Source organism: Olea europaea, chromosome 18, assembly GCF_002742605.1.
Source record: "Olea europaea var. sylvestris chromosome 18, O_europaea_v1, whole genome shotgun sequence".
Lineage (NCBI taxonomy): Eukaryota > Viridiplantae > Streptophyta > Magnoliopsida > Lamiales > Oleaceae > Olea > Olea europaea.
Genome location: NC_036254.1, coordinates 12738413 through 12797125, shown reverse-complemented (window position 1 = coordinate 12797125; position 58713 = coordinate 12738413). Strand labels below are relative to the sequence as shown.

The 58713-nt window shown below is 32.9% G+C and overlaps 5 protein-coding genes across 6 annotated transcripts; 3 read left to right on the top strand and 2 right to left on the bottom strand.

Annotated features, from left to right (window-relative positions):
- The first annotated feature begins 11268 nt into the window (after window positions 1–11268).
- Window positions 11269–13059, top strand: LOC111367501 (UDP-glycosyltransferase 91A1-like). The gene has a single exon (XM_022988411.1). The coding sequence runs from the start codon at window positions 11409–11411 to the stop codon at window positions 12810–12812; it is 1404 nt and encodes a 467-aa protein (XP_022844179.1). The 5' UTR covers window positions 11269–11408; the 3' UTR covers window positions 12813–13059.
- Window positions 13060–13150: 91 nt separating this feature from the next.
- On the bottom strand, window positions 13151–20891 carry LOC111367500. Its single transcript, XM_022988410.1, has 6 exons — window positions 20552–20891; window positions 20043–20146; window positions 16154–16983; window positions 15466–15598; window positions 13642–13988; window positions 13151–13494 (listed from the first exon to the last, which is right to left on the bottom strand). The coding sequence occupies exons 1-6, from the start codon at window positions 20844–20846 to the stop codon at window positions 13374–13376; spliced, it is 1830 nt and encodes a 609-aa protein (XP_022844178.1). The 5' UTR covers window positions 20847–20891; the 3' UTR covers window positions 13151–13373.
- A 3255-nt stretch (window positions 20892–24146) lies between these two features.
- Window positions 24147–25201, top strand: LOC111367499 (RNA-binding protein pno1). The gene has a single exon (XM_022988409.1). It carries the CDS (start codon window positions 24327–24329, stop codon window positions 24984–24986), a length of 660 nt encoding a protein of 219 aa, XP_022844177.1. The 5' UTR covers window positions 24147–24326; the 3' UTR covers window positions 24987–25201.
- Window positions 25202–33436: 8235 nt separating this feature from the next.
- LOC111367498 (receptor-like cytosolic serine/threonine-protein kinase RBK1) lies at window positions 33437–38437 on the top strand. 2 transcript variants are annotated; one of them, XM_022988408.1, is made up of 8 exons: window positions 33437–33685; window positions 33776–34324; window positions 36409–36666; window positions 36975–37129; window positions 37242–37321; window positions 37465–37600; window positions 37694–37843; window positions 37932–38437. In XM_022988408.1, exons 1-8 carry the CDS (start codon window positions 33679–33681, stop codon window positions 38088–38090), a joined length of 1494 nt encoding a protein of 497 aa, XP_022844176.1. In that variant the 5' UTR covers window positions 33437–33678; the 3' UTR covers window positions 38091–38437. The 2 variants fall into 2 exon arrangements, with proteins under 2 accessions (XP_022844176.1, XP_022844175.1); XM_022988407.1 differs by having other exon boundaries at window positions 36409–36669.
- A 5510-nt stretch (window positions 38438–43947) lies between these two features.
- On the bottom strand, window positions 43948–49281 carry LOC111367497 (AP2-like ethylene-responsive transcription factor AIL6). Its single transcript, XM_022988404.1, has 10 exons — window positions 49145–49281; window positions 48824–49054; window positions 47902–48454; window positions 47743–47825; window positions 45555–45563; window positions 45376–45464; window positions 45072–45145; window positions 44889–44939; window positions 44682–44758; window positions 43948–44577 (listed from the first exon to the last, which is right to left on the bottom strand). Exons 2-10 carry the CDS (start codon window positions 48978–48980, stop codon window positions 44219–44221), a joined length of 1452 nt encoding a protein of 483 aa, XP_022844172.1. The 5' UTR covers window positions 48981–49054; window positions 49145–49281; the 3' UTR covers window positions 43948–44218.
- Between the last annotated feature and the right edge of the window lie 9432 nt (window positions 49282–58713).

The following is a 58713-nucleotide window of genomic DNA, read 5'->3' as shown; positions in this document are numbered from 1 at the left end:
CTTAGCGTGTTACACAAGTGTTTTTCCTTTTTGTCCCCTCATAATTATGTACCACGTCCCTTCAAACCAAATTGTATCTTTCTTCTTCAAATCTATCGCTATCATACTCCATCCCTTATTGAATGTTGTGAATTATCAAAACACTGCCCATGGATAATCAAGACTATATTCTTTGCTTAATCCCAGTCAATGTCTGAAAATCCCCAAACATGTACAAAGGGTGCACATTGAACGAGGAAAAGAAGGGAGAAAACTGTAGCCAATCCCTCTAGTTTAACTTCTATCGTTTTTTAAAATACGAAATGCTCTCCAATTTAAAATCAATGCTTAAAAATAAGTTTCAGGAAACTTTATATTTTAACCTTTTTTTTTTTTTTGAATTTTTACAAAGAACCAAACTGATGCTCCATTCTTATTTTATAATAAATTTATTTAATAAGCTACATACTTGATATTTCACTTCATAAATTATTTTTATCATTGTTAAAAATTAATTGACCATTAACATATAAAGAAATAAGATGAGAAATCAATAAACGTTTCCTTAAAAAATTAAAATGAGTTGTCAATTTAAAGAGCAATGTCGGAGCGTATAAATATATTTAAAGATGTTCCATATAAATAGCAAGTCTCTTGAAAATGCTCTTATAAAAGAATGAATAATGCTATTGAGAAGTCAATATAAAGAGTAATGATGAAATTTATAAATTCTATTTAAAGATATTCTATATAAAGAGAGAATTTCTTGAAAGCGCTCTTATAAAAGAATAAGAAGTGATATTTTTAAAGTAAAATGAGGAGTCGATATAGTTTCACAGAAATTGATGATCTTCTCAACTCAATGAATAACATTACTTCAAAGAATACACAGACGTGACTGGATTTCATCTTCAAATTTCTTCTTTCATATAATTTATCACACTTATTTTATGTAAAATGTAGAAGGTTAGAAACACAATTTTATTCATAGGTTCTTTGTAAATATTAAGATATTCAAGGTGAATGAGTCTATAGATAATCTCTTCACCATAAAATCAAGGAGATGAAAGTATAATACGGGTCCAATAGGGCTTCATTTTGTAACCAAAAATCCTATTATCATTCTGTTTTGTATTTCATCTATCTGATAAAAGGACATACTTAAGCATGATATTTCTCTTCTTCCATATCAGTAATAACACTTCGGATCATGATTCTGCCTTGTATTTAATTTATTACTCATACGTGCCACCTTGTGTACACTGAGGAGGCCAACCATATCCTGATATCCAGTAAGAAGCTTTGCCAGTTCCTTGTCCTCGTCTATTTCAAGCATAGGTTGTAAATAATTAGCCCACAAAAAGGTGTGATATTTAATAACAAGCTTATAAAACACATATACAAACACACCCCTGGAATTGCTTTGACAGAAACCAAGGTGTCAGCCAAGGATGGTGAAACAAGGGAAGGCGGAAAAGTGATAACGGCTACTGCATTTGATGACCGTTTACAGGGAAAGTACACCCTGTAAATCCGGTGTGGGGTGTGGAAGGTTTTGATCCTTGGTGTTTGTTAGAGATCTGACAAAAGAAAGTATATCACATTCCAACCAAAATAATACACAGGTCATTTGTGAAAGAATTTAACAGCCAAACTTAAAACATGTAGTCGTCCATCCAGTACCCTCCTAACAGTCTAGGAATATTTAATAAAAACTTAAATCTTTCGATAAAAAAAAGATCACATTACTCCATGAAAATGAGTCCTAACCTTGTCAGAAAAGTCGCATTGTGGCGCACCTAGTGACTGAATGGCAATACGACCAGGACATGCAATGTTCCTATCATTTTTGACAACATATAAAAACCAAAATTCCAATTTGAAAATCAACCAATCAGAATAGCAGAATCATCCAAGAAAAAGTTGACAAAAAATTTAAATTTATCTCTGTTCCAGTCATCTTTTTACTTTTCTCAAGGATTCATTATTCCAATAAAATTATAAAATATCAATACTGAATAGTTAGCATAACCATATCAAATACACAGAATTAATTACAATTGCAGGAACCATTAACATCAAAAATAGCACATCAAAGAGATAGCAATATGGAATAATAATTCTAAGTTTTGTTTCATGCATTTTGTGAAGCAAACCCACCTATAAATCAACCAAAAGATCCAATTAATGAAGGATTTGGAAAGATTAACTTCAAGAAACTTAAAACCAAAAAAACTAAAAATTGAAGAACCCTTTTTGATTTGGCTCAGAAACTTGATTCACACCATAAAAGTATCTCCAATTTGAAGGCCATTATCAATCACAAAGACAATTTCACAAAGAAGGCAAAGGAAGATTTGTTTTACACTAAGCAGGAGGAGAGTTTCTCTTGTTTTGAGGGTGAGAAAAATGAAGGGTGAAAGCTCCAATTTATAGGCTCATATAGAGAACGGATTTCCCGAAAATCTTGCTAGTTTAGGATGAATAGAAATCTACAAGATTATGTTAACTAAAAGATAGAGCACAAGACAAGATAAATTGGTTAAAGAAAGATAAAGATTATAAATTATCTATCTTTCTTGTGATTTTCAAATTACCTCCAAATTGGGTATTGAGCACCTAGCCCAATGGATTGATTACCTCTAAATACCCGACATAATTGGGCTACTTCAATTGTGGTGTGGATTCAATTCTTCAATCCTAGGCTTATAGCCTATGAGGTTGAAACGAGCCTCAATTTTTCATCATCGCCTTGGAGATTTGGGCATCACTTACCAAACATTCCCAACACATTTCTTTTTCCTTTAATGTAACACTATGACATAATATTAAGCCCCAATTTGGTGCCCATTGTTTTAAATATCTTTTCCCTATAAGATCATTTTTAGCGACACATTCACAAAATTAAATAGTTTGCACGTAACCTCCAAACTTTTCTCTACTTTTTAATCAAACATTCTCCTAAAAATACAATTCAATTTTTCTTCTTCTTGTTATTATTTTTTAAATAATGGGCACCAAACATATGCTAGCTTTCATTATATTGTGCTACTCTTGTTAATTGCTGCAACTAGAACCAAGAAAATAATGTGTCCAACAAGTTTCCACACTCCACCGAGCTTTACATTAACAGTTCAAAAGCTCTATTACCATTATAATTGTACCATATATAGATATGGTAGAATTATAATGGTAATATAGTCGTAATCTTCGACGATCTCCGTAATCTTATTCAATCTCATTGACAGCAAAAACCTTAGTCCCCCATAAATGTTTCTATAGAAAGCACCAATTGTACAAAGAGCGTTGTTCATATCGGCTACAATGTTTAAACAACTACCTAGGAGTTTGAGATAAGAAGCTCGAACAACGGTCATGGAATGTAGTGAGATCAGCGGAATCTTCAAGTCTAATGCAATCAATCTGTTGTCCATTATGGAAGTGCCTCTCTAGGGGCTTCCGCAAGTCAAAATCATTGCAGTACTTAGATCTTTCATCTGCAATACATTAAAAATTGTTTATTTACAAGTGCAATCTTTTCTTGTGCAACTTCTTAGTTCTTACCAATAGGAGAACCAATAAAAGAATAAGTGTGTTGTATAAAGAGACAAGGTTTCTTGTGCAACTTCTTAGTTCTTACCAGTAGGAGAACCAATAAAAGAATAAGTGTGTTGTATATAGAGACAAGGTTGTGACACAAATAGCTACTCTAAAGAAATTAGTGAAAAATTTCTTGCATGCTAATAAATTTTTCATTAATTTTCAAGAAACAGATTCCTAAATTTAGCTATAAGTTTCAGTTACGTAATTTCTTGAATATGTAGATCATTGTATCATATATAGCTACCTCCATTGTTGCTAAAAATTAACTATGATATGTACACAAAAAGGTAAGAATTTAAAAATAAGATCCATTTTCTGCTAAGCACGGACACTTTACTAGCGTGGCATGTCCCATTTTTCAGATGCTTTTTAAAGTTTAGGACGTGTGACGAAAACCTCCAAAACAAACCTCAAAAACACAAGGCTAACATATTTTCATATTCTTTATAGCCTAATACAAGACGTATATGTCTTCAACACATCAAGGCATGGAAAGCTCCATTTTATATATTTTGAACCTTAAAATTAGGGAAACTTTTATTTATTATGCAATTATCTTTCTTCAGTAGTAGTAAAATATAGTTTAACCCAAAGTTATACCGGTATAAAAAATATCCACTTCTTTAATTCAAAAAAACTTGATTTGCTAAGATCAAAGATAAAAAAGTTGTGACTTTTCTGAAATATAAATGAAGTAAAAAAATGAAGATATAATATAGAAACCCATGTTTGGCCCACATTTTTTTAGAACTCATTTTCAACTACACATTTTCTTATAAAATAATTTTACACACAAACATAAAACTTTTCCTTATTTTTTAACAACACATTTTGCAACAAAATACTATTCCAAAAAGCATTGTTGCCAAAATTGGGGCTCAAAGAGGGGCGAAATAAATTAAAGAATATAATTCAACAAGTCCTGACAAGTCTGTGTCCTACCATTTTGAAAAATTACGCGTCAACTGTGTTGCATGTCCATGTCTGTGCTAGTCCCTTTAACGTCCAGTTAAAGGTCAAGTACTTCTAATATGATTAGAATTTTTTACAATTCCATCTCTCTCCGTAATTGTCACTGTCGATTTTTATAATATAAAGTGACAAGAAAAATTAATTAAACTAAAATCCACTTCTTCGACTCCTGCAGTATATACTTTCAGATAAGATCATTCAAATAGCCAAACAATTGTCTTCAAGTATCATTGTTGACAAGAATTCCAATATCAGACTCACGTTAGGTTTCCAAGCAAAACAAACAACGGTACAAGTGTTGGATATGGCTCTGGATGCAGGGATTTAGGTGAGATATGAAAGTTGTCAAATTTTAGCACCTTTGGATTCTTCAAAAGAGAGTTTTCAGAAGTGATGAACAGTTCATATATCGTGTTTTTCCAAGTGCTTGCAAGACAACTATTGTTGTTTCATTAATGGCCCAACATTTAACACCATAAGTTTAGTTGGTCGAAAATCCCATTCTCTAGAACTTATCATTTAACTGTTACACTGCATAAAATTCCTAAAGCACTTGACAGTCTGGTTCAAACCTACTTTAATCTGGATTATTACATTCTCGTCAGTTCCTTCTTACCAATAATCCAACTTGAATTCCTAAAGGAATAGCTCTTTGGACAATATGATCACTTTATTTTTCCTTCATCATCATTTGTGATCCCACTAATGATTAAAAAAGCCTCATTATATTTTGTCTCAAGTCTAAAGTGCTGTTTTATTTTTTTCGTCTTCACACACTCCTTCACTTTTGAGAACATTATCCTTCTAATTTATTTTAAAAACGAAGTTTGGAAGATCCCTAATATCATGCTTTCTTCAATTAATCAATCCCTATCAGATTGACAACCTTCTAGTTTCTTTTTTACGATGTGAAATTTACGTCTAACAATTTTCAAGTGTTTCTGATGTTACGATATTCAGCAGTCTGTTCTTAAGTTGCAGCTTATCTGTTGAGGATTGTCCTTTGCCTTCAGAGGTTGTTATAAATTAAAGCTCCTTCAAACTGCAAAGTTGAATTGAATTAAAGAATATTAGGGTCTGTTTAATTGCGAAAATAGAATTTGGGTGGAAAGAAAATGAATTTAAGGGAATTGAATTGTCTATAAATTATTTTCCTGGGAATTGTAAATTATTGTGTTTGATTGGTATAATTTTACACGTGGAATTCGTTGAAATAAATGTATTTTTTGGTGTTCGTTTGGCTTTGTTTTATATGAAAATTGTCAATTAAAGTGATAGATTTTACTGATATTGCGGATAAAATTTGTTTCTATTGCCAAAACAAATTTTTCAATATTACGATATTTGAAACAATAGATTTTACTGATATTTAGGATGAACAACCCTAAATGTTACGATATTAAACAGTCTTTAATTTTTCTTGTCTTTCAAAAGTTCTTATAAGCTGGAGTCCTCAACTAAATGTTGCACTTAAGTTTCCCTGCCTGGCGGATATTATCCATTTGACTGTTAAAAATTTATTTTTCATGCTAAAATGACAGTTATATTCTATTTAAATTAAAACAAAAGAGTAGAAATAAAGAAAACAATAAAGAAAAAGAGAAAAACTCTGTCATCTCTTTCTCCGTCCTAACCATGCCAAATCTCCCTCCAAACCATCGCCTCCATCCTCTTCCGAACCTTCATCTTCAACATAGGTCATGGCATAAATTTGTTTATTTTCTGTATCACTATATTTAATGAAGGCAATCAAATGGTAAGTGTAACATAGGTGATTTTTTTTAATAATTGCACAACCCTTTTCTACTTGTCTTGTTACCTACATAGTTACCGACCTGTCAAATTCTTTCTTGATTGACCAATGGTGACGAAGTGAGACAAAATATCTTGTATTCCAATAAAATAAAATAAAGAGGAAAAGAAACAATCGGAGATGGTCATAGAATTTCTCTGATTGGGGTTATGAACTCAAAACACATAATATAATCAGAAGCATGGTGATTAGAAGGAAGTGCAACTGGTATGCCGTGCTCCTATTACTAGCTGGTTAAAAACACGGGAATGTTATATCACATCATTTGAATCTAGTCTCAGGGGCTCTACTCTGCAGATTAGTGAGATTAATTACGACCATACCTAGATAAGGTTTTTAAGAATAGTCAATTACAAGAAGACAGCTGTCTTGCTTTACAAAATCTATAGAAAAAATTTATATTTATAGCATTGTTCATAACTTTTACCTTACTGTCAATTGTCATGAATGTTATTTGTGAATTAGGGTTGGACAAAACTCTCGACCCGAACCGAACAGTTCTTCTTAAGGTAAATACCAAAACGTGTATTTAAATTGAGAATATATGGATTTGGATCGGTTCTTGGTTCTAGATCAAGAACCGAAAAATCAAATAAGAACCGAATCTTCCTAATTTTTTGAATTTATTTGTTTTAAATATATCAATTTATTTTTTTTTTTCTAAATAAATTTACTAACTAATTAATTTAGCTCAAAACCAAAAATATAATTTTTACTATTTTTAATTTTCAGTTTAAGTTCAACTTAATCAAATTGATTTAAGTTTTACCCAAATCTGTTATTTTACTATAGTGTTGTATCTATCGTTTTGAAAAAATCAAATTGAAGCTTGATTGTGCCTCTTATATTTATTGTAAGTTCGCTATCTTTCTCTTCCTGTGATTTTAACAATCAAACATAAAGAGAGACGTAAAAAAATACATAAGATTGGAAAGATTAAACATTATTATTTGAATTAATATAGCTTTAAAACATTAAAAAATAACGTATTAAAATCAGATTTTTAGTAAATTTTGATTGATAAAAATTAATAAAATATGTTATTGAAATGTCGTGAATTTCATAAAGCGTGTGATTAAAATAAATTGTTGATTTTGATTTAGGATAAAATTCAGACTTTAATCCTTCAAACAGGGGCTTAATATAGATGTTGGATATGTTTGGCGTGTGGGTGACTCATTTACCAGAAGGGTTCGAGGAGAGAACTAAAGGACGTGGGGTGGTTTTTACAAGTTGGGTTCCTCAACTCAAGGTACTGAGCCACGAGTCGGTGGGTGGAATCTTGTGTCACTCCGGGCTGAGCTCAGTCGTGGAGGCTTTGCAATTCGGGAAATGGATAATCTTGTTGCCTTTCTTGGCGGACCAAGGAATGATTTCCAGCCTATTGGAGGAAAAGAAGTTGGGACATGAGATAGCGAGAAATGAGTTGGACGGATCATTTACTAAAGACGCAGTTGCTTACTCTCTGAGATTGGTGATGGTGGAAGAAGGAGGTAAAGTTTACAGGGAAAAGGTTAAAGAGATGAGAGAATTGTTGTCGAATAAAGATATACAAGATGGTTATATGGAGCGATTCTTAGATCATCTACAAAATCACAAGAAGGCTTAAAGTATTCTAATAGAAATAAATACACTTTCCAAGTGAATTATGAGTGTATCGTTTATGCATTGCTTGGCTTGTATGTAACTGTTGAGAGAGAAATGATAGACAAGTACAGAGATAAGAGATGAACAGAAGAAGATCTACTTGTATATGATGTAACTCTCTAGCTTTTCAAGTGACTCCAATACGGGGATTGTTGTTTTAGCCTGGGAGAATTTAGATTTGGGTAATAGCATGCATCTTTTTATAATATCCAAGTGTTAAAACGCTTGGATTGGATAAGATTTTTATACTAAAGTAAACAAAAGCTAAAGGTTTCTTTCAAAATCAAGAGAACAATAGAGTAGAAAGAATAGATTTCATTCAAAAGCTTTAATCCACTTGTCTATCTTGACTTTCAAAAGTATGCTTGTTTGCTATGTGCATTTTCATCCCTACCAGAATAGATTATTTACAAGAAGGGACGAATTCATGACAGAACTGTGAATATATGAACTAGGGTACCTATTGAATCCAATCCGGAAGATTCCATAGAGATCAACTGATAGACCTCTACTGCATATTATTTTGGAGGAGAAATTAACTTATTTTTTTCCGAATCGTGCTTCATGGAAGCATCTCCACCCATCAATTCCTTTTCTACTTGTCTTGTTACCTACGTACCTACCGACCTATCAAATTGTTTCTTGATTGACCAATGGCGACGAAGTGAGACAAAATATCTTGCATTCCAAAAAAATTTAAAATAAAGAGGAAAAGGAACAATCGGAGATGGTCATAGAATTTGTTTGATTGGGGGTTACATTTTGAATTCAAAACACATAATATAATCGGAAGCGTGGTGATTAGAAGGAAGTGTAACTGGTATGCCATGCTCCTATTACTAGCTGGTTAAAAACACTGGAATGTTTTATCACATCATTTGAATCTAGTTTTAGGGGCTCTGCTCTGCAGATTAGTGAGATTAATCACGACCATACCTAGATAACACCTGCGTAGACATGTTTTGGGTGGCATTGGATTCAGGTTTGAAGATAACTTTTGCATTAATCTACGAGTATAAATTTTTTTAACAGAATTGGTACATGACATAGTTGTCTTCTTGTGATTTACTGTTGCAAAAAATTGTTTTTAACAATAATCAATTACGGGAAGACAGCTATCTTTCTGTACAAAATCTGCAGAAAAAATCTATACTTATAGCACTGTTCATAATTTTTACTTTACTGTCAGTTGTCATGAATGTTATTTGTGAATTAGGATTGGACAAAACTCTCGACTACGAACTGAGCGGTTCTTCTTAAGGTAAATACTCAAACGGGTATTTAAATTGAGAATCTACAGATTTGGATCGGTTCTTGGTTCTAGATCAAGAACCGAAAAATCCAATAAGAACTGATTCTTTCTAATTTTTTTAAATGGGTAATTGGCACAAAATGTCCCTACCTTTCAATTGTATTGTGGAAAACATCCTTACCTTTCATTTTTTGGCACAAAACGTCCCTACCTTCCACTTTTTTGGCGCTGAACGTTCTTTTCATCAATTTTTGACGATTTTACCCTTCATTCAAATAAATAAAAAAAAAGAAAGAAAAAAACAAAAATCTAATTGCAACCACATTCCCAAAATTTCTAAAAATTGCAAATGGTAACTTAATAAGTACCATATTAAATAAATTGAAAAAAAATCAAAAAATTAAGAAAAAAATTAAAAAAATGGGTTGTCTTCTTCACCACACCACACCACACCCTATTATTCATCTTCTTCTTCTCTCACCCCACCCCACCCCACCATACAAAATCTCTCTACACAGCAAATCCTCCAAATTCGAAGCCCTATTACATCTCTCTGCACAACTGAACAGGATATAATTTATAAATCAAACTACATGCAGCTTTAGAAAACTGAAAAACTGAATTACAAAGAAAGATTAAAAAATAAAATGAACTTACAATGTAAGAGAGTGCAATATCAGGGTCAATGGTGGAATCGTCACCATCATTCTGAAAACAGTCAGCCTCTCCTTCTTCAAGTTCATTTTCTTCCATTTCTAACCCTAAACCTGACAAATTTCCCCCATCTATACTACCCACAGAAATCATCAAAACTGAAAAATAACAATAATAGAAGATAAATAGCAAAAAGTAAGCTATTAACAACCCCCGCGTCACCGTTTACTTTACTCTAAAAACCGCTTCTAAAACCAAAAATCTCAAAGATCCATTTGACAAAATCTCAAAGTAAGCTATCAGTTACGATCTACCTCTTTGTACAAGCTCCTTCATTTTCATATACAGTATCAAACCCCATTGTACAGAGAGATGTAATGGGGCTTCGGATTTGGAGGATTTGCTGTGCAAAGAGATTTTGTATGGTGGGGTGGGTTGTCGTGAAGAAAACAACCCATTTTTTAATTTTTTTTCTTAATTTTTTGATTTTTTTTTTTCAATTTATTTAATATGGTAATTATCAAGTTACCATTTGCAATTTTTAAAAATTTTGGGAATGTGGTTGCAATTAGTTTTTTTGTTTTTTTTCCTTTCTTTTCTTTTTGTTGTATTTGACTGAAGGATAAAATCGTCAAAAATTGATGAAAATGACGTTCAGCGCCAAGAAAGTGGAAGGTAGGGACGTTTTGTACCAAAAAATGAAATGTATGGATGTTTTTCACAATACACTTGAAAGGTAGGGACGTTTTTTGCCAATTACTTGTTTTTTAAATTTATTTGTTTTAAATAAATTAAATTATTTTATTTTTTCTAAATAAATTTACTAACTAATTAATTTAGCTTAAAGCCAAAAAGTATGATTTTTCCTATTTTTATTTTTCATTTCAAGTTCAACTTAATCAAATTGATAAGTTTTACCCGAATCTGTTATTTTACTGCAGTGTTGTATCTATCGTTCTCGAAAAATCGAATTGAAGCTCGATTATACCTCTCATAATTATTGTGAACTCGCTATCTTTCTCTTTCCGTGATTTTAACAATCAAACATAAAGAAAGACGTAAAAAATACATAAGATTGTGTTACGTTATTTATAAGAGTTGATTATTTTGAATTAATATAGCTTTAAAACATTAAAAAATAACGTATTAAAATCAGATTTTTAGTAAATTTTGATTGATAAAAATTAATAAAATATGTTATTGAAATGTTGTGAATTCCATAAAGTACGGGATTAAAATAACTTGTTGATTTTGATTTAGGATAAAATTTAGACTTTAATCCTTCAAACAGGGTCTTAATATAGATGTGGATATGTTTGGTGTGTACCAGTGGAAAATATCACTCATTTGCTGGCGTTCCTGTGGGGATAGTTGCGGTATGAAAAGCATGTTGAAATTGTACTGATCTAATCAACATAAATATCTCAATCACAAACCTTCATAGTATAATCAAGAATCTTGTGCACTGCACCTCTAAATCTGTAGTCCATGGCTGAGCAGGGTAAATTGCATATTCTCATGTTCCCATGGCTGGCCTTCGGTCACTTGATTCCATACCTAGAGCTCGCCAAGCTCATAGCCCAGAAAGGCCACAGTGTCTCCTTTGTTTCGACCCCCAGAAACATTGATCGCCTTCCCAAACTGCCTTCGAATTTAACCCATCTAATAGAATTTGTCAAGATTCAATTGCCAAAAGTTGATAGTCTACCTGAAGATGCAGAAGCCACCATTGATGTACCATTCGATATGGTCCGCTACCTTAAAATTGCCTTCGACAAGCTTCAGCCAAGAATCACTTGTTTGTTGGAAGACTCCGCAGCTGACTGGATTATTGCCGATTTTGCTCAATACTGGTTATACCCAGAAGCTGCTAAACTCAACATTCCATGTGCTTTTTTCAGCATATTTACTGCAACTCTTTTGAGCGTTACTGGTCCAACATCACTTACATTACAAAATCAAGATGAAAGGGTGAAGCCCGAAGATTTCACTGTGAAACCCAAGTGGGTACCCTTTGAAACATCTGTTTCTATGCGCTTTTTTCAAATTAATCGCCAGTTTAAGGAGGCAATTATAGACGGAGGTAATGTTTCGGACATTTACCGATTGGTAGCCACGATTGACGGCTGTGATGTGGTGGTGATGAGAAGTTGTTATGAGTTTGAGCCTGAGTGGCTACAACTTCTAGAGAATATTTACGAAAAACCAATTATTCCAGTCGGCCATTTGCCCCCAAAAACTACTGATAGTGGTTCTGATGAGCAAAATGAAAACTGGATTGAAATTAAGGAATGGCTTGACGCGAAAGAAAAAGGATCGGTTGTTTATGTAGCTTTTGGAAGTGAAACGAAACCAAATCAAGATGAACTTATTGAAATTGCATTAGGCTTGGAGAAGTCGGAATTGCCATTTTTCTGGGTTCTGAGGAAGCAACGAGGGGCAGCAGATAATGAGGTGACTCATTTACCAGAAGGGTTCGAGGAGAGAACTAAAGGACGTGGGGTGGTTTTTACAAGTTGGGTTCCTCAACTCAAGGTACTGAGCCACGAGTCGGTGGGTGGAATCTTGTGTCACTCCGGGCTGAGCTCAGTCGTGGAGGCTTTGCAATTCGGGAAATGGATAATCTTGTTGCCTTTCTTGCTGGACCAAGGATTGATTTCCAGCCTATTGGAGGAAAAGAAGTTGGGACATGAGATAGCGAGAAATGAGTTGGACGGATCATTTACTAAAGACGCAGTTGCTAACTCTCTGAGATTGGTGATGGTGGAAGAAGGAGGTAAAGTTTACAGGGAAAAGGTTAAAGAGATGAGAGAAATGTTGTCGAATAAGGATATACAAGATGGTTATATGGAGCGATTCTTAGATCATCTACAAAATCACAAGAAGGCTTAAAGTATTCTAATAGAAATAAATAGACTTTCCAAATGAATAATGGATTGTGTATCGTTTGTGCATTCCTTGGCTTATATGTATCTGTTGATAGAGAAATGATAGACAAGTAGACAGATAAGAGATGAACAGAAGAAGATCTACTTGTATAAGATGTACCTCTCTAGCTTTTCAAGTGATTCCAATATGGGGATTGTTGTTTTAGCCTGGGAGAATTTAGATTTGGGTAATTGCATGCATCTTTTTATAATATCAAAGTGTTAAAACACTTGGATTGGATAAGGTTTTTATACTTACAAGTGAACAAAAGCTAAAGATTTCTTTCAAAATCAAGAGAACAATAGATTAGAAAGAATAGATTTCATTCAAAAGCTTTAATCCACTTAGCTATCTCGACTTTCAAAAGTATGCTTGTTTGCTATGTGCATTTTCATCCATACCAGAATAGATTATTTACAAGAAGGGACGAATTCATAACAGAACTGTGAATATATGAACTAGGGTACCTATTGAATCCAATCCGGAAGATTCTATAGAGATCAACTGATAGACCTCTACTGCATATTACTTTGGAGGAGAAATTAACTTATTTTCTTCCGAATCGTTCTTCATGGAAGCATCTCCACCCATCAATTCCTGAAAGCCTTCAACCTTCAAGGGTTGAGCCCTAACCATTCCCGTGTTCCTGCATAAAGCAATAAATATTAGATACATCTTCCGGCAGCTATAAAAATGCATATTCTTCAATCAAATTCACTTCATATGGGACCCCAAAAGTTGTAATAGTAAGAGAAAAAAGTAAGAATCAAATCTAATTAATAGAGTTCCTTACGGGGACTGGATTTGTGGAACTTGAAGAGAATTCATTGGCCTAAACGCATTGTTGGCTTGAGCACGGAAAGTAGATATTGCAGCAAGTTGTTGCTGCCTCAACTGATGCACCTGGGGGTTTCTGGCATTCATTGCTGTGAAGGCATTATTATCCAATGGAGAATCAGAAGGATTCTCCATCTTCACTTGGACCATAGGTCTGTCCTTTTCCATATTCATATTCGAATTCATGGAAGGACGAGTTGTCAACTGTTGTTGTCTTCTCAACCTCTCCCGCTGCTGTAGTTGAAAAGCTAGATGCTTGGCATTATTCATTTGCTGCAAAATTGGATTCATTTGTCTTGGAATCTGAATTATAACAAAAGCAAATTGACATAAATATCATATTCAACAAAAATACTCCAAAGCTGAAACAGAAACTTGGTTAAAAGTAAAATACAATGCATCTTAAAAATCCTAAGTTTTGACTAGTTTCTTAACTTCAGCCTGAATATTCTATAAACCTTTATGGCAATTCTGTTTTACATGTGACCAAAGTTTTCTCCCACATATAATTGTGCACAATTCACTATTCATGTGGGGGATGGACACCCCAGCATGACTCTCATCTCATGTCCCATGGAATGAACAGGTGGCCTAGAATCTGATCCTACGTTGAATCAAGGTCTAAGGTCCATTTCCCTTCAAATATTAGTTAATGCATAAAAAGATGCATCAATAATATTCTTCTTCAACATAAACAAAATCTGACGCAACTGCACCACCTTACCCTTGCACAACCACCATCCAGAACTCATTAATTGTTAGAAACCAAAAATAAAGATTAGTTAAGCAAAACTAATCCAAGAGTACCACAAAAACTACTAATTCATAATCAGATAAAACATGCTAAAATTTCTTTAGGATGGAATCACCCAAACATCAAATCTCAAATCTTTCAAATAATGAGAGAACAATTTAAAACTCAGCTTACTGTAGGACAAGGCAGAGGCGAAGAAGAGAGGATGGGAATGATGGTGGCCTATGAACAGTGGAGGTAGATGAACTGGGAAAAGGAGGATAGGGTGTAAATTTGAACGATTAGGGGGGTGGAACCAATATGAAAGGTGGTGATAGCCAGACACTGTAATGGGAAGAAATGGGAATGGTAAATACTTATTATGGGTTGAAGGGGTTAGAGGTAGCTGTGGGTAGGAAGGGCAGGAAGATATGAGAAGGCGAAGATCGATTCCTTGTTTAAGCCCCATTTTTCCCAAAACTTATTTTTCTAAAACTCATTTTTAACTACACATTCTCCCACAAATTAATTTTACACGTAAATCCAAAACTTTTCCGTATTTTTTAACCCCACATTCTCGAAAAAATCACTATTCCGAAACAAATTTCTCCCGAAAAATGGGGCTCAAATAGGGGCCTAGTTTGGAAGCGCAGAGCAACAGTAGTGGGGGGATAATGCAGTAGCGGCAGTGACTTGCCTAGAAGAGAGGGATAGGAAGATGAGCCTTCTTTTATTTCCATTTCCTACAAGAATAGACTTTCCTTTGTTGAGAGAGGGGAAAGAGGATTCAAGGAATTAGTTGAAAAAGAATTTCCTGGTAAAAAGAATTCACATTCTCTTCTATTGCTACTAAACAAAATAAAGGACAAGATCTTCTTGAAAATCCATTTTATCCAGGCAATTCTGAGTGAAACTGGGCTTCACTTATTGAACAGATAATTTGGTCTGTAAAATGCTGAACTGAGTACAATAGAGCACGAAAACTTGAACTAGAACTACAGAAATATACATTAAAAATAGAAAGTAAAGAGAGACAATATTATATACCTGTTGAGACTGCTTAATGGGAGCTTGATGCTGTGTTTGCAACTGTAACTGCATTCCTGGTATTTGGACATGACTTTGTTGAATAATATTCCTCTTAGTATCCTTTACAAGCTCAGATAAAGTCCCAAGGTTACTGGTGATTAATGGGGAAGGATGTAAGATAGTCAAAGATAATACAATCTGATACAGAAAATAGGTATAAGAAAATAATTCTAAGAAAGCTAGAACAGATGGATATAAACAGTGATCATTATCCTGAAACAATCATCATCCATTGAGAAGACCGGAAAACAAATTAAAACAGCTCAGGGCAAAATAATAATAATAATAATAATAATAATAATAATAATAATAATAAAATAAATTTATTGTCCGCAACAAATTTACAAAGTGAACATGCAGAACTTCATGAAACCAAAGTAGGAATAATATATACATATAGATAGATAGATAGATAAATAGATAGAAAGATACAGATCAGTTATCCTCAGTAACATTCAGATTCAACCCTGTTACCAATGGTAAAGTCCCATCTGTGAACCTTAGAATTTTGTCCTATATCCAGCTATCATCCTTAACACCCCCACACAGTAGGTTTCATCAGAAAATGATCCTATAGGAATATGAACAGCCACAGAAAGAAAATCAGAACGCTACAAGAATACAACATAAACGGTCCATCACTGACCTATATCCAGCTTTTTTAAGGAACATCTTCAGTAACTCCATGGCTGAACACTGTTTGCTGTAACTGTCAGCAAGGACTTTTAGAGTACGACCTAATTTACCAATGTGACAACTCAAAAATTGAGCTAACACTTCCAAAGGAACTTCTGAAGAAGCTTCAAATCCCGCACTTGTTAGTAATCCTGCTGCCACCTTTTGCGACATCTGGGATGCTTGTTCTTGACCAAGAAGCTTTCTGCTCCCTTGATATCCATGCTTTCCACGAGTTTGACTTCCTCCCTGTTCTATGTTTAGATATTCTGGACGTATACCAAGTCTCTCTATCATAATAGGGCTGATAACAGGGCTCTTGGTCATCATCCGGGGTAAGTTATCCAGAACCCCATTGAACTCCACTTTCTGATTGTTCTCCACTACAGTTGTTTGCAAGACTGCACTATCTGGGACACAATTTAAAGTAAACAGTGTTTCTGGGAAAAATGGCATTTCATCAACAGCACTACTGTCATCTACAACGGAGTTTGATTGCAGATTCGATACATTTTCCGACATGGGATTGGTAAAACTCAAGTTCTTATCTTCCTTAAAAGCTATTCTCCTCCTCTTGTGATTCTCAAGAACTTTAAGATATGTACACATCTGCTCAGGTCTCCGTTTTTCAGACTCTCGATCCCCAAATGATAACTTATATGATTCACTTGCTCTGTATTTCTTATAGAACTGACTATACCATGTTTCTGGCAATTCTTCACGCTTAAATCTTTGGGACACAGCATCAACTTCTAATTCACCAAATCTTGATCCACTACCAAGAGCTGCTTTGGATTGAGCCTGTAAGATGTCACAATAATGTCAGATAGGCACAAGAATTACTGGCATTAAAAGAACAAGTAAGAGAAGACAGAAAGATAGTTCGGTATCATGAGAAGAGATGAATAAGAACAATTCCTTCAAAAACATAAGCATAAATGAATATACAAAAGAAAATCTTAAAAGCAAGGTTCAATGTTTGAAACCACATATTGAGTTGTAACTTCAGCAAAAAGCAAATTCATACAGTTATCATGACAAAGTAAAAGGATAAAGATATTTTGTGTATCACATAAAATAAAATAGTAAGGCATTCGAAGTTGATATAAATGAATGGGAAGAAAATCCAAACTAGAGTGATCAGAAAGGTATCCAAAACAATAAGGGTTAAGATAAGCAAGAGTCTTGGGGTTTACAGGAGGGAAGCCCTTGGTATATCAATGCCACTAGAAAGCAGAGACCTGGGGTTGCTGGCATTACCCCCATGAATATTTCTTTTCCATTGTCATTTTCAACAGGATTCTGAATAGTGAATCAGAAAGGATCCTGCGGCTCCAATAGCTACAATTTCATTAACTCCATTCATCCAGTCAGCTTGACTCATTTAATGATAGTATGTTATTGTCAGATCCAAACATAGGCTACTTTATTTGGTTATCATATCTTCACTAGATGTTTATGGAATCATTATACGTGTCAATCTAGTATTTATGAGACAATTTTTTGATAGCCTATGTGACACGGGAGTGTAATAATTTTACAATGAACAACTGAAGATCAAGAAGAAAAAGAGGGTCCAATAAAAGAAGAACTGAGGGCAAGAGGAAATCAATTTTTATTTAAATAATCAAGGGCGAATATTTAAATTAATAAGTCCTTTATTTCTAGAGCAACTTATCAAATATCAAAAGAACTTCTAATAAGCTATAGCTTTATCAAAATATTAAATCTAACATAATCTAATCTAAACAATCATAATGTGAAACTCTTATTTTAAATGCCTATCAAACTTTTAATTCTATTCTCTCTATCTCCATCACTCTGATACTAGGACCAATTGATCAAAAAAAGGTTTGTGATGCAGGATTTGAACAGTCATTAATTATCAAGCTCAATCCCAGTATTGAATATATTAGTAACATTTACATCAGTTAAATTCTTATGGCAACTCAAATTATGATAAAGATAATATGCGTAAAGTTTATTAGGAAGAGAGAAAAAGATAGAGACAGAAGGTGCACTTTTTACACAGGAAATCCTAGGCAGGACGGAAGTGTTGTTGCTCACAAACTATCAGAAGAACTGTTTCTCTCTGTTCTTTGAAAATGTTCGAATCTATTTACCTGTATGAAATTAATGAAATTTGTACTTTTTTACAGTGATAGTTCAAGAGTTCTTTTTATCAGTTCATACTTCCTACTCAGATTGGATTAAAATATCTCCCTCTCATCAAGTTGAGGTCAATTAGCAAACAAGAGACCGTAAAATTCATATGGTCGTCACACCATGTTATATAAATCTATGTTACGTTAGTAAAGCCACTGAAAAGGAAGAACAAAACCACTTGAACAAGAGACAGTTAGAGACATTTAGGAAAATAATTCATGCAGAAATACCAGGTCCAGCTATCCTTTAAAAATGAAATAAAATAATATGGCTGGATTCAAGTACAAATTGTCTAGATGTGTAATTCACAAAGTAATATGCTTATACGTGATCAGCTTGTGCATCCTTTTTTTGCAATCTACTCTATCAAGTTCATCACCAAAACGCAGTCACAAATTTCATGTCCTTTTCAAGAATAACATTTCATATGATTTATGACAACCTATTCCATGAATTTTCTTGAACAATGCAACTACAGGCCTCCTCTAAACCCAATCCATCTCAATCAGTTCCCTCATACCTAATCCCTGATAGGCATTACTTTAATCACCTCATATATGATCTCATTTATTATTCTAACACTTTTTGTTTCACCATAAAACTATTGTATCACGTTTGCATAATTTACACTCGGCCCTTGTTTGAGTCTCATTTCGTCAAAAACTCATTTTCAACCAGACATTCTCCAATAAAATAATTTTGCACATGAATCAAAAACTTTTTCTTATTTTTAAACCATACATTCTACAAAAAATAAAAAAAATAAAAAAAACTATTCTAAAATATATTTTTTTCCCCAAAATGGAGCTCAAACAAGGGCGCAATCTATATAGACGTATCTTCATGGTCCAACATGTGGTCTATAAACACAGGCAATATTATAGCAATCCTGTACAATTTTCCAATAAGAATTCAACAATCACAGGGAAAAAACAAACCTAGGGAACTCCACCTAATTCAACCAGCATTAGTCATTTGTGTAACTCCAAATATATATCTTTCCATGAATACCTAAACCTAAATATAAAAGAAGCTTACTTTCAAGCATTCCTAATAACTCCAAATACCTCCAATCAATGCTACATTACTACTCCTTTACAAGTACGTTCACCTAAGCTAAATTTACAACTCCTGTATTGAGTCATACTCCAACAGACTTCCAATCTTATTGTTTCGAGATATTCTCTCCGCAATCAGTATCTCCTGCGGGTTCTCCAGCAATATAAATTGATATGACATAATCATGATTGTGCAACCAATGTTCTCAAATTAATAAATAGCAACATACAATTTGTGCAGTGAAATAGACAAGGTACTGGTTGAAGGAAAAACAATTTTATTTTGGATTGAGGAGAACATTCTTACAATGAGGCACTAGTAAACTCTTACAATAAATCGAGATTCAAATTGGTTGTGATGGATGGTGAGACATGTGACACAGTAACAGGGACCCGCAAAGAAGAGGAAGCGAAAAAAAGCCTCCATGTTTCAGTTAATGTCAGTATTGTCCCTTGTCTTTTTGAAATAGGCAAGTTGGTCCCTGTAGTTACAATTGATTTAGAATTATGTTTATGTTTCTTTGAATTAGCTATCGGTTTAGTGCTTAGTATGGTATTCAATTGTACAAAAAATTGGTCCAACTTCATTTTTAAAATACATATTTAATTAAAATGGAACTCTATAAATTGAAAAACCTTCAATAATGTTGCATTTGAAACAGCCGTTGGTTGGAGTTGATCCGCATCTTGTGCGCCGTTTTCTAAAGTGAAATACACATCATCACCATGCAACTCCAAATCTGTAAAACATGTAAACATATATAGAAATTAAGGGGAAAAGAATAGAGACCCGAATGAAAACACAGCCTAGACGGTAGAAAGGAATTAAAGGAAGCAACTGATTCACGTTAAAACATACAGCTTACATTCAGCCATAAATGGGTGGTTGAAGAAAAATAAAAAGATAGGAGAAAATAAAGTAAAAATTAACTAATATTCATCTGAAAATATACAATTTAATTGGAGCTCTGTACAATAGAATATTTTCTATAATTAAAAGATACAAAAAAACAAAAATGAAACCAAATTTCAAGATTGAGACAATTTGATACTAGAAAACAAACTCTAATTAACACCGTGTTCGGCTGGATGAATTGGGCATGAAAGTTCATAGATTCAAAGCATATAAAAAAATAAAAACTTACAATTAGGATTTAGCTTTGAGATAGGGGCGGACAATGAGGACCGATTACTAGGGCAGATGAAAAGAGAGACGGATGCCTTGTCGAAGAGGAGGGCGCGGGCACGGAGCTGAAGCTGGATCTGGGTCTTGGTCTTGGAGTCGTCAGCTCGCATGAAGGCGTCCCACGATGACTGCGAAGAGAGAGAGTGGATGAAGGTTGAGTAGAACGAATCACCCAGCCACAACCGCCAGACGCCGTGGCCTTCCAGCTTCTGAGCCAACTCGTAGCCTCGTCCATCGTCCCCCAATAATGCCATTTTTGGGGTTTATTGTGCTTACTCTGTAACTTTTTTGGGACAACTTTGAAAATGGTGGCCGGCAGATTCTTGCTATTTTTCATAATAGTCTTTCTTATTAAAAGTATTATATTGCCCTTAATGAAATTATTTATAATATCTATTTTATATCTTTAAAAAATTATCAATCAGGTCCTATATTTATATTTTTCAATCTTTTGAATACTTTTAAATATTCTTTATATTTTAATAATTCTTCAAAAATTATAGGTTGACCTTTCTTGGTTATATATCCTTTAAATAATCCTTCTGAGATTTCTTCTTGTATATCCGTATAGTTAGCATATAATCGAAATTATCAAAATATTAGTTTGAAACGGCCTATTTTGATGCGTCGTAATTTTTGCTACGGTTGGTCGATTCGTACGCAATTAACGAGCAAAAAACTAGACTATGAACACTTCAAAATGGTATTGAGAATGTAATATTTCAACTTCATTTGACATTTCATAATGAGTGCGCCAAAGTAAGTCATAAAAGGGTCAAAACGCTATTTTTCTAAAAAAATAATAATAAAAGAAATGAAGGAAAATAAAAAATTTTGTGGGGTCAAATGATCCCACATGACCCCACGTGGATTTGCCCATGATCTCACACTCTAGTGAAGAGACCAGCCAAATTTTTTAGAGGTAAATGCTTACCTTGGAATCTTGGAGACTAATTAAACTGCAAAGATATCAAAGATTTGTGGCTATTTTTGCTATTCTGAAAGTCCAACTCTAAAAATGTTGTAGGAGCACATTCGAATAACGATAAGTAGAGAATGATTCATCTAATCTGATATTAAAACTTACAAATTGTGAAAGCTTTTTCACAAGATAACTTATCTTACAATGTTCAATTATATAGGGTTATAATTATTGGATATTAACGTCAATAAAGAGGTCAGAGCCAAAATACCTCTTTTAATTTGATTTCATCTTTTCAAGTAAAATCAAGTTACAGAGAGGCAACTAGAGCGATGCATCTTGTGCCTTAATGGAGACACGTGTTGAATTTTGGAGACATAAATGCTTACTTTTGAATCATGGATACCAATAACGGTGTTAAGGTGTCAAAGGTTAAAGAATGTTGTTGCTAAATTTTGCTTTTCTCAAAATCCGCTCAATAAAAATGTTGATGAGCAAAGTCAAACAATGATAAGTAGAGAATGCTTCATCTAATTTCAAAACTTACAAATTGCTAAAGTTTTTTTTCACATGATGACTTATCTTATAATGTTCAATGGTATGGGACTTGATATGAACGTTAATAAATAAGTCACAACAAAATACAACTTTCAGTTTATTTATATCTTTTCGAGTAAACTAGAGTTACGTAAAGGAAACAAGAATGATGCATCTTGCATCCCCGAATGGAGAAACTCTGAGAATTTTGGAGAGGTAAATGATTGCTTCTGAATTTTGGAGATTAATTAAAGTTCAAAAGTGTAAAGGTTAAAGCAGAGTCAACTCTAATATTTTGGGGGTCTTATACTAATTTTAAATTGGAGTCCTATATTTTGATTCTCCTTGTATGGAGTTTTAACCTATTTAATGGAGATTAAGCCCTTGTTTGAATCTCATTTTTTTCATTAAAATATATTATTTAACAGTAATTTGACATCATTTCAACCATACATTTCTCAATAAAATAATATTATACACAAACCCAAACTTTTTTCTTATTTTTTAATCATACATTCTCCATCGTACCATCGTTTCAAAATGCATTTTTTTTTTTGAGAAAATAGGGCTCAAACAACCCTTAAAATAAAAAAATTTAATAGATTTTGATAGAGGTAGATAGAATATGTGAATTTAAAATTTTGGAACCCATAAAACATATGGCTAAAATTAATTATCAATTTTGACTTCAATTAAAATTTAAATTTTAATTGATGCCAAACAAGGGTTTAGTATAATTATAAAGAATCTAACACAGCTAACTAAGCCCCAAAATTTGAAAATAAAATAAACAAAATGTCAAATTTCAACCAGTACTACAAATTACAAGTAAATTTTGGCAAACAAAATTACAATGCAATGACAAAGGGGTGTGCTCGTTTGTATGATTATTTTCTCACTACAACTATTTCAAATAAAATTGAATATGCATTTGAGTGATTTATGTACAAAATTGGAGAATGTGAATACAAAAGATAGTATAACAAAATAATAAAAATGATGATCAAATATAAACAAGCTTCTAATTTTATATTAATTCATAAGAAATTAACTTAAAATAAGAAGCATCTGAATGAAGAAGAACAAATAATTATTTAATTCAAAGTATTTTAAGCAAATATCAAATATTATTTTCGTGATATTAAAACAAAACAATATAATAACAACATATATACTATGTAGTGTATGTTTTGAAAATAAGAGAGAGAAAGAAATCTGTAAAGCTGTAACAATAGCAGCGAGATCAAATCAAATTGTATTGAATCTTCAAAACTTTAATTCAAAGAGAAATAATTTATATTTTGTTGGGTTGAAAAAACAATGATGGGTAATTGTTGGACATGGAATTTGAAAAGACAAAGAGACATTTTGCTTGGTTAAAAAATAAAAATGAGTGTTTGGAAGATAAAATGTCTACAATTATAAATAGGGAAAGTAATATTTGTGATAAATAAATGTAAGTGATAAGTTTGTTTCCATATATATGTTTTAAAGATTTTTGTATTTTCAATTTTTATTAGTTTGTTATGCTTTCATACAATAATTCTATTTTCAGAATTTTAAAAATATAATTTTCATTTTTTCAACTAACCAATTAACTTTACATAATTTGAGGCTCTTACCAAAACGGTGTTTTCGGCGATCGCCTATACTCAGGACCACCACCATTGCTATTTTTACCATTCTCAAAAGTCATGCTCAATAAAAATGTTGTAGCACATTCAAATAATGATAAGAGGAGAATGCTTTGTCTACTTTTCAAATTTACAAACCGCATCAACTCTCTCCGATGATGACTTACTGAGTTGAGTAAGAAAGAAGTCGGAACAAAAACACAATTTTCTGTCGAAATCCAAAGGAATATATTGAGAAAGCTTACACTACATTCAGCTAACGTAAAATAGACACCTCCATAAACATGCGAAACGCCGCATCATAGAGAGAAGAGTCACCAATTTGTAGCTAAAAGTTGTTTTAGGGAAGAGTTCAATTGGACCCAAAATTATGGCCCATAAGTTTAACCCAAACGTAAACTGGGCCAAACCTCCAGCCCAGACCATTTTTTTTCCCGGTTCATTGCTCGTGTTATTTGCCGCATGAACTTCACTCAACCCTAGCTGTCTCTTGTGTTCGTCCAATCCGAGGGTTTAACAAATCCTTGCTTCTGAAACTGCGACACAAGAGATTGATAGAGAGACGTTGAATTCAACATCTTGCTTTTCATTTTGTACTGTTTCTCTATTTCTCTTCCAACGGCGAAGAGACTGCTGCCGGAATGGATATGGAAGTACCCGCCGTCCAACTGCCGCCACCAGCTGCAAGGAACACCGTACCCTTCGCCCAAAAGCCCAACTTCAAGCCCCTGAAAGCCCACGAAATTTCCGATGGCCAAATCCAATTCCGCAAAGTCTCCGTGCCGCCCCATCGCTATACCCCGCTAAAGAAAGCGTGGATGGAAATCTACACACCTGTATATGAACACATGAAAATTGACATCCGGATGAATCTCAAGGCCCGACGGGTTGAATTAAAGACCAGGCAAGATACCCCCGATATTAGCAACCTCCAGAAATGTGCGGACTTTGTGCACGCCTTCATGCTCGGATTTGATGTAATCGATGCCGTGGCATTGCTTCGATTGGACGAGCTTTACGTCGAATCCTTTGAGATTAAGGATGTGAAGACTCTGAGAGGGGAGCATTTGTCCCGGGCGATTGGGAGGTTGAGTGGTAAGGGAGGGAAAACCAAGTTTGCAATAGAGAATGCGACCAAGACGAGGATTGTGATTGCTGATACCAAGATTCATATACTCGGCTCCTTTGCTAATATTAAGGTGGCAAGAGACTCACTTTGTAGTTTAATTTTGGGATCGCCTGCAGGAAAGGTTTACTCTAAGCTGAGAGCAGTGACTGCACGCTTGGCGGAAAGGTTTTGAAGTTCTCTTCATCTTTTCTTTAATCCTTGTTGGTTTATGATAGAGGAGCTTAGATTATTTGAATGTAATATGGTGCTGAAATTTTGGGCTTATTATATTACAATTTTTTTTGTTTAAAAGGCTTGTTGTTCTGTATCTTTCTTCTTTGTGAACTTATGATGCAAATATACAAGCTTATAAATATTTGAATACATATGTGACCTTGAGAATTGCAATTGGTTGTTTATGATTGCCCTTGAATTTACGCTGGTGAAATTATTGATTCATTCCAGGCAACGAATCAGTTTTGCGAATCAAATTTCCTTGTTATTTGTAAGTTACCATATACATATTGCTATACTTTCCATTATAGGTTAACTGTTGACTTGCGAGGCTTCTTTGTGTTGTAGAGCTGATAAAAGATAATGTTTACATTCTCTTCAATGGTACTGATTACTGAATAACCAAACTCCTAGATTAGTACTTCACCCTAGTATTTGTCATCTTATTTGGATGTGGCTGACTCTTATTATCGAGGCTAAACATCAATATAATTGCCTCGTTTCTATATTTAAGTAAAGACATCATTGTGGACAAGAAATGGATGAATTGAGTCTCTTGCTATCAATTCCAGTACCTTGGCCAAATTTTATCCTCAACTGACCAAATTTTTTGTTGACATTGTGTGTCAAGACATCTGTATGACCAAAAGCTTTTTAGGAGTCTAACCCCTGGGTTCTTCCATAAGGTTTTTGCTGTTATGAGGGTCCTTATGTTTCCATCGGCTTCTGGCTCGACATGCTTAACTTCTTATTGCTTGTTTAGTTAGGCGTAAAAGTAAGGCCCCATTTAAGAGAAATTTTGAGAATTGATTTTTTGACCGTTAGAAGAAAAGTGTGAGAGAAGAAGTCAAAAGTTACGGTTGAAATAGTGAAATAACGGTCAAAAAATCAATTTTTTGAGGTAAAAAATCCCTCCCAAGCAGGCTCTTAACTTGCTACTTTGCATTGCTTTAAATGATTCTATTTTTATTTCTAAACAAGCTAATTACTTTGCATTTAGGGTTAGCTTATTAACTGACTAATTTCTAACTTAAGACCTTCAAAAGAACCATCATTTTAAGATTTTACATATTTACTTATAAATAAATTTATCAAGCTTCGCTAAACATGCACTAGCCTCTTTTCCCTGGAGTGCAATGGTCTTTGTTGATGGTGAAATTTGATTGGCTTATTCAGATGGAATACATGTTTTCATCGTCATATAATTATTTTGTTATCAATATTGTCAAATACATCATTTCTAATATGTGCAATTAAACGATCATTCAATCGTCAAATCCAATCCAATAGCTTTGTTCAAACCGTGGGTTGAGGGACTGAGATGTTTGACATTCAGATTGAGGTGGAGAAAAAGTCATCAGTGTACATGAACCGAGTATAAAAGATAATTATTTGGTAAAAATGGCAAACCTAAGTGTCAGGAGAAAAATGAGATTTGAAACTTTAAAGAAGTTAGGAGGAAAAAAGTAAAAATAAAAATAAATAAACCTTGTATCAAATATTACTTTTACATCACTTATAAAGTATTTCAAAATAACGTGTAATGCACGTTGAACTCTGACTAATTTGCCTAAAAGTCCATGCAAAATGAGCACCTAGGAAAAAAAAGTCATATGGTGATAATAAAAGATCATAACACTGAATTACTTGAGATGACATGCTCATAAGAATTCTCGGAGCAACCCATTAATAGTAATAGAAATCTGTGCGAAGTTTCCTCTCATGATTTGAGTTACTACTCCTTAATTACTTATACTGTCTCGAACATTGCCCCAAACATTTGATTGCATTTTTTAACTAAAATGAAATATTATTACTATCAAAATGGAACTATACATCTAGAATGGTCATAAGAAGACATCATCCTGTGCCATTACTTGACATGCATCCCCTCTTTCAAGTCCATCACAAGGAAAAAGAAAACTAAGATTTGCTTTTATTCCAGTATTAAAAAGGGGCTACGAGAGAACATAACAGCTTTCAGAAGTATAAATACCGTGACATAAATCGTAAATGCATGGATATGAAATACCAAAAAATTCGCTGATCCTAAAGGAATAGGTAACAAAGTCACTTTACTACCCACTGCTACTAAACATAAACCTTCTACGCCATACCAAGGGCTTGCTTGCAAGGGTGGGGACGGATTATTATAAATTGGAAATAATTTCCAGTGCAAATTTTCAGACATCACTAGTGATAGACGATAAATTCGCCACGAACCCATTTAATGACTATACATTCTATTTCCGAGTTGATCAAATTACCATATTAAACTATTGAAGTATTTCCACGAATTCTCTAACAGAATCATAGGGTGGGTAGCTGGGGAAGATAAAGAGGAAGAAATGGTCTAAAGAAGAAGGGAACAATACCAGAAAGTTCTACAAATTTCTGACTAGCTTATTTGGGTAGAAAGATTTAGCACTTGTTTGATCCCCATTTTTGGAGAAAAATGTAGTATAAGATAGTGATTTTTTGGAGAATGTGTATTTAACAAAAGAAAATATTTTCGAAATACGTGTATTATTATTTTATGAAAGAATGTGTGTTTGAAAATGAGAATGGAAAAAATGCATTCTTGAAAAATGGGCTCAAATAGGGGCTTTTGGTTCCCATTCTTTCCTCATTTAAATGAAAAATATAATCGTTATATATCACATCAAACCACCGTATTTGACTCTCTCTTTTGTGTGAATCCCGTAACGGCTATATTTTTCACTCTCATTTTTACAAAAATGAGTACCAAACGGGACCTAGTTGTTGAAATAGACATTTATGCCTAGACTGGCCAAATTTAGTTAGTACTCGCACTGAAAATTTGACCTAGCTGGTTCTGCAGATTTGGCAGTGTCTCAGCCTTGAACAATGCCTAACATCATGTGGAGCACCTCTTGCTTCAAAACACAGATGGGAAATGTTTGTCTTGTATTTTCCAATTCAATGCCATTTGCGGAACCCTATGCTATGATTATACAGGCTTCTCTCTGGGCTTCATGTGCAATTGGACCTACATTGATAATGCATTGTTAAGTCATGTCCAACCACACTTATCCATCGTCCTTTTTAGAAACATCGACATGAAGAATGAATTCTGTCCATGCATTTTCTTTGTGCAATACTGGACAGAACTGAACCTTGATTAATAAGATTTTAGCTTTTTCTTCTTCTCTCTGTTTTTTTTTTTTTTCATTTTTTTTTTCATTTTTTAATATTGTTTAGTAGTAATCAGTCTACGTTACTAGACAAATAGATGCGGAGTTGATCAAATGAGGCTTCAGATTCTCTTTAAGGAAAAGGGGTGGCCAAATTCTTTAACTTACCCTTCTTTCCATTTGTATATGCCTAATGGCATACTAAAGTAATGGCCCTGACGAGATATTGGCCGCTGCTTTGTATACTATTGTTTAGTAATGTGTGTTATTCCACGAAGATTTGCGTAAACCAAATACTCGTTTGAAGAATCATTAGGCGTGATTTCAGATTGTTACATTGGATTGGTTAAGCCAAATCATGATCTCATCAGATTATGACACAGAATCCATCTTATGTTGTACCTCACAAAAACCCCTTATTGCACATTGATGTCAGAGTCTTTTGTATTAGTCATTTGTTTATTGTCCTAAGAAGTTCGTGGGAGATCACCGGTTGATACAACTGAACCATTTAGGCAAACTCTCAACCAACCCAAATTTTAGTTACCAATGCGATAACATCACATCCATCTCTTTCTACTCCTCTAGGTTGGTGCCCCACCTTGAATTTCAAGTACCAAATCCTATCAGACTCTTCGAAGTATAGTTATAGTTATAGTTACGTGACATAATCCTTTTGTTTAGTGGCACTATGTATCACTTTTAAAATATTAAAGATTGCATATGTTTTTTCTTTATCCCGTCAGTTATTTATAGTTCAGCATGTCAGATTGCATGAGGGCCACATCGATTTCAAATGAGATTATGGTCTGTTTGGCACGACTTTTGAAAAGTCAAAATTGCTTCTAAGATTAAAGTGTTACTTTTTGAACATGTTCGAATAGGTTGTTTTAAAGTGTTTTGTCTGCCTGCCTCGAAAGATTTTAGAGAAAGATGCCTTAAGGTAATTTCTCACAAAGTTCTCCCGCAAAAAACAGAAGCACTATCAAACGAGCTTTATGAGTAAATCATTTGTATGTATAATGGATACGTAGTAGATCGTTTAATTTATCGTTCTATATTATTATTTTTCCTTTTTGACTAAGAGGAGTGAGAATTTGAGAGAATTCTGTTAAACGTACTCCTCTAACTGAATGTGACCTTGGTGAATGGTGAGGTAGGTGAGTGGGTCAAGCATAAACATGGTTTGAAAATAATATAAAGTATTAACAGAAGCAGGTTTAGTTCACCCACTAAACGATCAAACTTCTCGTTGTTGACTTTTTTACGTCCTCAAATTTTGACTGTAAACGTGATTAGTTTGCTTATTAAGCCCATGTTGATATCAATTAAAATTTAAATTTTAATCTAAATTAAATTCAACAATTCGATTCAATCACATATTATATTGGTCCCACAAGTTTTCAATGACATATTTCATCAACTTCTTTCAAAATCTATTAAAAATCTAATTCTAATCCTGACCAAACATGGGCTAAATATTGTTGGAAGAATTTTGTGAATAGTGACGCCGAAATAAGTATAATGATGGTGAAAAATTCGAGGCAAGAGTTGGACTCTTTATCCTTAAGTCGAATTTGCCCCGCAACGGTGCCTACGGATTTCGACAATCGACTCCCAAGATACAACGACTACACTTGTGTTTGTAGCACTCCAAAACACAAGTACAACGAACCAAACGTAGGATTATGTACTCCAAAGATGAAATGAAAGAAAATCAAAATAAATGAAATGATTTTGATTTTGGATAGAAGAGAGGATGAGAGACGTTTTTGCATATCAAACTGTGTGGAATAGGACACCAAAAGGGTCCTATTTATAGACCATGAAAGGGTGTGGACGAAACGGTTGAGGCCAAACCATGCACCCTTTCCAAACAATGCACCTTTATGAAAAGGTGTCTATTCACTAATGGTTGATGCCTTTTTCGTAATTTCTCATTCATCCGATGTTGGTTTTCGAAATGCCAAATATACCCTTCAATACATGCAGAGAAATCAAAATTCTCTTTCGGGGGCGTTGCCCCCGACCCCCCATGAGGGGCGCTGCCCCCTCGACCCCCGCGACCTGACCGGGCAGGTCGATCCCCGTTTGTGCGCCCCGAAGCGGCGAAGTGGCAAACAATTTTGCCTAAACGAATTGAGTCGAGCTTTTAAATATTTGGTCGAAGTCGATACGAACTTTAATCTATTTTCAATTCTCGATTTATTTAACCAATATCCAACAAATATATTAATCCCTTAGCGACTTCAGAATATCTATCTTTACCATCTCCTACAAAAATATTTTAATAGATAGTTTCTAATTAACAAAGTCAAAACAAGTGTTGTTGAGAAATAATGTTTGAAGTTCATTAACTTATAAAATTAAGATACTTTTAATTTTCCTCGCGTACACACACACACACACATATATATATATATATATATATATATATATATAATCTATTGCTAAATTATAAGTATTTATAATAATTCTAGGAGGGATTATTCATCTTCCTAGTTTCGACACAAAATAATAATAATAATAATAATAATAATTTAGTGTATAAAATTGTAAACACTAGCAATGGTACAATAATAATATTTTTTATTTGAAAATTCAATCTTATCAATACAAAATTTACCTTTGAATCTTAATTTAATAAACATGATAGAAAGTCACGGAATTGGGTAAACTCGTATCTATTTATAGTCATACCCGATGGTGATTGCCGGAAACTAATGCCATAGATTACTCATAGATGGTCAATAAATATTCAAAAGCAAAATTGTAACCGTAATAACAGGACACTTATTATTGTAACATTTCATGCATTTTTAAGAATTACTAAAAATTTTCTGTCGATATCAACTTTAACTGGAGACACAGTCACTTTTTTGGCCTACTATAATGTTGTAACTTATTGTTTTAACACATAAAGATATCTCGAGGTAAGTTGGGTTCTCACATGAAAGAAGAGTGACGTACTCTTGAGTTTTTGATTGATTATTTTATCAAATTATATATTTATTTGTTTATAATGATAATATTGAGATATTTATATCTAAGTAACATCAAAAATCATATGCCCTCGAATGCAAGCATACACAACTAGATTATGGGATAATCAAATATATAGTAAAATACACATAATCATGTGGACATGATGAGGATGGTCACTATTCAAGAAACATGTAGATTCGTTTGATATATATTTTTTATAATAAATTTTATAAAAAGTGATTATTTTAGACTATGTGATTAAAAAGTATGGAAAAATAATGGATTCATGTGCAAAATATATATATATTAAAATGTATGATTGAAAATGAATTTAAAAAAAAAAAAAGAGTTTTAAACAATAATAGGGGTTTAATTTAGATATTTTGGAATGACTTGTTAAAGTACAAAAAATTAAACACAATACTTAGAGCTCATTTAGTAGGAATTTTTTGAAAGTCAAGAGTTATTTCTAAAATTAAAAGGATACTTTTGAATATGTTTAGATATTTTTTGGAAACATTTTGTCTGATCAGAAGAGCTTTTAACGAAAGCTAATCTAAAATATCTTCTTCGAAAAGCTCTTCTACAAAAAACAGAACCGCACCTAATCTATTTTCCCAAAGTACTCTAAATACTAATTTTCCTCAATTTTATCAAACATTAAAGTTACCAAAAAAAAATTATTTAGTTTAAGTCAAATAATAATTTCAACATAACATTTGCTTATTTTTAGCCCATGTTCGGCACTCATTTTCTAAAACACAATTTTTCTTAAATTATTTTTCAATAACATATTTCACGGGACCACAAATTGCATCAAGTTTTCAATTACAAATTACATCAACTTTTATCCTAATATACTGATAATATGATTTTTAGCTAAAAACTTATTTACTTGATATAGAGCTTGTTCGATAATGATTTTGAGAATTAATTTTTTTACCGTTGAAGAGAAAAGTGGGTTCTACCCGTGAGAGAAGAAGTAAAAAATGATTGCTTAAATAGTAATAATAACGATCAAAAATTGATTTTTAGGGTGAAAATTTGCTACTGTACATAATCTCAACACATATATTAATGACATCTACTTGATATAATCTCAACACTTATATATTTTATCTTACTCCATTAATCTTTCATGACTTCGTACACACACTTTATCTTACTCCATTAATCTTTCATGACTTCGTACACACACATAAATTCATAAATAATGAACATTAACAAATTCATTTCTTACTTTTACTATAGTCTAAAATCATTTCATTTAAGAATGGGGTGTCAGCAAATTACTGAATAAAAAAAAAGGAATTACTTTACCTTTAAATAAGAAAGAAAATTTTAGGTAAATATTTACAAATAAAATAAAATCTTTTAAGTAAAGTTGTGAAGGAAGGTCTCTCAGCACTTTAGGGGGTGTTCTCTTTGTGTTTCAGTTTTGTGTTTTGAGTTTTGAATTCATTTTGAGTTTTGTATTTTGAGTTTTTGTTTTGAAATTCTTGAAAATGCGTTCTTTTTGTTAGTTTCTCAAAACAAAAAAAAAATAATTTTTTTTTTAAATTTTGAGAATCACCATAACACCATCTCAAAACACCAAAAAAAAAAAAAAAAAAATTAATTTTTATTTTTTTTTTTTGAAATTTTGAGAATCACCACACTATCTCCTCAAAAAAATTTTTTTTTTTTTTAATTTTTATTTTTTTTTAAACTCAAAAAAAAAAAAAAAAAATTTAATTTTTAATTTTTTTTTTAAAATTTTTGAAAACCCCCCCCCCCCCTTAAAAAAAAAAAAAAAAAAAAAAAAAAAGTGTTTCCCGCGTTTTCAATTTTTTCAAGTTTTACACTGAAAACGCCCAAAACGACAAAAAAGTCGTTTTGTGTTTTCTTCACAAATTTTTTTCGTTTTCGAAAACGGGAAAGAGAACACGTTTTCACCGTTTTGAAAAATCGAAAACAGAAAACGACCCGAAAACGGTAAAGAGAACAGGGCCTTAACAATTCCCAAAAAATCTCTCATTACACGAGGCATTATTTTACTTAAAATAAAATTTCCATCAAAAGTACTAAACTACCCTTGAAAATGCCCTAAAATCACACCCTTCAGTTTGGTTCGTTATTGCCCTCTTCTGTACCCGTGCAAGCGTTGGTTGCGCCATCAATCACGAATTAAATAATCAACGGTCAAGATTTTGATCTTGTAACGTTAACATAATTGAAAATGAAATTATTGCAGAATTAAGGTTAGTGTATAAATATAGGATATATTCCAATCACCACAAAGCTGGTTTTCCCTCGAATATCAACCTTCGGAAGATATACCATTTTAAACACCCCTCCCCTCCTCTCCTCCTTCCTGTCTCTTTGTCTCTCTCTTCTCTGTTCCTGCTGGGAAGGGAGAGATGTGAATTTCAGAATGTTCATGTCACAACTTTTCTGTAAATTATATATCTTTTTATCTGTTTTTTGAAATCTTTTTGTTGGGTGCTTTTTGAAACTATTGAAATCATAACCATGGAAGGTACCGTGAGATTATATGTTTTACTCTCATAGATAATCTTCCTTCTAGAACTTTTTTTTTCTTTTTTTATAAGATTGATTATTTTTGCAGGCAAAACTGTTCTGGAAAACCAGAAAATTGAAGAAATGGAGGAAGAAAGCAATCTTCTTGTAAAACAAGACGAAAAAAATTCTGACTCAGAATCATTAGAAAATGTGAAAAATGAAGAGCAAGGCACAGAAACCGAGAAAAAGGAAGAAGAAATGGAGGAAGAGCAATCGTCTCCAAGGGGAGTTTTGGAGATACCCATATCAGGTTCGGATTCAGATCATAGCAGCAGGAGCAGCAGCCTGGAAAGAACCAGCAGTTTCTGTAGCGAAAAATCGTTTTTGCAAAGAGGAATTTCTGGGGAATTAGGCTATGGTTTACAATGGAAAAATTTGTTGGGTCAGATAAAGAAAAGGACTTCAGTGAGGAGATTGACAACAATTCCATTGTTGGGTGGATATGACTTTTCGAAGAAGAGTTTGAGAGGAAAGTTGGGGAGGAATCGTAGTACAGAAGACACCATTAATTGTGGAGATGTTGTAGTCCCTAAGCCTTCTTGGAGGAATTTTACCTATGATGAACTTAAACAAGCTACTGATAATTTTAGTCCTGGTAAGTAATTAAGATTATTTCAGTGCACATAAACAAGCTCAAACACATATACACACATGGAATTGTTCTGATTTTATATCTTCTACTACTTGCTCTGTTTTCTTTAAGGCTATGCTCTGTTTTTGTCTTTTCATTGAACTTCATCTTATTTGTGGTGTTACAGTGGTAATATATTGAATTCTTGAAATTCAACCTCCCAAGTTATTGCATAATAGAAATAAAATCTCGTGTCTATTTGATTGGATTTCACCTGTCTACACCTATATGGCAGTCAATAAATTTCAAATTCAAATACCAAAACTGAATAAATGCATGGGGACGAAAAATTTACTCTCTTTTAAATCCCTGATGCACAAATCCCACTTCATGAAATTTTCAAGGTTGTCTGGACTGGTGTCGCAGTTCTCATGTTGCGGTATTTGGTTTTGTCCATCGGCTTTGCTCTGTGCCGTTAGTTTGACAGATACTTTGACATGTGGATTCTTTTTTCATCTGTCAAATTTTCTATCAAATTGTAGCACGGCTCTTTGTGCATAGGTTTTGTTAGAAAAACAGGGAGGCCGACCGCAAAACCCTTGTCCATATATCTCCTGGCTAGGTTGAGTCTCAATGTCACATCTGTAATTAATTTCATTAAGTTTTTATGGTTGGATATCAAGTTATCAACAACCTCACTGTTAAACAATAAAAGGGCTTCTCCGCCCCCGAGGCATAGCCCAGTGGTGCAAAGGACGGGAGTGAGGTTATCTCATGTCTTGCTAGAAGTCGCAGTGTAGGGGTTTGATTCCTGAGACATAATATTTGACTTTTTGTAGGCGCAGTGTACATGCAGCTCTTGTTTTCTGGCCTGTTGGATCACATTCCGCGATTTACCTCCCTCACAAAACTCTAGGGACGGGACGTTAGGGTCTTCAAAATTGAGGTTCAACTTTTTTTTAATAAAAGGGCTTTTCCTAGCCCTCTTTTTTTCTGGCCAACAAAAACTTTTTGACTGGAGTGGGACATCACCAGGAGGAAGAAGTGGATAGGATGATCCAACTTTTTATGCATACCACTCCTGATATTGTTCAGGGGGGAAAACTAACTTTTAAGTTAAGCCTAACATGCCCGATTAATATTATCATTTATGGGCTTTTCGGTATTTTTTTAGTAAACGTAGCTAAAATGAAACGAAACAATAGAAGATGACTTTTTATACTATATTTTAATTTCACGTTTGATAGGGATAACTGAATAGCATTAAACAATATTATTAAAAAAAAAAAAAAGTTAAGTATAGTTATTATATTGGAGAATCTAACAAGCATTCTGTTCTTGGAAAGATAACTCAACTTCTTCTATGTAAGCACCAATCTGTCTAGTGAAAGATATTAAAAAATTAGGTGGGCACGAATTATTTGACTATTCTATCATTGCAGATAAACATTAAGGGATCTTCTAGCTACTGCAGCAGAAAGTAGTCACTAGACCTATTCCCCACTAAGTTAAAAAAATTCCATTTCTCACAGTGAATTTTCTTTGTCTGTCATATGGAACTCAATGAAACATACATTGCCGGATAAAGGTGTCAAAATGTGTTAGTTCGATGTTGTTCATATTAAATTTGGTGTCGACCACCTTTTTGCCACTCCATATAACTCATTGCTAAGTCTACTCTAACCGGGATAGTGGCAATGCGAGAGAGTTTATGTTGAATACTTTCTTTTAAGATCAAATGTTTAATGAATCCGTAGTAATGTCATGATCAAAACACTGTCAGGTTTCAGTAGTTGGGGATTATAAAGACATGGTCCTTGATTGCCCTAAGTACTGCACCTCAAGAATAATTGAGAAGCAGTCAGTATCAAAGAGTTCTAATTTATTTTATTGCTATTTTTTTCAATTATTAGGCTTCAATTTTAACTTGCATGTGGTTTGTAATATTAAGTACAGAACAAGAGTCACCCTTCAATTTGTTTCCTGTGTTAGCCAGTTGTTCAAATGGACACTGTTGTCTTGTTTTGTACAGACAAAATAAATTATAATTAACTATCAGGATTATTCTACTAATTGCTGACTGAACTTATTACATTAAATCTTGATAGATAAGTTGCTTGGGAAAGGAGGACATGCAGAAGTGTACAAAGGGTGCTTATCTGATGGTCAAATTGTAGCAGTGAAGAAGATAACGAAGAAAAAGAAGAACGACGAGGACAGAGTCGGGGACTTTTTGTCCGAGCTTGGGATCATAGCTCATATTGACCATCCGAACGCTGCTAGATTAATCGGTTTCAGTGCCGATAATGATTTGCACCTTGTCCTTCAATTTTCTCCACATGGCAGCCTTGCCACAGTACTGCATGGTGGTATTCTTTTACCAGATCCTTCACTTATTCTTTCAAATTCTTAACTTAGCCGTTGGATTATCATATTTAGAATGGATCATACCAATGCAGGGCATTTTAATATACAGATTCAAACTCAAGTTTGAATTTGGAATCTATGAAAAATCATTATAAGAATGTGGATTTAATAACACCTTTTAAGTGCATAAGGACCTGGAATTTACCATGTTGCTCAACTGTGGATTCAGACTAAAAATGCTTTACGGTGTCAAACAATATAAATCCCATGTTATTTCGACTGATGAAGGGAAAATTCGGTATCACAGGTTCTGAGGTGAGTCTAGAATGGAAAATAAGGTATAAGGTGGCTGTCGGGGTTGCTGAAGGATTGCAGTATCTTCATTATGACTGCCAAAGGCGCATAATTCACAGAGACATAACGGCCTCAAACATCTTACTCTCTGAAGATTATGAAGCCCAGGTTCTTTTATCGGGTTATCCTAGGAGAAAAAAGAATAGGATACATGTATAATTTTCGTTATTCATCGGGTAATCAGAAATGGATGAAACCCTGTATTTTGTATGTTGTGCAGATATCTGATTTTGGACTAGCAAAATGGCTTCCACAAAAATGGGCTCATCATGTGGTTTCCCCCATTGAAGGCACTTTTGGGTCAGCAGAGCAACTTCATTTGCCAATTCTAGGAGAATTTTTATGAAAATCTTTCATTTGCTTCTCATCAAACGAAGTTTGATTCCCAGAATGTATCCTAATTTTTGGCCTAATTCTTCTTCTGATTTGTTAATTGGTGTCAGATATATGGCTCCGGAATATTTCATGCATGGAATGGTTCACGAAAAGACTGACGTATTTGCCTTTGGGGTTTTGCTATTGGAGCTCATAACAGGTCGTCGTGCAGTTGATTCATGTAGACAAAGCCTCGTAATGTGGGTATGATTTCATCTACTCTTCTTATTACAGTGACAGAAGATTGAACACGACATACCAAACATGTCTCTAAAGTTTTGCAACCTTCGTGCATAGGCAAAACCGCTTCTGGAGAAGAACAACGTCAAAGAATTGACAGATCCTAAATTAGGAAACAATTACAATGTTATCGAAATGAAGCGTTCCATTTTTGCAGCTTCAACATGCCTTCATCACTTGCCCAACATGCGTCCCAATATGAAGAAGGTACGACTTCATTATCTCTGTCTCGTATTCCTTTCTATCTATTAGAAGCCAAGAAACTTTAAACACGGGAAAACGCCCTTATCTTCAGGTCGTTCAGATATTGGGAGGCGAGAATGAACCAGTAGACATGAAACAAAAATCCATGGGAGGAAGAGCTTTGATGGTAGATGCGTGTGACTTGGACGATTATACTGCTACAACATATCTCAAGGACCTAAATCGTCATATGGAACTAGTCATGGAGTGATCTTTCTCATATAAGGATTGGTGCAGTGTTTTTTCTGTATATAAAGAAGCTTTGAAGTAGTCTGCTTTCTGCTGTGTGGGCTTTTAAAGATGAAACCAGCAGCAGAATTATCTTTTGCCATTAGTAAGGATGAAGAAAGACTCGAGATTTCACAGAGTTTTCATGTTTTCTTTCAAGTTTTGCTTTATCAAGCATGAAGGGGCAAACACAAATTAGATGCAGACAAAAGAACGGATGTATTACAAAACAAAAATATGAAAAATAGCCATTATACTATGTTTGCTTTTTTGTAGCTTGATTCTGATATTTTTGATATTTTCATGACTCTGAAAGAACCATGGTCTGAATTACTGTGTGCATTAAACTATGGAAAATTTCATTACAGAAATCAGAAAGTAGGTATCCACCACAACATAAGAATAATGATATATAATAATAATGGTGCTTATCGTGCGTCTGAATCCCATTGTCACGTAAACTGGTGTCAAGTATTGCTACAGTGCACAACTTATTCCAAAACAAAATTTTGACTTGTCCTATGAAATAATGAGTCAACATCCTTGTATCGTAACATAGACCGGTGCTAAAAATCGCTACATAGTTCTCGAAGGTCAGGATCAATAACGGTTCGTAGAACGAAGTAAGTGTACAAATGGAGTGCAGCCACCACTTTGTTCTTTGGCTGGGCCAGATTCACGGCCGTAATATGGACCCTATCCTAACTCTAAAAGTTGCAAAACATTTGTGATACCCAGAAACTCAATTCTTCAAACAATGGGGACAGATGTCCTACTCCAACTGGGCATTATCATATTCACCCCAGGCATCGTCTACTGCCTTCAACCTCGCTAAATCCGCTGCCATCATGGCCGACACGGCCTTGCCTCTCAAGCCCAAAGATCCCGCATTGATGCAAGGCGAAAGGGATAGAAATTATAAACGTACACAATATCAAAGTTACAATGATTTCTGTTAATTCCTAAAAATAAAATAAATATAAGCATCAAAACACTTTTATTCGCGGAAGAATACAGAAATTTGGACTCAATAATTCTAAATATCAAATATTGAGAATTTAAGAGATTAAAATATTTAAAGAAATAATTAGAATCTATATAATTACTAAAACTAAAAGATATTGACAAAAATTAAAAACTATAATATTCAGAATTAATTCGAAATAAACGAAATTCAAATTCATAAAGAAATATTATCTAAAAGATAATTAAAAAATCAATTTTCATCATTCTCCTTCAATCGACGAAAATTTGTCTCGAACCTTGCTATGTGTTCTTCATACAATTCTTCATAACGATAGAGTATCTCATTTGATTAACCCGTTAGAAACACAACCTTTGTAAATACATTCTTATACCAATAATTAACTTAATCGATACTTTTAAATGCTCACCAACAAATCTCAAATTTGAATTGAGGATGCGAAAGCTTATATCCATTATTGGATCAGCTCAAATATAACATCAATTTTTTTTTTTTTTGGACTTGCTTGCAAGATTTAACTCAAATGCTTTCTTCATTGATACACTTCTCCATCTCAATGCAAAAATAGGTGGACCATTAATATAACCTTTTATCATCCGCATCCAAATTTAAAAGGGCAAAAAGTGTTTCGTCCCAAAATTGAACTTCTAGCATTGAATTCCACGAACGCTAATTCATCTCTAATATTAAAGAAGCTCGCTCTGATACCAATTTATATAAGTAAATAAGTAGAAAAGATAAACGAATACACTATAGAAATTCGGTTGATTTAAAAGAAATACCACAACACGATCACCTTTTAATTTTAGTTAACTCCTTAGAATACCAAAAACTTAGGAATTCATCCCACACAAATACATAGAATTTGGTGTTGTTTTTGATCTCGTTGTTTTTAAATATTAAAAATCGAGAATTTACAAGATTGAAAACTCCAAAATCTATTTTTATTTCAATTCAAAAACTAATTACTGCCATGATGGCTTACAATACATATTTTAAAAATTAATTAAATTTTAAATAATTAAAAAAATCATCAGAAGTCATAGTTTCATGAAATGAAGAGCTTTAGAGAGGACGCTAAACAGTAGGTGTGAGCGTGGGTCGGTTCGATTCAATTCTAAAGAGAACCGAACCGAACCAAAAATTTCAGGTATTTAGTAAATGGAACCGTCGGGTCCAAATATAATTATGGAATCGTTCGGGTTCGGTTCCGTTCGATTCGGTTCTGTACTATAATTAAATTTTTTAACATTTGTAATAACATTATATAAATACAACTAATGACACGTTCAATGATTTTGAAACGTCAGAGACTAGTAGACTACCTTGTTAAAATGATCGATACGTTCAAAATTTCGATTGGCGGAAATCACAGCGTCAGTCGACGATTGTATAGGTTTTGGAATGTCAGCGAGGCTACGAGAGTCGAGACAACGTTATGCACTTTCGTGTAGGTGTTTAGGGTTATTTAGTGGGTTGGATCTTATTAGAATAAGAAATGAGACAATAAAATGGGTAATTTGGCCAAAAATTAAAAAATTAGAAATGAAACAAATTATTGGACCAAAAATTTGGATTTAGAAATTATTAATTTGTTTAGAAAAAATTAAAATTAAAATAATTTGATTTATTCAATATAAAAAAAAATAGAAAGATTCGGTTCTTATTCGGTTCTTCGGTTCTTGGTTTAGAACCGAGAACCGAACCGTACCCTTCGGTTCTCAATTCAGATACCCGTTCGGGTATTTAATTTGATAAGAACCATCGGGTTCGGGTTCGGGTTCGGGTTCGGGTTCGGGTTCGGGTCGGGGTCAGTCTATTCGGTACAGGAGATTTGCCCAACCCTACTAAACAGGCTTCCCAAGAAGCCTTGATAGTACCTAGTATTTGATATCATTTCAAGAATTAGTATCACTTTATCAATAATTTTATTCAAGTATAATGTTAAAAATATAGTAAAAAATAAAAACAAAATGTAAATCACCTCACTCATATTGAATAATCAATTGTGAGCTATATATGTGCTACCAAATATGTCACTTACCAAAATTTTATAAATAATAATAGATGGCATATGAATATATATGTTTTTGCAAATTATGTATATCTTAATAAATGACCAACTTAATACGAGGGTAATTAAAATTAATTTCACCTACAAAAAAATATATGAAGTCTAAATTGGGTATATAGTATTTTTCCAAAATATTAACCACATCTCAAAGTAATAATTGGATTATAAAAATCACATAGTAAATCTTGAATATTTATTTTGTAGGTACGAAAATTTCCGAAAAAGAGGCCCATGATGGTTTGGGCCGAATGTGCTTCTAAATTGACTATTTTAGCCTTATAAACTTTAGGTTATGGGTGATATTTGCAGTATTTGAAAATTTAAGGAAACAATACATCACTATTACACAATAAGAACAACATCTCACACAACTAACAACCTCCCTAAAAACTTTTATAAATCAAGTGATAAATCAAATTATTAAATATATAATTATAATATAATATATTCTCTCTATATCAATTGATATACTGATAATGTTATCTCTACCCCATGCCACGCCACCCCTTACCTACCCCAAAAATCTCCAGAAATTCAAATCTCTCCGTACCGCCACCCTGAACGGACCCGACCCCACCTTACCTCACGATAGAAAACTCCAAAAATTAAAAATATTCTCTACAAAAGCTCTCTATAAACAGTTACAGACAAATAAATTTGTAGGTGGTGGTAGTGGTGAGGTAGCACTGTATATAGAAAATAAATGTGTGGTGTTGGTGGTGCATTGTAGGTGATAAAAGTGTATTGGAGTTGATCTATTTCATGGTGATGGTGATGGTGATGGTGATGGTGGGGGTGGTGGTGGAGACAACATTTTGGGTACTATGTAGTGACAATAGTGTTGCATTGTAATTGGTGAGATTTGCAACAAATTGTGCTATGTGTGACCAAATTTATTGCTTATGGCTATACCTACGTTATCTGTAACTAATTGTTTTAGCAAACCATAATTTGGTTGTAGCCGGTCATAATGAAGATAGATTTACTCACACTCGATCACAATAAATACGTACTTGATTACAGAGGATTACCATAAATAAATCTGCACACACCAATTACCAACACCACAATTAGGGATGTCAACGAGCCTAATTGAAACTCGAGGCTCAAGCTCGAGTAAAATGGTACAGGCTTTTTTTGGGGCTCGAGCTAAAAGCTTGGCTAAGAAATCTAGTCTCGACTCAAGCTTTCGATTCAGGCCTTATCGAGCAAAACTAGGCCACATTTTTGTTTATTTTTTTATTAATAGAACACATGCAGCTTGTCACCACCTACATCTTCTTTAATTTTTTTATACGAGCCTACCCTGGCTGACTCAAGCTCGAGCTGACCCAAGGTTTTTTCGAACCGAGCCACGAGCGACTCGAGCTACAAACCAAATTGACATTTTTAACCACAATCCACCACCATCACCACTTCAATGTACCATCACCATCACCATCACCATCACCATCACCTTCAACTCAAATCTACCTTCATTTCAAATCCACAACAACAATCACAATCACCATCACCATCACTTCCACAAACACCAACCATCATTACCACCAACAGAACTACCCACAAATTAGAAAAGTATCCCAATGGTGTAACGCCGTTGACTTAGGGGAGCTGCCTGCTTATCCACCATTGGTGGCGCTAAATTGAGATCCAAATTAATGTCACAAACTTTTTTTTTTTTCACACCGAAGGGCTCTTGTATACCTAGCGAGCTTCTTCATAGGATATTGCGCTACAAGACAAGATGGCTTCCAAGCACAAAATTCCCAAAATTCCAAGCACGAATTCCCAAATTCCACCATCAACAAAACCACCATTTTCCAATTTTGCCAAATACAATTTATCATAATTTATAAATCGATGATTATACTTCATCAACATATTTCCACTTACTGAGCCACAATGTTGTCCTCTACTATTTTAGCACTTCCTTAGACCTCACTGTGGATTCCAATCCACCGATGATGTTGTCCTCAACTATTTTAGCACTTCCTTGTACCTCATCGTCGACTCCAATCTCGACGATGGCGAAACCGGAAAAGCGAGGAGCGCAAGTGATAGATCTTGAGGTACGAGAGGTAAAAATGAAAGACTTGATGATGTTGCTCCAGCAAAGAATCCAAGTATAAGGTGGTGGAATGAAGGCCAGCCGATGAGTGGAAGGCACGCCTCATCGTGCATTGTGAGTCACCATCATTAGGTCTCAGTGTCGTTGAGGTGGGAGGTTGCCGGAGTTAAATATACAAAATATATAAATCGAGAAAGGGGAACAAGATGTAAAGAGAGAAAGAGTTGGTGGTGGGCATGGGAGCTAGGGATTCGTTGTGGTGGGTTGAATTATTAGTAATATATTTATTTAATACAATATTAAATTAATAATTTGTAATTAAAACCTAAAATTTGAATTTTAAACTTAACCCCCTTATTTATGAAAACTAATCTTTTATTGTAGGGTTATAAGTAATTTTCTCAAAATTTAATACTAATTTTCTTTAATTTAATCTTTTACTAGACAGTTCTTTTAGTTGTGTTAAATGTCAAAGTCTATCATTCAAAGCATGTCACGTGCACTCGTCTCTGACTAAATAGAACAACTAATAAACATTCTTTTATGATTATTCACATATTCCGTACACTCGACTAACTGAACAAAACTATTGGAGTTAAAACCGCAGCATCCGACTAGAAGCCATATGAGAAAATTTAACTCATTTGCATGATTTTTTTCCATTCAAGCCAAAATTAATTGAATGCAGCACAGCACAGCATAGGATCAGCTCAGAGAAATGGAAAACCATTCGAAAAATTTTCCATATCCGCTGAGTTTTCTTGTATAGTTCAGGGCATATATCTAACCAAAGCTATTAAAGAGAAGCTAGTACTTACAGCATCCCAGCTTTTACCTAGTAAAACAAAAACTTTATTCTTCATTTCATTAGCAGTACCATATATTTCTGGGTTAGCTGAAGGTCAGCTTAAAAGAAATTACTGCCTACAGCACCTAAGAGTTACCATTCGTACGATATTGGTGAGGCCATGTGAAAAAATCAGCTCACATTGGAGTTACCACGGTTGGGGCAGCAGCGGAGACACCTGCGTTGGTGGGATGGAGATGGTGGAAGAAATTGACATCAAATGGTATTCCATGTGGAACGGTGGATACAGACTGCTTAAGGGGCGCAAAGTTGATGCTGTTGCTGCTCGACTGTATTTGCAGGTTAGCGTTAGTAGGACATTTCTCTTTAGCTTCAAGTGAGAGTTTCAAGCGCTTGGCTGTCCCACCAACAGGGAGGGAACTCTTGACAATGGCTTCCACATCATAACGACTCATCTCGAAATTGGTCACAGCGTTCACTCCCCTAAACTTTATTGCAGCTATATCATATGCCTCTGCTGCTTCCTCCTCAGTAGCTGTCATTAAAATGAAAATAAAATCGGACTTGCACGAAGGCTACTCTTCCAAAGAGCAAAGAATTAGGTTTTCAACTAGAAATTTGAACTAAAGTGAAGCATACCAAATGTTCCAAGGTAGAGATCTTTATTCCCTGCAACACGACCAATTCTTGCTTGCCATCGACCTTGCTGATGATGCCTGCGTACTAAGCTATTAATTTGTGAGAACAAATAAAACTTTGGTAGTTCTTGCAAAAACCTATAAAACATGTCTTGTAAGATCTATGACGAAGACAATATAAACTACAGTTTCGATACAAGTTCCAGACCTCGTAACGCCCCTATAAATTGATGCTCCTCTTGAGAAACCGCTACTTTTCCTGAATGTGTCATCGAAATTCAGTTCAGTTCAATGAGAAAGAAACATGACGGAGCAGCAAAATAAGTTCAGCTACTCCATGATATTTCAGGCTGTTGATCTGCAAAATAAATAATGGACACAGTATGCAAACCTTCTTAGGGAGGCAATGAACTCTTGTTTAGTTGCGTGCTTCATCTCCTCCAACTCTCTGGTGTAATTGGCGATCTGCAAGGAGAAATCTCCTGTTAGACTAAAGTTCATGTTTTTCCTAGAAAATGCAAATAGACAAATTACAATTTATGTTCGGTAGTGTGAACTAGAAGACTATAGATAGATAGTACTGAAGAAAATAGAAGCAACAATCTTATCCACCGAACTGCCTCGTCAAGTCTGTCACTGCATGACAATTGCCAAACACGCCCAAATTAATTAGCACAAGGAGTAAGATTATTTACGGGGAAATTGATGGTGGCGGTGACGCCCCAGTATTTCAGAGCTGCTAAATCATAAGCTCTTGCTGCCTTATCTTCCTTGTCATATCCACCTATACATCAAGTATATTCCATCAAAATTATTGACATCACAACAAATGTGAAAGCATAGGAGTCGATATGCTAACTCTGAGATTGCTTACCCAAGTACACTGCAGAATATAGTTTTGTTTTTGAACAGCCACCAAGAAATACAATCCAAAATGTCATGCAAAAGAAGCACAAGCGTTAGTATACAATCAAGTACTACTCATACTCGAAAAGAACAGACAGAAGAAATCAAAAAGCCATATGCTTGAATGTAAGTACACGCAAGATTTCTTTGTTTCACAATTGACATAAGATCAAGATGGAACCTGACTCTATTTGGGTTGACCAATATAACGATCGTGAGCTGATAATATATCACCCACGTGTTCCCAACTTTTTGACATTATCCTTTTAACGGGTTCATTCGGAGCGATCCAATGACCAAATGGCTTACATTGCTATAGAAAGGATTTAATAATTTTAATTTTAGGGTTCTCAAAATGTGCATTTTACATAAACATCAGTGTCCATTTATTGCAGTTCAGAAATTTAAAGACACAAATTCGTAAAACAAGTCCCATATATTATCAGTGTACTCGTATCATTCCATATCATTTACGAGTATATGCAAAGTTATGAATTTCTCCCACTTTAGCAGGCACAGTTATTAACTTACAATGACTTAGGGTTTGTTTGGCACAACTTATTTGAAAATCATTTTTCTTCAACCTCCATTTCAATCACGAATTCTCTCAATTAATTTTACGCATAATTTTTTTTCTATTTTTTAATGACACGCCTCCCAAACAAACATATTTTTTTCTAAAATATTTACATAATCAGCTCATGAATATTATAAGAACACTAGATTAATAAATCAAGGAGGGGATAAACAAGATTAGGTTGGCTCCTTTTGGGCAAATTTATAGTCCTAAAGCATGTTGAACATACAATGCGATTATATTATTAAAATAAGAAAGGGTGTGTGTCAAGACTTGGGGTCCATCTTAATAAGGTCAACCTTGTTAAGAGGAGTGTCCCAATTCTTTATATATTGGTTATTATTTCGGTATTTTACCGATGTGGGATTATATTCCCTTAACATGCCCCCGCAAGATGGTGGCTCGTTTGAGCAGACCAATCTTGAAATCCATGTGCTCATTTTTAGAGACTTAATCGGATCGAATCACTCGTTGGAGCTTAATGGGCTCTGATACCATGTCAAGACTTGGGGTCCATCTTAATAAGGTCAACCTTGTTAAGAGGAGTGTTCCAATTCTTTATATATTGGTCATTATTTCGGTATTTTACCGATGTGGGATTATATTCCCTTAACAGTGTGAACCCACAAAATAAGGTGGGAAAGTGATAGCTTGGTCAAACCCATTGCGTCCTATGTGCAGTAAAGAGAGAAAGACTGGTCTAATTCAGGGTTTTCAGGCCCTAGCATTCAGACTAGCTCAGGTATATAAATAGGTATTTTACCGATGTGGGATTATATTCCCTTAACATGCCCCCGCAAGATGGTGGCTCGTTTGAGCAGACCAATCTTGAAATCCATGTGCTCATTTTTAGAGACTTAATCGGATCGAATCACTCGTTGGAGCTTAATGGGCTCTGATACCATGTCAAGACTTGGGGTCCATCTTAATAAGGTCAACCTTGTTAAGAGGAGTGTTCCAATTCTTTATATATTGGTCATTATTTCGGTATTTTACCGATGTGGGATTATATTCCCTTAACAGTGTGAACCCACAAAATAAGGTGGGAAAGTGATAGCTTGGTCAAACCCATTGCGTCCTATGTGCAGTAAAGAGAGAAAGACTGGTCTAATTCAGGGTTTTCAGGCCCTAGCATTCAGACTAGCTCAGGTATATAAATATATTATCCCCAAGAAATTTTATTCTCTTAAGGACAACTTCATGAACCAGGGGATAAAACCCCAAGGAATAATCAAAGAATGTAAAGAAAACACCCCTACGATTACCCCACTACGAACACCTAGGGCTTGTTTGATAAGGATTTTAAACTAATTAAAATCAATTTTTGATCGTTATTTTACTATTTCAGTCGTCATTTTTAAATTTTTCTCTCACAGATAGAATCCACTTTATCTCTAATGATCAAAAAACTCGATTATCAAAATCTCTATCAAACAAACACGTATAGTTGCACAAAATGGCGGCCAATTGATCAATCCATCAATCATCATAAAAGTCTGATTGAAGCCAAGAAAAAGCTCTGTCCTTTGCCACCTGAGTACTCGTCAGAATTTAGAAATTTTAGAATTAAAAGTCGTACCTTGACGTCCTCTTCTTGCTTGTCCCTCCCTTCTACAGCTGTTATCCCATAGATGCGCTTCATATCTTCCTGTCCATCTGTGTCTGTATCAGTCAAAAAATTAATGTATCAGTATAATGATAAAAAAATGTAAATAAAAAAATGAAATAGAAATGATACCTTGTGACGCCTCTGTAAATGGAAGTTCTCTGACCAAAAGTATTTGTAACTCTCTTACAATTCCTCTCCGAGTCAACACAAACAATGGTTTTATTATTACTCTCAGAGCATTGTGCATTGTCATCAACACCCAAGGATAGAGCATTAGTATTGGTAGCAGAAGCAGAAGCAGTAATGGGGCAGTGAGCCACCAACTCGATCCCTGGCTCAACCGGAGACTGAGTATGACCCGCGAAAGCCGAGTCATCAACCTCCGAGCCCGAGTTCGTGGAAAAGGCTTGAAACCCATTAATAGTCTTGAGATCTTGCTGCTCATTATTACTAAAGTAGGAATCGTCGCCACCTGTCTGGTGGTGGTCGTAGATGTGAGTTAGGGATGAATCTTGAGTCTCCGTCGAGTCGCCTCCAAAAAAATCCTCAAGTTTAGGCTGTGGCTGCATGTTTTGGTGCATATATGGGTCCATGTAGCTAGTGAAATTGATGGAGTTGTTTTCTTTCGCTTGATGGTTTTCAGCCTCTGAGTATATGGCTCGTGAGTTCTGATTATACGATCCTAAAGCATATAATAATAATATAAAAAATTAAGGGTCACCATAATGAAGGTTAATTTACTGGGCTATCAATGAAAATAAGAGAAGAAAAAAAATAAAGGAGAAGCTGTAACATTGAATGCAATATGCCAAAAATTAATTGAATAATAGTAGAGTGCAGTAAAAAATCCACTGGTGTGAGTAAATATACAGTTTCGAAGAAAAAATTGTAGCGACGGAAATGCCAGAAACAAGTTTGCACTTTCTATCTTTTCCAACCTTTTCACCAAACAGAAAAAGTGGAGTTTTAGTCGAGATTTTAATACGATTTTCAAATATTGGATAATACGGATAGATAAAGGAGTTGTATGTGTATGAGTATATTTAATTACCATTGGCATTGAAGTTATCGGCGAAACTATAGAGGTGGTGTGAGGCGGCGGCGGAAGAGGTTTCAAATGGTGCAAGTTCCATAGTAGCCAGCGAGCAAGAGTCGATCATTTCCAATGACGGCAGTGAAAATGAAAGCCAAATGTTTTCTGGTGCCATTTTTTTGTGTCTTTCTTCTTCAAACACTGGATTTATATCTCAGATTTCTTCAAAAATCATTATCAGAGATGCCACTAAAAAATCACATAAAAATTAATTCATAAAAAATAATATTTTTCTCCATAAAACTAGAACTACAAAATCAAACCTTAACTATTTTTTACCTCATTATCATGAATCCATTAAATGGATAAATGGGATTCCATATCAGTTTAGGCTTCAAAGCGGTAAACGTAGATTGAACTATTGAAGTTTTGTGATGGGAAAAAGTAGAAGAGAAGCACATGCAAAATAGAAGCAGAGTAAATTATTCTATTCAATCACACTGTAGCATTTTTTCACACGCTATTTCATCATTTGCACTACAATGTCACTTCCATTTAAATATTTCTCAATTTTTACACACTAATTCACTTTATGAAAGTTAATACTATATTACATAATAAAGACATGAAACTAAATATAAAGATTATTAAAAAAAATTGCAAGCAAAAATAGAAAAAAATTATTATAAAGTTTTTAAATTAAAATAAATATTATTTAATTCAAATTTAATAAATGTCGTTTTATCATAAAGAATGTATAAATATAATTTTATTAAACCAAATTAAACAAATAAAATAAAAGAAAGTTACAAAAATTAAATAAATAATATATAAATACTATTTAATTAATTATTAAAATTGAAAATTTTAATTTTTTTATCATAAAAGAATTAAGAAGAATATTATATCGAAATCTAATATGAACAAAATTATCATTCCTTAAAATAAAAATAAATAAATAAATTCTCTCCGTGGACGGAGAGAGAGTCTCTCCTTCCAAAAGGAGAGTTATTTCCTTTTCAAAGGAGTGAAACGTCTCCTTTCACGGAGAGTTTCCTCCATGTGAGATGGAGTGATCCTCTCTAATGGGTGGAGATTTTTTTCCTAATTTATTTATTTTGTAATTTGTTTCTTTGATATTATAGATAAATTTTTTTCTATTTAAAATTTTTGTGAATTCTTTTCCCTTTATTTATAATAAAGAAACGAAACTAAATATAAAGATTATTAAAAAAAGAAATTGCAGGCAAAAATAGAAAAAATTTATTATAAAGTTTTTAAATTAAACTCCTTATCGTTTAAAATTAAAAATAAATACTATTTAATTCAAATTTAACAAATGTCGTTCTATCATAAAGAATGTATAAAGATTATTTTATTAAACCAAAGTGAACAAATAAAATAAAATAAAATAAAATAAAGTTCGAAAAATTAAATAAATTATATATAAATATTATGTAATTAATTAAAATTGAAAAAAAAATTAAATTTTACCATAAAGAATTAAAAAGACATTTATATCGTATGAACAAAATTATCCCTCCTTAAAAAAAGGGAGACAAAAAAATCTGTCCGTGAACAGAGAGAATCTCTCCGAACCTCTCCATCCAAGGAGAGATGGTCTCTCCTCTTGACTTTTCAAAAGAAAGGTTCCCTCCGTTCAAGGAGTGAAACTCTCCGTGAAAGGAGAGTGTTCTTTCTAAACTCTATGTGAGAATCCTCTCCAATGGGGAGAAGTTTTTTTCTTAATTATTTATTTTGTAATTTGTTTTGTTGATATTATAGAGAATTTTTATTCTATTTAAAATTTTTTCCATTTTTTCTATTGGTGGAGAAGGAAATTACTGCTTTTTTTGCACAAAGTTGGACGATTCATTTTTGTCACATGCGTTTTCACATTCAATTGGTTTGAAATGGGTTTGGTCAAAGTGTTTTGATTTTTTTTTATTATATTATCCCTCCTTATCTTATTGTTCATTTTTGTCACATTGAACTGATTTGAAACTTGTTTGATCCTTTGAATCTGACACACAATACTATTTTCTCCATTTTTTCACGCTATCAACTATCAACCATGTACTATAATTATATTAGTACTAATATTTTTTTAAATAATATTTTGTAACGCTGTAGCTTTTTTTTTAATTGGTGGAGTAAAAATAAAGTCGTTTTCTATTTTACCTGCAGTTTACATGCTTTGAATCTGACACACAGTACTTTTTCTTCATTTTCTCACGTTATCAACTATCAACCATATCCTATAATTTTATTAGTAATAATATTTTTAAAAATAATTTTTTACATAAAAATTATTATTTATTTCTAAAATGTAAAAATTTACTTATAACTAAAAAGATCACTTCAAGTTATTTAAAAATAAAACGAACTTATAATTGTAAAAGCTACTTATAAGTAAAATAATATTAACTTAAAATTTTTTAAGTATAAATATTTAGACATATTTAGTGTTTTAAATTAAATATTAATAAAAATATTACACTATCTAGAATATAAAAAGTTATTTATAAGTAAAAAAAAACACTTCAAGTTATTTAAAAGTAACAAAAAAATTATAATTGTAAAAACTACTTATACGAAAAAAATATTAATCCCTCATTCTCTTATAATTGCAAAAGTTACTTATAAGTAAAAAAATATTAACTTAAAATTTTTTTAAGTATAAATATTTAGATATAAATAGTTTTTTAAATTAAATATTAATAAAAAGATCATACTATCTAATATGTAAAAAGTTACTTATAAGTAAAAAAATCACTTCAAATTATTTAAAAGTAATAAAAAAATTATAATTGTAAAAGCTACTTATAGATAAATAAAAATATTAACGTCAACATTTTTAAGTAAATATTTAGACATATTTAATTTTTTAAAATTAAATATTATTAAAAAATTACTATAATTAAAAAAAAAAACGTATACGTGCAGGGAGTGTTAAAGCTCCGTGCATGGAGACCCATGCACTTTTTTTTTTAATTATAGCAAATTTTTTATTAATATTTAATTTTTATCTAAAAATCTACTTAAAAATGTTTAAGTTAATATTTTTTATTTATAAGTAGCTTTTACAATTATAATTTTTTTATTACTTTTAATTAATTGGAAGTGATTTTTTTACTTATAAGTAATTATTTATATTCTAGATAGTGTAATCTTTTTATTGATATTTAATTTAAAAAAATTAAATATATCTAAATATTTATTTAAAAAACCATGCACAGAGTGAATATTCATTCCGTGCACAGAGCAAAAAAAATTTTACATTGTGGAATATTTATTTATTTTGTTGATATTATAGATAATTTTTTTCTATTTAAAATTTTTATGAATCATTTTCTCTCTATTTATGATTGAACTTAATTTTTTCAATTATTCTTTTCTCTCTGTGAAATGAGAATTTTTTTTCTATTGAAAATTTTTTGCAATATTAATTTTTTTATATATAAAATTTTTTCAATTGGTAAAGGTGGAAATTACTGATTTTTTTGCACAAAGTTGGACTGTTCATTTTTGTTATATACATTTTCACATTCAACTGGTTTGAAATGAATTTGGTCAAAGTGGTTTGATTTTTTATTGTACTATTAAAAAATATAAAATAATTTACCATTTATCACTCTTTCAAGTCATTCATTTTCCATCTTTCAATTCAATCTATTAGCTTTCATGTACCAAAAAAAAAATCTCCAAGTTCCTGTTTCTTTTTGTGAGAAAAAAATATCGCCCAGTCCTCATATTAATCGTAGGGAAGAAAACCATAGAATTTGTGACGATTATCTTTGAGTATGTTCTTGCAATTTTTTTTTTTGTATTTCCGTTTTTTACTTTTTTAAAATTTATTAAAGGTATGTAGTTTTTATTTCTATGTATAGATGAAAATTTAGCTTGACTTATCTTCCTTTACCTAAATGTGATGTATGTTCTTGTCTCTGTATATACGTGAAAATTTAACTGGAGTTTATTTTTTCTTTGATATGGCTATGAAATTTATGTTTTTGTTTGATATTTGCTTTCTTGTGGACTTATTTCTTATTTTTTTCGACTTTATTTAATGTAATATACTTTTTTTTAGTCTGTAAAAATTAGCTAGGTCTTTCTTTCTTTATCCTTATCTCCTTGATAGTCTTAAATTTTTCGATCATTGTTTTTTTATATTTAATGATGATTACAAGAGTTTGTTTTGGGCATGTTTGCAGTCATTTTGGTCCAATTACTAGTATTTACAGTTTTGTTGTCGTTTGCATTTGTAAAGAGGATTATTGATTTGTTCAGTAGTTTAAAAACGTATGTATCATCAATTTGTGGTTTCTTTAAGAAGAGAAAATGTTCACAGTCTATAAGAGAAAAGAATTAAAAAGAAAAAGAAATTGATAATATGAACAAAACAAATTTTAAAAAAATATATATGTAATTAAACAAAAAAAATTAAACAAATTAATGTTACAAAAATGAAACAAAGAATATATAAATATTATTTGATTAAAATTGAAAAAAATAAATTTTATCATAAAGAAAAAAGAATTAAAAAGAATTTTAAATCCAAAATAAAAAAAATCGTAATATGAAAAAAAAATTTAATAAAAAATAAGGAAAAAAAATACTCTTCTTGGACGGAGAGAATCTTTCCATTCACGAAGATATTGTCTCTCCTTTGAAAATGAGAGTTCTCTCCTTTTGAAAGGAGTGTTTTAATGGACGGAAATTTATTTTATTTATCTATTTAATTTTAAATTTTTTTGTTTATAATATAGATAAAATTTTTTCTATTTAAATTTTTTAAAATTCTTTTCCCATTGAACTTAATTTTTTTAATTACTGCTTTTCTCTCCTTCAAATGACAAATTTTTTTCCACTTAAAATTTTTTCAATATAAATTTGTTCAATGTAAAATTATTTCAATTTTTCTATTAGTAGAAATTACTGATTAATTTATTTTTTAATTTTTTGTTCATATTATAGATAATTTCTTCAATTCAATTTTGTTTTTAAATTCATTTCTCTTTATGATTGAACTTAATTTTTTCAATTACTGTTTTTCTCTCCTTCAAATGAGAAGCTTTATTCTATTCAAATTTTTTTTAATATAAATTTATTTGATTTACAATTATTTCAGATTTTCTCTACTGGTGGAAATTACTATTTTTCTTTGCACAAAGCTAAATTGTTCGTTTTTGTCATTACTATATTGAATCATTCAATTTCAAAATTAATATTCCAAATAGCTTACCTCAAATAATTATTTTTATAACTAATTGAATCGTTTTTTCTTTAAACACTAAACTCATATCAATATTAAAAACGCTAATATAACGTTCAAAATAATCATGCCCGTGCGACAAACTAGTACTATACAAAAGAGTAGCCCAGAAAAAAATTTGTCTAAAACTAGAACACGAAACATCTTGGCTTGCAGTAGGTATTTAAAAAAAAAAATTACGGTGGAACTTTTGTGCGTGCGAAAAATAATTTTGGGTTCTTGGGCCTAAAAAGGTTTTTAATTTTTGATTTTTTATTTAGAAAATTTTGTGAAGAAGAAGAAAATGTAAAATTTTTGTTACAACTTTCCAGCCCTTAGACTGGCTCTATTCTAAAGCCTCTCTTCCAAACCTGATGATACCATGCCTCTCTTCCAACCAATAACAAGTTTAATTAGGTTCGCACTCAATATCACAATCATTTATGGCTGAGCTGAGGCCATACATAAGGTAGCTAAAGTGATTCATGATCTTTGTCATGAAGAGGCCGACCCCTATGACCAAGAGAAGGTGCCATAATCTACTACAAAAGTTATTCGAGGCAATTAGAAAAGAAAAAAAAAATTCCACTTCACCTTTTCCAACAGGTCTTTCTATGATCAATTGATGTGAAATCTCTACAGCAAACGTCCAAACGATTAACTTTGTCAGTCTACTTGCAGAGGTTAGAAATAGACTCTAGGGTGGCTACTTGCGAAAAACATTTGATAGGAAGGAAATTCCATGGAAAATGGAATTGGAATTCCAACATTTCATTTTTTGGGTGTTTGATTGACAAAAATTTCTTGGTATTCATTTTCCACATTTTCATGCCACATAGACATTTTTCATGTTATGGAGGAAAATGAATTCTCACCAACTCATTTTTTGGTTTACTGTAGCATTTTTTCTTTTATTTATTTATTTATTGTTGATAATGGGAACAAATTCTAAGAATTATTGTAAAAAAATATTTTCTTTTAAACAAAGTCAAACAAATACCAAAAGATAGGTGATTTTCTTAAATTTTATTTTTATTTTTATTTTTGCAATAGAAACAAATTTCATCCTCAATACCAATAAAATCTATTCATTTAATTGAGAATTTTCATGTAAAACAGAGCCAAACGTACACAAAAAAATACTTTTATTTCAATATTTTTCACCTGAAAAATTATATCAATCAAACACAATAATTTAAAATTTCCAAGAAAACAATTTTTAGACAATTAAATTCCCTGAAATTTGTTTTCTTTCCACCAAAATTCCATCTTTACAATCAAACGAGCCCTAAATATCACCCAATCTATGATTGATGGAGTGACACCTAAAAAAAATGCCTCAATAATCAGATGAAGCCACGTATCTTTTCTTCCAATAGTAAAAACTTATTATCTTCTACAATAAAAACTCATATTTAGTATCATTTGAAGGTAATGCAATTTTGCATACTCAAAGTAATAATGCTTTCTCATATTTGTTCTTTCATAAACCCCCACTCTTCGAACACTATTGTGTCACACGTTTTCAGCATGTCCCACACCCAAACATACTATACATGTTGACTAAATTTGACTGTTGGAATGCACATAACTGCCTTTTCCACCATCAGAGAATGCTACATGCTACTAGCAATTTGTTAAAGTGTGCAAGAGACTATCTATGTGGAAGTAAATGGAGTCGAGATCTCTTGGCTACGTCGCCCGTGGATTAATCGAGGTCAACAATTTCAATTTTTTTAATGCATGCACTGGCCATATTGTCACGTACAGAATGTTAGCTTGGCACTAATGTCCATGATCATTAAAAAAGTCGGATGCAATTGAATTTAAAGGAAGCCAAATAGGTAGCATGTTCATACATTGTGCAAAGAGTCATAACTATGTTTTGAAAATCAACTTTATGGAGAGCTTGCCTAATGAGTTATGAAGTTTTCCACCAAAGTTGAAGTGTATCCAAATCTGTTTGGTTAGGGAACAAAGTGGACTATAGGAGAAACATGTTGCAATGGCATTGACATAGTATTACTAGGGCAATAACTCAGAGTTCGAGTGTGTTGTTAAGGGTGCAACTTTGAAAGCTTGGTATTATTTCGTGACGTCAGAAACAAAGCATCATTTAGAGTTTGGAGGAAAAATATTGGAAAATTATGATTCATCCCTTAACATGTCTACTGGTGGAACTTGGATAAAAGTTGTCAAGTATATTATAAAGGGTACATGCCTGATCAGTTGTCAAGTAATCATCCTTGTGTTTCCGTCCTAGCAAGGCGACAACATCCATGTATCCTTATGTACTAAATGTACATTTCTTATTGGGTCTTGGGCATATAATGGCATGCTTTAGGTGCATCGTAGGATGGCTAAAGTACCCATCTAGGATCGGGAACCTAGCAGTAGCGTTCGCTTTGAGAACCTCATTAGGCATCCATGAAAGGTTAAAGTTTCTTTGTTTAGCATCTCTATGCTCTGTGGGCCACTATACTGTCAAGCACTCCAAGAGTCTTGTATGCATTGGCTATGAGTTTTAGCATTAAAGCAGGTTCATTTTTATGAAATTTGGTCGACGTACAACACTACGTAGTTGGACAAATTAGGCAAGGATATCCACAGGGCAGAATTGAATATGATATGAGTGAGACATGGACTAGCGAATGGCCCAACTCAAGTTCCTGTGAAGAAGTGTTGAGTGCAAGTATTTTGTTGTGTTAAGGGGAGTGACCCTCAATGCTTGTGACGGGAAAAGTGTCCAACATGCTTTTGAATGGATCTTATGATGTGTACAATAGTGAAGGTCATGCTGGCCAGTAGGACCCAATATAGTTAGGAACATCGATGAGTATGTGCATTGTGAATAGACAAGTGCACTAGCACCTGGAGCAACTCATGGAAGTGTTCAATTGGTCATACTAGTAATGTGGGTAAAATATACACAGTCATTATGAGTAGTAGCTTGAAGAGCTGCACATGCAAAAAATTGTATTTTTGCTAGACTCGTAGAGTCGACTTACGACACATAGTCCAGCATCTATGTGGAACTCGAATATCTTGACTTGTCTTTAAGAGTATTGAATGTGTTGATAACATGCAACTAATGGCTCTTTCACTGCGCACAATTCCTTTAAGAGTCATACCAATCCATTTGAAAGCATTACTTATCTCTATAAATGTACTCTATATATATATATATATATATATATATATATATATATATATATACACGATAATTTTTTGTTCGAGAAAGAATAAATATTTGTATATTGAAAATCATTTATAACTAAATAACTTCGATATTCAATATCCTTTTGAAAGCACTACTTATTATAGTAAAAATTAGATATATAAAATATCTAATTAATTCAGAGTTTCACTTCTATACACTCTTTGTGGATGATCTCAGATTTATAACTTCATCCTCTGAAAATAAATATTTCATATCTGGATTTGTTTATCCAGTTTCCCAGATTTGGAAGAAAACCAGTTTGACCAAAAAAAAAAAAAAAAAAGAGTTGTATGTAAAAAAATGAGAGATGAATTTAATTTAATAATTTTATTTATCAGATGAATTTAATTTAAATAATTTATATGTATTGTATCCCTCCTATACTATACTGCACCCACATAAAGTAATCCCAATTTCATGCCTGAGGTATTGATTCGTACGTGTTAGCTACAACTATTTATTAATATTATTATTATTATTGTTTTGGTAAAGATGTGCTCAAATCTTATAGTTGAAGTGGCGCATTTAGCATAACTACGTTGAGCAATATAAATTGTTTGATTTTTGTATTTTTTGATAAGCGTTGCTCTGTTTGCAAGATAGATAAACAATTTTGGTTTGCACGAAACTCTGGGATTGCATGGCTTCATGTGAACTTGTGCTCTTGAATGAGATTTTTATAGTTCAAAAGATTTTTTTTGTAGGAAGGTCTCTCAATTCCTCTACTATGCTCCCAACAACTTATTCAAGGGATGTTGCATCATAGCTCAATAATAAAATACGAACTCAACACGACAACACCACCAATTTGGTTCCATATTATGATTTAAGGTTAAAGACTCCACCTTCAATTTTAGACCTAACATATTTAGATATTATGCCCTTATTTAAGCCCCATTTTTGGAGAAGAATGAATTTTTGAATAGTGTATTGATAGGAAATGTGTGATTAAAAAATAAGGAAAAGTTTTAAATTTGCTTATAATATTAATTTATTGAATAATGTGTGATTGAAATGATATCAAAACATTTTTAAAATGTATTTTTTTTCAAAAGAATGAAACTCAAACAAGAGCTATTTACGAATAGCAATAGAGAATGGTTTGGGGGTTGCATTACCATCCTTGCCTTGTTGATGTCTTTTAGAAGTGTGACGACGTGGAAATAAAAAAAAAAAAAAATTATATTCTCATTTTTAATTATTATTTATTTTTAAGGGAAAATTGCAACAGCGATCCCAAATCTTTGAGTTTTTTCCTGACTTTACTCTAACATTCACTTTTTGCCAACCAAAATCCCAAACCATCCATAAATTCTCAGCAAATGTCCAAATGAATAGAAACCGTCCAATTTGACTGTTAGTTAATCAATAAAATTAAACTTTAACCAATTTAAAAGGGTAAAAAAGTAACTTTCCATCCTATACCTAAAATGA

Coding starts and splice junctions, on each gene's coding strand:
- LOC111367497 (XM_022988404.1), bottom strand. CDS start 48,980: ATGGCACCAGAAAACATTTGGCTTTCATTTTCACTGCCGTCATTGGAA. Junction 44,940..45,071: donor TTCATTGCCTCCCTAAGAAG/GTTTGCATACTG, acceptor TGACACATTCAG/GAAAAGTAGCGGTTTCTCAA. Junction 44,578..44,681: donor TCTCTACCTTGGAACATTTG/GTATGCTTCACT, acceptor TTTTAATGACAG/CTACTGAGGAGGAAGCAGCA.
- LOC111367501 (XM_022988411.1), top strand. CDS start 11,409: ATGGCTGAGCAGGGTAAATTGCATATTCTCATGTTCCCATGGCTGGCC.
- LOC111367499 (XM_022988409.1), top strand. CDS start 24,327: ATGGATATGGAAGTACCCGCCGTCCAACTGCCGCCACCAGCTGCAAGG.
- LOC111367500 (XM_022988410.1), bottom strand. CDS start 20,846: ATGGCATTATTGGGGGACGATGGACGAGGCTACGAGTTGGCTCAGAAG. Junction 20,147..20,551: donor CTCAAAGCTAAATCCTAATT/GTAAGTTTTTAT, acceptor CATGTTTTACAG/ATTTGGAGTTGCATGGTGAT. Junction 15,599..16,153: donor CTTAAAAAAGCTGGATATAG/GTCAGTGATGGA, acceptor ATTAATCACCAG/TAACCTTGGGACTTTATCTG.
- LOC111367498 (XM_022988407.1), top strand. Junction 36,670..36,974: donor TGCCACAGTACTGCATGGTG/GTATTCTTTTAC, acceptor TCGGTATCACAG/GTTCTGAGGTGAGTCTAGAA. Junction 37,130..37,241: donor CTGAAGATTATGAAGCCCAG/GTTCTTTTATCG, acceptor TATGTTGTGCAG/ATATCTGATTTTGGACTAGC.